Source organism: Triticum urartu, chromosome 1A, assembly GCF_056163025.1.
Source record: "Triticum urartu cultivar PI428250 chromosome 1A, HENAU_Tu73, whole genome shotgun sequence".
In the NCBI taxonomy this organism is placed as follows: Eukaryota; Viridiplantae; Streptophyta; class Magnoliopsida; order Poales; family Poaceae; genus Triticum; species Triticum urartu.
In genome coordinates this window covers 356074056-356145723 of record NC_141873.1, presented here as the reverse complement: position 1 = coordinate 356145723, position 71668 = coordinate 356074056, and the positions used below count along the sequence as shown (strand labels likewise).

At 48.3% G+C, this 71668-nt stretch overlaps 2 protein-coding genes and 1 pseudogene across 2 annotated transcripts; 1 reads left to right on the top strand and 2 right to left on the bottom strand.

The window, feature by feature from the left end:
- Positions 1-32459: 32459 nt before the first annotated feature.
- Positions 32460-38418, bottom strand: LOC147991212 (uncharacterized; annotated as a pseudogene).
- Positions 38419-41677: 3259 nt separating this feature from the next.
- HB-7 (homeobox-7) lies at positions 41678-47590 on the top strand. Its single transcript, XM_048676618.2, has 11 exons — positions 41678-41875; positions 42079-42326; positions 42428-42714; positions 42808-43114; positions 43237-43794; positions 43898-44005; positions 44101-44331; positions 44435-44609; positions 45092-45360; positions 45476-45571; positions 46477-47590. Exons 2-11 carry the CDS (start codon positions 42153-42155, stop codon positions 46921-46923), a joined length of 2652 nt encoding a protein of 883 aa, XP_048532575.2. The 5' UTR covers positions 41678-41875; positions 42079-42152; the 3' UTR covers positions 46924-47590.
- An 18665-nt stretch (positions 47591-66255) lies between these two features.
- Positions 66256-68892, bottom strand: LOC125511296 (uncharacterized). Its single transcript, XM_048676628.2, has 3 exons — positions 68591-68892; positions 68183-68304; positions 66256-67307 (listed from the first exon to the last, which is right to left on the bottom strand). The coding sequence occupies exons 1-3, from the start codon at positions 68752-68754 to the stop codon at positions 66703-66705; spliced, it is 891 nt and encodes a 296-aa protein (XP_048532585.2). The 5' UTR covers positions 68755-68892; the 3' UTR covers positions 66256-66702.
- Between the last annotated feature and the right edge of the window lie 2776 nt (positions 68893-71668).

Genomic DNA, 71668 nt, shown 5'->3' with positions numbered 1-71668 from the left:
AAATATGCGGGTGAGGAGCTCACACTGATTTCGTGTAGTCAAGACGGAGGTTGAGCCTCCGGGTGCTCGAAGGGGTCCCGGCCGGTCAGGCTCGACCGGCCAGGCGGCGATGCATCTTGCAGCGCCTATCTTCTTCTTTTTCTCTTCTGTCGGCTGCTCAGAGCTGGACAAAACTCTTCTCTTGTCTGCAATCTTCACGGGGGCGCGTCAGCGCACCCGCTGGGTGTAGCCCCCGAGATTCGGGTCGACTGCTGAGCAGTCGGGCCGGATCTTTCGGCAACTACTTCGTCTTCTTCTTCAGCCGACCGGATGGGCGGACCCTGACACAGCAGTCGGGCTCTTTGCAGCCGGACAGGCAGCTAGCGGTCGGACGCACACACATTTTTTCTTGCTAGTCGGCCGTGGGCATCCGGTATTTTCTTTAGCCGGCTCTGGGCAGCCGGATGCACACACACATTTTTTTGTCCCAGCCGGCCTCTCGGACAGCTGGCCATCTCACCAGGTTACTTTTTTATTCTTTTATTCTTTTCTTGCAATGCCAGCCGGCCCTTGACCTTTCCTCCAGCCGGCCCATGGACTTTCTTCTTTCTCTTTGTCTCCGCACAGCCGGGTGGCCAGGCAAGGCGAGGCCAAGTGGAGGAGCCGGCCGAGCGGGCGCAGTGGCGAGCGGAGCTGGCGCGGGGGCGCGCAAGACGGCCAGGCAGCGAGTCGGCGCGGGGGGCAGCCGAACCTAGGAGGCATGGAGCCGGCCAGGCCAGGTTGCACACGGGCGCAGCATTGCCACGGAGCGCGGGCGAAGGCGCGGCCGAGTCGGCGCGGGAAGGCGACGGGGAGCCGCAACCGGCGCTGCGGGCGATGCGGCAGTGTGGTCGGGTGAAGGCGGACGCGCGCGCGGCCGAGCCGGCGCGGGGAGGCATCAGGGCACCGCAGCCGGTGCAATGGGAGTGGAGCAGGCGGCCACGGGCGCGTGGGAGTCAGTGCAGCGCTGGGAAGCCGGCAGCCACGAGGCGGCGAGCGATGCAGAGGCGCGGGCCGGCACTCGGCGAGGCGGCGACCCAGAGCCGACCTGGCGAGGCGCAGCCGGAGGCGGGCGCAGGCGACCAACGCGGGAGCCGGTGGCCGAGCGCGGGGGCGAGCCGGCAAAGAAGCAACCGGAGCAGTGAGGGAGCCGGTGCCGTGGCAGAGGAGAATGGAGCAGTGCGCGGAGCCGCCGGCGCGCGGCTGTGCAGCCGCGGAGGCGCGGAGCCGCCGGCGCGCGGCTGTGCAGCCGCGGAGGTGCGCGCCGAGGAAGCCGGCCACGGGCGTGTGGAGCAGCAGCGCAGCCGTGGCTGGGCGAGGAGGCGGAGCCTCACTGGTGCGACGATGCAGGGGATGGAGCAGCGCGCGCGGGGCGCTGTGGGCCGCACCGGCTAGCGAGGAGCCGTGCCAACTCCCCCGGTTGGACGGCCGAAACGCAAGGGTACGCGCAGATGCGAGGGGTGCGGTCTGGGCGAGCTAGCACGCAGGCGGAGGGGCACGGCGACCAGGCCCGTCGCCAGGCGCACGACGCGGAGGCGCGGACGCGGGTGCGTCGCAGCAGCCGGCCAGGATGACATGCGCGCGCGAATGGAGCAGCCGGCGGCCGCATAAGGAGCACAGCAGGCTGGGCGCGCGAGACAGGTAAGGTTCAGCTAGTGGGGACCGAGGCTAGGCGGACGGCACAGCAGCCGGGTCATGGAGCAACTGCTGAAGTAAGATGCAGTCGGACGAGGTCGGAGCCGAGCCGCCTGATCCAGTATACGCCGTGGTGGGAAGCCGGCCAAGGCTGGCCAAGCAGCCGGCCATGCGAGCATGTGCAGAACTGCACACGACCAACACGCATGCGGTCGGTGCATGTGTGCGTGCGACTAGGCTATGGCCATAGCTAGCGAGAGCAGCAGCATTGGTGCATGGACCAGGATATTTTCTGGAGATTGTCTGGGTAGTCTTTGACTAATGTATGGTCATTGTCTGATGGGTGGTTAGCTAATGGATTGACCATGATTTTACTTGTATCTAGCTAGCTAGTGTGGATGATATATGGAGGAGCGAACGCGCGTGTCGGCCGGAGCAAGGCGCAACGCGGAGGAAAGCAAACGTGAGTGGCGCATGGACGGACACGGCCGACCGAAGCAAGGCACCGCACGCGGCGCGTGCGGACAGACGGCCGGCGTTGCGGTGGTGATGACGAAGACGCATCGCCCCTCACGGACGCGCCGAGGGCGTGCTGATGTTGAGCCCTCTACCGGCGCCGGAGAGGTGGCGACATCGCGGTGATGATGAAGATGGCGAGGCCGACAGCAAGGACGCGCCGCCCCTCGCGGCCGCTCCGGGGGCGTGTCGGTGTCGAGCCCCCGAGCGCTACTAGAGAGACGGCGGCGACGTCGCGGCGGAGATGACAAAGATGGTCCTGCCCGGACTGCGAAACTAGCAGCAGCATGGTAGCATAGTAGTTGTACCACCCCACGGTGGGCGCCAACTGTCGTGGTATTCTCACGGGGGGCTTGCGAGTCGACAGATGCCACAAGGGCTTAGTGCGAGGGTAAGACTGCTGCTGATAGGACCGGGAGTGGGTATGCGAGTAGCACGCGATGGTTTACCCAGCTTCGAAGCTCTCCGGAGAGATAGTACTCCTACTGCTGCATGTCTGAGTGTATCTGATATACCTAGTATAGAGTGCTCCTGGAGCTGTATCTTTTGTTAGTGCCATAGGCGTCTGACTTTGTTTATGCGTGTGGCCGGATGAACAAGCATGCTCTAGTGGCCGAATGGCTCTTGGCCGTGGGTGTGTGCATGAGCATGTGTGTGCCTGAGTCCCCCCTGGATGGATGGATGTGTGCCTTTATATAGGCATGGCTAGCTTACTTCCTAAGCTATGTAGTGGCATGGACAAGTGGGCATGGGGGTATGGTGTGGGTGTCATGCTTGTCTCCTGGGTCACTTCATGAATACTGCCCAGGGACAAGTGACACTGTACATGATGGCGTCATGGTACAGCTGTCTCGTCCGAGGTATGGCCGTCTCGTTGGTGTCTTGTCGGTGTCGGGTTGGGCTGCAGTCGGCAGCCGGCTGGTTGGTGCAGTCGGCAGCCGGCTAGTCGGCTCAGTCGGCAGCCGGCAACCGGCCGGGCAGAGCAGTCGGACGGGGAGCCGGCAGGAGCAGTCGGACTGAGGGGCTTTGCTAGCCCCGATGTCTTGAAATATTTTCTTGCCGTCTTCGGGGTACCCGTGGTCAATTACTCTGACAAGAAGCGTAGTAAGAAGCCAAGAGATAAGGCAGTGATGACTGTAGAAGGTTCAGGCACACCTAGTACCGGCAAGAAGGCCAAGGCTGAGGCCCCCGGCAAGGAAGTTGCCGCTTGCACGGCCTGTGGGGAAGCCGCTGCCGCCGAGAAAGCTAGGAGAGGCGATGGGCCGTACTACAAGATCCACCGGACCAAGGTCCATGACCTTTAGGAGTGTTACCAGGTTGAGCAACTTGTTAAGAAATAGAGAGCGGAATATGATAAGCGTGACAAGGAAAAATGTCAGAATGCCGTTGGCGGAAAGGGTCGAGGCGGTGAAGCAAATCGCCCTGGCAAACCCTTTTGGAAACAAGGAAAACTCGCCATGGGTCAAGAGAAGGAAGTATGTGATGATGTGAGGGACGAAGGGAATGAAGAGGAAACCAGTGAGCAGGAATTTCTGAAGGCCAATGATGCCTTATGCATTGATGGGGGTGCGTCTTTGCATGCCTCCCACCGCCAGCTCAAGAGATGGGCATGAAAGATCAGTGCCGTGGAGCCAGCGCTAGAGGCCTGGAAACCGCTCAAATGGTCATGCACGCCAATCATCTTTGATGAGGAGGATCACCCTGACCGCACCACCGCGGTAGGATGCTTGTCATTGTTGGTCACCCCGACAATTTGCAACCTCCAGGTCACAAAGATGTTAGTGGATGGCGGGGCCGGGTTGAATCTGATTTCCCCAGTAGTCATCAGCAAGCTTCAGATAGAAGAAGAAGAGCTAGAGGTTACCGACATGTTTCAAGGAGTTAACCCCGGCAGGATCCATCCTAAATGGAAGATTACGTTGCTGGTGATGTTTGGGGGAGAACTGAACTACCGGACAGAGAAGGTTGTGTTTGATGTGGTTGATCTCCCCCTGCCGTATAATGGGATTCTTGGACGCCCGGCCCTGGCCAAGTTCATGGCAGCATCCCACTATGCTTATAACACTCTGAAGATGCCTGGGCCACTGGGAGTCATCACTATCCCATTGGATGAGAAGGATGCAATTGTATGCGTGGACAAGATGTACTGGGATGCAGTCACAGCAGAGGCTACGGCAGCAACAGCTCCTGCCAAGGAAAGCAAAGGAAAGAAGAGGGATTGTAGTACCTCTGGCAAGGAGTCTGGGAAGCATGCCCCCTCCGAGTGCACGGCACCCGTTGACGACGTGTCGGAGTGTTCTAACAGCAAGAGATCCAAGGTTGCTGCGCCCCAAGTGAAGAAGGTCCCGGCAGGGCTGGCTGGCGTTGATGGTACTTTTACCATCAGCGCCACCCTTGATGACAAATAGGAAAGTGCGCTCATTGCCTTCCTGCGGGCGAATATCGATGTGTTTGCCTGGCAACCATCTGATATCCCCGGTGTTCCCAGGGAGGTAATCGGGAACCACCTTGCTGTCTTCCCACATGCCCGGCCTATCAAGCAGAAAGTCCGGAAGCAGGCCTTGGATAGGCAGCAGTTCATTGCCAAGGAAATCAAGAAACTAGAGGCAGCTGGTTTGGTCAGAGGAGTACTGCATCCTACATGGTTAGCAAATCCAGTAGTAGTCTGGAAGGCTAATTGGAAATGGAGGCTTTGCATTGATTTCACAGATCTCAACAAGGCTTGCCTGAAAGAACCCATTTCCCTTGCCGTGCATCGACCATATTATGGATTCCACTTCAGGGTGTGATTTGCTCTCCTTTTTGGACGCGTATTCCGGATATCACCAGATCTTCATGTCCAAAGAAGATGAAGAGAAGACATCGTCCATCACTCCATGCGGTATGTACTGCTTTGTCCATATGCCATTCAGACTAAAGAGTGCCAGGTCCACTTTTGCAAGGGCAGTTCAGATTGGTTTTGAGCCACAGTTACACAGAAACATAGAAGCTTATATGGATGATATCATGGTCAAAACCAAGGATAAGACCACTCTTATCCAGGATTTGGAGGAGACATTTGCTAATCTATGCACGATCAACTTGAAGCTTAATCTGGAGAAGTGTGTGTTCGGAGTCCCCTCCGGCAAGCTGCTTGGTTTCTTCGTGTCCCAAGGGGGGTCGAAGCTAACCCTGACAAGATCAAAGCCATCAAATAGATCCAAGCACCAAGGACAGTTAAGGATGTGAGGCACTTGACGGGATGCGTTGCCGCACTAAGTAGATTCATTTCCAAGTCTGCCGAGCGTGCCTTGTCGTTCTTTAAAATTTTGAAGAAGGCGGAGCCTATGAAAGTGGACCCCGGAAGCAGATGCAGCTCTACAGGAATTGAAGGCCTACCTATCGTTTGTGCCCACCTTGGTTGCACCCAAACCCCAAGAGTCGTTGTTGCTATACTTGGCAACAACCAAGCAAGTGGTCAGTGCGACCTTGGTAGCACAGCGAGAAGTGGATGAAGAAAAAAGTGGGCAGATGATGGCAGAGTCAGAAAAGGATCAAAACAGCAATGAGCACGACAACAAGAGCAACCCCAAGGACGCGGCAAGGAAGAAAGTGGTGCAGCGCCCAGTGTACTTCGTCAGCTCCTTGTTACAAGGGGCTAGATCGAGGTACTCTGGCGTGCAAAAGTTGATCTTTGGTCTCATTATGGCCTCAAGGAAACCGCGCCACTACTTCCAAGCCCATGAGATCACTATTGTCACTTGTTTTCCATTGCAAAGGATACTCCGAAACCATGAGGCTACCGGAAGAATAGTGGAGTGGGATTTGGAGTTATCCAGCTTTGGTTTGAAGTTTGAGAGCACATTAACTATTCAGAGCAGGGTGCTGGCAGAGTTTATTGCAGAATGGACGCCAACCCCTGATGAGGAAGTGACAGAGACAACTATCCCCTGCAAGGAATCACCCCAAGAATGGATTATGTATTTTGATGGTGCTTCTTCCCTACAAGGGCAGGGGCTGGCGTGCTTCTTGTTGCCCCCTCCGGGGAGCACTTGAAGTACGTCGTCCAAATGCACTTTGCCTCGGAAGAAGCCACCAACAATACAGCTGAGTATGAAGGGCTCCTTGCCGGGCTCAGAATTGCAGCAGAATTGGGAATCAAGAAGCTGATCATACGAGGAGATTCACAACTTGTGGTGAGACAAGTCAATAAGGATTATCAAAGCCCGTTGATGGAAGCATACGTCGAGGAAGTGAGGAGATTGGACGAGCGCTTTGATGGGTTGCAAACAGAGCACGTACCCCATGCGGAAAACAGCATAGCTGATCACTTGTAAAAGTGTGCTGCATAGAAGCTTCCTGTGGAACCAGGGACTTTTGTTCTCCATCTCTCTCAGCCCTCCGTATCACCAGCCACAATGGCCCGAAAAAGGAGAAAGTTGGACTACCGTGAGCCTTTCCCGGTAGAGCCGTCCGCTCCCGGCAGAGACCCTGCCAGAAACAAGTCCTCACCGACTGTCGAACCACCCCCTCCAGCCGGACCCATGGACCCCGTGAACGAGGCTGGTGCTCCCGCAGCACAGGAGGTGCCACGAGTCCTCGTTGCTGATCCCCAGGCTCCCACTCCGGCAAGGCACATCGCCCGCTTCCTCCTAACCGGAGAACTTCCCGACGACCAAGATGAAGCTGAGAAAGTAGCCCGAAGGGCCAATATGTATCAGTTTGTCGATGACACTCTATACAGAAGGAGGCCCAACGGTGTGAAATTGAAGTGTGTCTGCCGGGAGGATGGAAAGGAACTGCTGGCTGAGATTCACAGAGGAATGTGCGGCTCACACATTGGATCAAGGGCATTAGTTGGGAAACTATACCAGCAAGGTTTCTATTGGCCCACAGCCCTCCAAGATGCGATCGAGCTCGTCACGACATGTGAAGCCTGTCAGTTCCATTCCAAGAGAACACACCTGCCTGCCCAAGCCCTTCGGACAATCCCTTTATCATGGCCATTTTTGGTCTGGGGGGTCGATATCCTCGGCCCTTTCCCCCGAGCAATCTGGGGCTTTGAATTCTTGTTCGTCGCTATCGACAAGTTTACAAAATGGCCGGAAGTGATTGTCGTGAGAAAGGTGACTGGTCGGTCAGCTATCAAGTTCTTAAAAGAACTGGTGTGTCGTTTTGGAGTTCCGGTAAGGATCATCACCGACAACGACACCCAATTCGCGAGCCATGCCTTCATGCAATATGTTCATACCCTCGGATGCAAGATCTCATTCGCCTCTGTGGCACACCCCCGGAGCAATGGACAAGCTGAGAGGGCGGACAGTGAAGTGCTACATCGACTGAAGACAAGAACTTCCGATACGCTGCAGAAGCACGGCAGGCGGTGGATCAAGGAGCTGCCGGTAGTTCTCTGGTCCCTCAGAACGACACCTAACAGAGCTACCGGGCAGACTCCCTTCTCCCTGGTCTATGGGGCAGAAGCAGTTATCTCCATGGAACTCATTTACGGGTCCCCTTGAGTGCTTGCCTACGATGAAGTAGCGCAAGATCAGCACCGGCATAACGACGTTGTGCTACTCGTGGAGAACCATCTCCGGGCTGATACGACTGTTGCACGCTACCAGCAAGCCCTGCACTGCTATCACAGCCGCAGGGTTCATGCCTAGTGTTTTGAGGAAGGTGACCTTGTCCTTAGGCACGTTCAGTCCGCCAAGGGTACAAACAAGTTGTCACCAAAGTGGGAAGGCCCTTACCGGGTGGTACGAGTCGCCAGACCCAGCACAGTCCGTCTGGAGACCAGAGATGGCACTCAGTTGCAAAACTCATGGAATATTGAGCATCTCCGCAAGTACTACTCGTAAGGCGCGAGGCTGTCGGGAACTGCCCGGCAGCCACCCTTTTGTACAGGCCTTGCCTCAACTGCATGTAACCCCTTGTACAAAGCCGGGGTGATGACCCCGTGCAAGAGAAAATAAAGAAGCGTTGTAGGGGGCCCCCAACTAAGATTGCATGCATGCATGAGCACACCAAGATCATTGCATAAGCATTTCATGAGCATTTGCATATGCATATAGATAGGAACGCATCCTGCATTCATTCTCATCTACATGAAGTTGCAGGTTCCTGCCGTGAACTTGGCTTCGACAGGGGACGAGAAGATTGCACGGCACAACGATCCCCGACAAGCCAAATAGATAAGTTTTACCTCTTGTCCATTAATGTTCTATAAAGCTATAACTTTGCATGAGAAAACCTTGCCTCTCTTTTGAAACTTAGGTGCTCCCATCCATGACTCGAATGTTGCTTCAGTCAGGATGGTCGCAGTAGCCTTTGGTAAAAAGGAGCTGGCAGGGGGTTGGCCCCTCTGTCTGTCCCCCGGCAGACAAAGAGGGTGCCGGCAGGATATCCTGCCGGGGAAAACTCGTTTATTTTCATTAAAGAGGCACTCCACCTCTGCATGGACATACACATGCACGGGTTCCCAGAAAGGTTCGTCTTTTTCATTTATATGCTAATACAAGTACAAGCATTACAGAACACAAAGATGGACTCGAGAGATTACATTATTTGAATTAAAATTCGGTGATTGCCTATAGATTTAAGATTGAAAAAAGATAAGTGCCCCGTTATGCCTTTGCCTCTGTCCATCTCCTATAGGAAGAGGTCGAAGGGGCCGGAGGCGGGCACAGCTGGGATTTGGCGCCTCCCCATGATCAGTACGGCGCCGCTCCCGAGCAAGGAGGAAGAAACTGGAGGACATGCATGGATGGTGACGCTCCTGGAGGACCAGATGGGAGGCACGGAGTCACCGGCAAACACGACTCGTCGAAACATTCGTCCCCATTCTTGACGCGTCGTGGGTTGCCGATACCGTCCGCATCACTACCGCCCTAAGACCTCGGCACGATCACCACGCCGGACACCATGCTCTCTAAATCTTTCCACTGAGAGCATGGTCGTCCCCGGGAGCCCTGACGTCGGAAGTCACCGCAAGTCTTGAGGCGTGTGAGAGAACAAGGAGCGTTCTTGTTCGACGAGAAAACTGCGCCCGGGAGGAGCCAATTTGATGTAAGGTGAAACCCTAGATGGCCGATCTTTCACGAAAGGAGAGGATCCCACGAAGAACATGAAGAACACGAGGGAAAACACGAGAGAATCACTCAAACCAATGCTACCTCTTGAGCACTGCGTTGGTTTTCCCCGAAGAGGAAGGGATGATGCAGCAAAGTAGCGTAAGTATTTCCCTCAGTTTTTGAGAACCAAGGTATCAATCCAGTAGGAGGCTACGCGCGAGTCCCTCGCACCTGCACAAAACAAATAAATACTCACAACCCACGCAAATAGGGGTTGTCAATCCCTATAAGGCCACTTACGAGAGTGAGATCTGATAGATATGATAAGATAATATTTTTGGTGTTTTTATGATAAAGATGCAAAGTAAAATAAAGGCAAAGTAAATAGCAAAGGAAATAACTAAGTAGTATGAGATTAATATGATGAAGATAGACCCGAGGGCCATAGGTTTCACTAGTGGCTTCTCTCGAGAGCATAAGTATTCTATGATGGGTGAACAAATTACAGTTGAGCAATTGACAGAATTGAGCATAGTTATGAGAATATCTAGGTATGATCATGTATATAGGCATCACGTCCGAGACAAGTAGACCGACTCCTGCCTGCATCTACTACTATTACTCCACTCATCGACCGCTATCCAGCATGCATCTAGAGTATTAAGTTAAAAACAGAGTAATGCCTTAAGCAAGATGACATGATGTAGAGGGATAGACTCATGCAATATGACGAAAACCCATCTTGTTATCCTCGATGGCAACAATACAATACGTGCCTTGCTGCCCCTACTGTCACTGGGAAAGGACACCGCAAGATTGAACCCAAAGCTAAGCACTTCTCCCATTGCAAGAAAGATCAATCTAGTAGGCCAAACCAAACTGATAATTCGAAGAGACTTGCAAAGATAACCAATCATACATAAAAGAATTCAGAGAAGATTCAAATATTATTCATGGATAGACTTGATCATAAACCCACAATTCATCGATCTCAAAAAACACACCGCAAAAAAGAAGATTACATCGAATAGATCTCCACAAGAGAGGGGGAGAACATTGTTATTGAGATCCAAAAAGAGAGAAGAAGCCATCTAGCTACTCACTATGGACCCGTAGGTCCGAGGTAAACTACTCACACTTCATCGGAGATGCTATGGTGTTGATTTAGAAGCCCTCCGTGATCGATGCCCCTCCAGCGGAGCTCCGGTACAGGCCCCAAGATGGGATCTCGTCGATACAGAAAGTTGCAGCGGTGGAATTAGGGTTTTGGCTCCGTATCTGATCGTTTGGGGGTATGTAGGTATATATAGGAGGAAGGAGTACGTCGGTGGAGCAACAGGGGGCCCACGAGGGTGGAGGGCGCGCCTAGGGTAGGCAGGCGCACCCCCCTACCTCGTGGCCTCCTTGTTTCTTTCTTGACGTGGGGTCCAAGTCTCCCGGATGATAATATTCCTAAAAATCATGTTCCCGAAGGTTTCATTCCGTTTGGACTCCGTTTGATATTCCTTTTCTTCGAAACCCTAAAACAGGCAAAAAACAGCAATTCTAGGCTGGGCCTCCGGTTAATAGGTTAGTCCCAAAAATAATATAAAAGTGGATAATAAAGCCCAATAATGTCCAAAACAGTAGATAATATAGCATGGAGCAATCAAAAATTATAGATACGTTGGAGACGTATCAACCAACAAGAACGATCACACATGTGCTAGATCCTCAAAACACAAAGAGAGATACACGATCCAAAGTCAACAAAGGATGATACAAGAGGTAAACTGTTCTTCTCCGTGAGGAGGTCTTGATGGTCTTCTCTGTGAGGAGGTCTTGAATCCAACGTGGATCTTCTCCATAGAGGGGCCACGGTCTCTCTCGTGGAGTAGATCCGATGTGGATGAGCGAGGCTCTATCTCTAATATGAGCTATCACAACGCTGACCCTAACTAGAAGGAGTTGGGGGAGTATATATAGTCTAAGCCACGAAGGGGTAAGTGGGAAAGAGGGGTACATGGGCCCTTGGCCCGTTCACTATGCGCAGACAGGTGCCGGATGTCCGGGCTAGGGGTCGGATGTCCGGGGCTTCGCGACGGGCCGGATGTCTGGGCTAGAAGGGCCGAATGTCCAGGCGGGTGGGGTCGGTTCCAAACGCATTCGGTGATGGAGGGGCCGGATTCCCGGCATGGAGGGGTCGGATGTCCGGGGCTTCAGGAGGAGCCGGATGTCCGGGCTGCGCTGGACCTTTGTGGTGCTCTCTGGATGGCTGATGCCGGATTTCCGGGGGTCGGGCCGGATGTCCGGGCTGGGGCCTGATGTCCGGCTGCTGTAGCAGCTGGCCCTTCTTCCTTCTTCTTCCTTCACTTCCGTGCACGCTTGGCCTTGGTCCTTGGGCTCTCCATGTTCTCCTCGGGTGTACCTAAGTATGCACAAGGTCCGCGCTTGAAGTAGCATCCATGTCTTACATGCGGAAAGGGAAGATTCATAAAGGAGCGAGTTCACCTTAGGTCCAATGGCGTATGCTCGAGTGTATATGGGGATTATCGTAGGATGCTCCACATCATCTCCCCTCCCTTGGGGAAGATCCGACCTCGGATCATGATCATTGCTCAATGTCATGGTACTCCTCAACTTGAAGGTGCATAGGGTCCATCTCCAATGTAGGTCCTCCATCCAATAGATGTATCATGTAGACAACAAGAAAGAGGCAACAATGAAAGAATGACCCATCCAATATGCGTATTTGAGAATGGCTCAAAGGGAATGAGTTCACCTTTATGAGAATGTCTAAAATGTTGGTGTTGTGCATCATGTACGCCTTCACATGACCAAGGTGTTTCATGACGGTGCCACCTTGTGAATCCTTCAAAATGAAAGAACATGACAAACACTCGGAAAAACAAATGAACAAGTAATATGTCCAAGTCTCCAAGATCAATGAGAATAGATGCAACAATTGGAGGCGAGCGACAATGAACAAGATGTATCATGTGAGAGGCATGAACGTATATGTCATCAACCCAAGAAAGCGAGTAATAAAGGAACATGGGTGATGCAACAAAGCAAGCAATCACAGCAATCAAGTGGTGTGAGCTAGTAGTGCGAAGATGCAACATACTAGAGGGAATCATGTCAAGCATGTCATGTGTGCAAATGGTGGTCATGAATAATGCACAAGACATATCACAAGCATGAAGGCAAGATATGAGCAAAATATCATGAATGTATTGGCGAGAGGCCATATGTAAATAGCAATGAGACATCACGACTCTCCCAACACAACAAGCATCAATAGCATGAGGCACATGATAAACATGGCAATAGCAACAAGGATCTCCACCAAGCATGCAAATACACATAGGAGTAGCATAACGGTGAATCATGGGTAGATGCAAGCAAGGGTCACAATTGCATGGCAAAATCATAGAAAGAGGCATAGCATGCAAAGTGAACACAATAGAATGAGCATAATGTAGCAAGTGGTAAATAGCCCAAAGCCATGTGAGGGCCAAGTAAAATAGATGCGCGTAGTCGTTGCGTGAAGAAAATGGTGGGAAGGACAATCCACGAGATCCCAAGTCATCGTTGCTCACAAGAGCTCATTTCGTCAACTCTTGGGATTGAGAGGTTGACGCATATACGTGAGTACCTACACAAAACAAAGGCAAAAGGAAAATTGTGTGTGCATGGTATATGTACACATCATCCATCATGATGCGCACGTGCATGTGTTGGTTAGAACAAAATACCCAATGCTCAAATAAATGAGATGCGTGATATAGAAACATGTCATCCATCAAGATAGGTTTGTTGTGATGTATAGCATAATGGAGACTCAAATTGGGCAATGCATCATGAGAAATATGTAGAGGATTGTTATTCATGGAATGCATATGGTGCAAGCAATTATGAGAATCATGCAAAGTATGGAATGCATCAAAATCTCCTAATATGTATGAGGAAACTATGGGGGTCTCCTCATTAGCATTAATGAAAACATCACATGGAGAATATTGACAACATTCAAAACAATGCATATTTGGAACAATGTGATCATGGCATGGTATAGGAGATGAATTGCGCAAATCATGTAAAGGGAGCATAGCAATATCATTGCATGAAAAACAAAAGCCAATGACCATCATCTTGTCATCTATGCCATAAGTGCAAATGGGATTTATTTTAATGGGGCATGCATAGCTACTATGTTGAGATTGAAATGATGCAATATGGGATATCTCACTCATATCATATGACAAGTTTAAAGGATTATCAAACATGACTTGACCAATAGAATTTTCACATGATATCCTATGGAGCATAACATCACAACTAGGCAACTCAACATGCTCATCATCATATTCATCATAAATGGGTAAGTCATGACCTGAGGAATTCTCTCTAGCATGAAGCATGGGAATAGGTGGATTAACATCATGCAAGCAATCATTGGTGAGATAGTCCAGTAGTGGGACAAGAAAGGAACCATCACCTATGTTACCTTTAGAGCATCGCTCATGTGTTGTAGGTGAGGTGTCGAAGACCAAGTCGTGGTCATCTTCATCTTGATGGAACCATATGGAGGGTGCATCATCTTCCACCATGGCCACCGTCGTTGTTGTAGGTATGGACTCGTCGAGGGTAGGCAAGTCATCATGTAGGAGACCTAGAACCAAAGAAGAAAACACACTCGGAGTAGAGGTTAAATCGTTAGAAATCATAGTGGCCTCACGTGCCCTCTCAACTACCTCACTCGCTAAGGGTTGGGGCTCACTCACTCCCGGTATGATGCTCTCACTCATATGGTTGGTGGAGTCACTCAAATGGCTCTCAACCTCACATAGGATATGTGACATGCTCTCATGTATGGGGCTAGTGGTGGTCACACTCATCCTCTTATAGGAAATGCACTCAATGTCATATATGGTGGAGTCACTCATCTCACTCATGGGTGGTGGCTCTCCTCACATGGCAATTGGGGCATCTCTTCATATGTGGGTGTCGGAGAGATGTAGGTGCAAATGTCTCCATGCTCAATCATGTCGTAGTTGTAGCCATGGATGAAGGCCGAAGATGGCACATCATCACTCTCCTCTAAGACCAAAGAAAAGGTCTCATGTGCGGTCTCGTAGCTTGACTCGAAGTATGAGTCCAATATGGGGGTCGTCTTCATGTTGTTGAAGAGGTTCATGCTCGTCGCTGTGGTCGAAGGGGATGGCCCTTGCTCGACCTTCTTGTCGCCGTCTTGTTGTTGGAGGCCCATATGATGTGGCACCTTGGAGCTTGTCTCCATGACCGAAGGGAAATTCCCATGTTCGGCCATCTTCCTTGAGGGCTTCCGAAGATGGAAGTGTCGCCCTTGCTCGTAGGTGGTCGCCTTGGACTTGATGAAGTCAATGTAGGCGTACTCGTGGGAAGTAGGCGAAGATGTCGTATGTCCAAAGGCGAAGATGCCTTGATATCACTTGGCGGAGATGCCGAAGTGGTGGTGGTAGTAGCCGTAGCGTTCTCTTGGTGGTTCTTGTCTCGCGGTCTTCTCTTGTGCTCATGAAGTTTGGCCGTAGCTTGATGTAGAGCTCTTTGGGACTTGTAGGTAGGCGCATCTCGAGCATCTTCATGATGATGGTGGTGTTGTCGTATTTGAGCTCGATGGCGTTCGTCGTCGTCGTGCACATGATGCTTGGAGGTGACTTGCCCTTCATGACGATGTGGATCACGAACGTGATGGTGGTCGCCATGTAGATGTGGACGTGGACGACTTGCGCTTGCATCGCTTGGGCGCTCCGAAGATGATTGACTTGCTCGCCGTCTCATTGAGGATGATGAAGGGGAAGAACGTTTGGCCAACAAAGTCTGAATCTCCTCCATCCTTGCATCTTGCTCCTCCTTGTGCGCGGAAAGCTTGTTGTCGATGTAGTCCCTTTTTCTTGCTTCGGAGTGACGAATGTCGATGGAGAGGTTCTCGATGCGCTCTTGCAATCTTGATTGCGCGCCTTGCATTTGTCGTTGTAGATCGAAGATTGACGCTTTGGTGATGTAGTTGTTCACGCCGTCGTTGTTGTCGAAGACCGGAGATGAAATGCCTTGCCTATCCATCACAATACTCGAGCAAATATGAGTGGAGAAAGGAGAAGAACTATACCAAATGTACCTTGACCGATGTTGAAAATGGATCAATGATCACTCAATGATGTAACAAGGAAATAGCACAATTGGTACCAATTCTTGTTGGTTTCTCACACCTACACAAATAAGGCCTATGGTGGAGCTTGGTGAGGATAGTGGCACAAAAATTTGATGCAAAATGTTAGCAAGAGTCAATAATGTTGAAAGAGATTCACAAATTCGCAAGTGAAACAAGTAGACCAATAGCAATGAATGGCACACGGAAACGCACACACGGATAGATAAATGGGGTCGTGCAGCCAAGGAATGAGCACAAAATGTGGAATCCATGGAAAACGCTCGTGTTGCACAACTCAAGAGAGACGCTAGCACAATTGCACTATAGGCGGATACGACACTTGCGCACAACCTATAAGATGCAAAGATATATCAACTTTCTATCCCAAGTATGCTATTATGTATGGTTCCCGGTGTTTCTCGCAAGATGATCCAAGATTATCGGCTATGAAAATCTTATATGCAATGTGGTATGATGCTATGCTTACAAGCTTCTTTGCTCTTTCTCTTTTGCTTAAAAGTTGTATTCTCTTTTTTTTTGGTATATGGCCACAATGCGAAATGCACAAACCAAGATAGCAATTGTGTATATGCGGGGAACAATCTTGTGACACAAGGGATGATATGATGATACCAATATGATATGGTATGTATGCAATGGAAGGGTGGATCACTAATGTGCACAAGTAACGTTGCCGGTAATACTCAAATGGCTAGTCTCGATAGGCAAGTAATGCAAAAATGGGCTAGGGGTTATCAATGCAATGGCAAGGGAATATACAATGGAGGGATACCATGATACCAAGATGATATCGATATGGAGGTTATCGTCCGTGGTGATGATGAGTGGTGGTGATCTTGATGGAGATACCAAGATGATGGAGACTCATCCCTAAGTAGCCGAAACACCTTAGGAAATGGAAAACCGCGAACTCAAAATCTCAAATGTCAAATGGTGGTAGCGGGAATGCGGTGGTGGTTGCAGAAGCTCAATGGGATTGCGGAAATGCAATGATGGGTTTTGCGAGTAGGCAATGCGGAAATGGAGGGTAAGGTGGTGGGGTATGATGGGATATACACGGTGTCGGAGTTGAAAGCACGGTCCCTAAGTAGCCTAAACACCTTAGGATACACAACTCTCAACACAAACAAAATTGGGTTAAGTTGGGGTGGCGGAAGTGTATGGTGGTCAAGCCTATGCGGGGGTTATTGTGGTGGTGGTGGTTGATGAAGAAGCAATCGTCCCTAAGTAGCCTAAACACCTTAGGATACTCAAATCACAACTCAAACAACCTCAAATGTTATAAGGAACAAAAGGGGTTAGGTTGCGGAAGTCGGTGGTGGTTATGTGGATAATATGGTGGAAGCCCTAGGCAAAGATGCCAAAGTTCCAAAAATTTGATGCGTTCAAATGGTTATGGAACTGTTTTTGTGGGAAGGGGGATGTCAAGAGCTTCTCAACGAGCTAAAGAACGCGAAAATCGGACTCTGGATGAATTAGTTATGGACAAAACGGTGAAACGGGAAAGTTGAAATGTACAGGGGGCGGATGTCCGGGGTGGAGCCCGGATTTCTGGGGCTGTCTGTCCAAAACCGAGCAGCTTTGGCGCTCCAGGAGCCAGATGTCCGGCCGGGGACCCAGATGTCTGGCCCGATGGCCCGGATGTCCGGCCTTTGGCCCGAATGTCCGTCCCGACGATTCCAGATCTCATTTGGGGCGGAAATTTTCGAATTGGGGCTGAAATGGATGATTCCAAAGGCAAAATTGGAGAGATTTTGTGGATGGAAAGAGTGGAAACTTGGGGAGATGCTAGATCCACTCGAAACCAAGCAAATTCATGGATCAAAATCAATAAAACATCATCAAACAAACAAATCAGAAAAAAAAATGGGGCTATTTTTGGTGGGGATTTTCAAATTAGGAACAAAATCAACAAAATTAGGCTAGAAAACAAAGAGGGGAGGCTCCTAAATCGTGATCAACGTGGCTCATGATACCAAGATGATGTAGGGTGGAACCCTAGATGGCCGATCTTTCAAGAAAGGAGCGGATCCCGCGAAGAACACGAGGGGAAACATGAGGGGAAACCCGAGAATCACTCAAACCAACAAGAACGATCACACATGTGCTAGATCCTCGAAACACAAAGAGAGATACACGATCCAAAGTCAAAAAAGGACGATACAAGAGGTAACCAGTTCTTCTCCGTGAGGAGGTCTTGATGGTCTTCTCCGTGAGGAGGTCTTGAATACAACGTGACTCTTCTCCGTAGAGGGGTCGTGGTCTCTCTCGTGGAGTAGATCCGATGTGGATGAGCAAGGCTCTATCTCTAATATGAGCTATCACAATGCTGACCCTAACTAGAAGGAGGTGGGGGAGTATATATAGTCTAGGCCACAAAGGGGTAAGTGGGAAAGAGGGATACATGGGCCCTTGGCCCGTTCACTGTGCGCAGACAGGTGCCGGATGTCCGGGCTGGGGGGCGGATGTCTGGGGCTTCGCGACGGGCCGGATGTCTGGGCTGGAGGAGCCGGATGTCCGGGCAAATAGGGTCGGTTCTAGACGCATTCGGTGATGGAGGGGCCGGATTTCCGGGCTGGAGGGGCCGGATGTCCGGGGCTTCGGCAGGAGCCGAATGTCCGGGGTGATGGCCGGATGTCCGGGCTATGCTGGACCTTTGCGGTTCTCTCTGGATGGCCGATGCCGGATTTCCGGGGGTCGCGCCGGATGTCCGGGCTAGGGCCGGATGTCCGGCCGCTGTAGCAGCTGGCCCTTCTTCATTCTTCTCCCTTCACTTCCGTGCACGCTTGGCCTTGGTCCTTGGGCTCTCTATGGTCTCCTCGGGTGTACCTAAGTACACACAAGGTCCATGCTTGAAGTAACATCCATGTCTTACATGCAGAAAGGGAAGATTCATAAAGGAGCGAGTTCACCTTAGGTCCAATGGCGTATGCTCGAGTGTACATGGGGATGATCATAGGATGCTCCGCATCACAAATTCGCCCCCGTTAGCGTCAAGTCTCTCCTACGGCTCCTCCCCCGATGCCGCAAAAGGAAGAAGAACGGGGAGCGGCCGACTACCATGCGTCGTGCCCATCTCGAGCCGTGACATGGTGTTGGTCGCGTCCCCTCCCACTGAAGTCAAGGCCACGGGCAACCCGGTGGCAAGCACGCCGGGGTTGCCACTGCCGGCGTCAACGTCACGCTGCCCAAACCTTCCTCTCAGATCCAGGGCAGATCCCAAGCGGGAGCCCGGGGCTGGCCCCAAGCTCTTCTCTTCAGCATCGCCAGCGGAAGCAGAGAACAAGGGAAGAAGAGGGGGATGCAAAGATGGATGCCTCCCCCCTCCTCCGCCCCTCCCTTTTATAGGCCGGGCGGGAAAGGGCAGCTGCTCCATCAATGGATGACCATCGCCCTCCTCCGCCAATTCAAGGTGGGCGGAGCCTCTCCAAGATGCTCTCCCGCGCCATGCGCCTCCATTACCTACCCCGCACAATGCATGCAGCATACGTGGCGAAGGATAAGGGTGCGTTGTGGGAAGAGTAAATTGGCAGTTTCTACCCCGTGCGTTAAAGTCTTTCACAAGCCATCACTGGAGCGGCCCCACCACTATTGGATTTACACCACGCGCAGGAAACTGGAAACTGGCCCGAAATCAAGGCTAATGAAGCAGCAATGGAAACCTCAAGGGGACAACCCCTTAGGCAACCCTGCTTGTGCACTTATTAGGCCCTACCTCGACGATGCTCAGCAGCGCATTCGGGGCAGGCCCGGGGGTTTCTGTCGGTGCAACAAACCTTGGGTCCATTGCCCAGACTGTGCACGAGCACAAGAACAAGATTGAAGCACCATCTTAAGTCAGAGATTGAGGGACCAAGAGATTTGAAGAACCAACATACAGCTTAGAGGGACCAAGATCAAGCCAGAGGAGCAATATATCGGCAAGAGAAGGGCCTCCCTTGCCAGGCAGGCGAGCCTGGCAAGGGGCGAGGCCACCACCAGAAGCAGGCAACCTAGGCACCCCGGCAAGGTTTGCCGGGGCTCGCTGGGGCAGAACCACCCCACCAACCACTCAAGCACGACCCACGTCGTCAACTAGTGTGGTGTCAAGCCACAGGGTGATTAAATGGCAGTCATTCACCACATGGCAGCCATTTCCTATAGAATAAACCCACAGATGACACTCGTCCTGCGACGTGTCAAGAGAACAGGCGCAGAGCTGGCAAGATAGCCCGGCAAGCCTTGCCGGGCAACCAGTGATGTGACACTAAGCGGTGCATTTAATGCATCCTGTCAGCCCACAGAGTTAGGTATGATAGCACTGTTCGCTATCATATCAGTGGATAATGACTACTTTGCCATTGTGGTGACCCCTTGATCTATAGAAGGAGGCCCATGGCACCCATAGGAGGGGTTGGGAAGTTGACGAACCCACACACCCATATGCGCATAGTCGATGCTGCCCTACGGAAACCCCTGTCGGGCAAGTGTATTGCGCTCCACCATCCCCATTCCATCATCAATCCACTAAAGCAAGAGTAGGGTCTTACGCCTCGCGGCGGCCCGAACCTGGGTAAATTGCTTGTGTGCTCCTTTCCGTGCTGCCGTGCGCTAGTGTGCTCTTTGCACAACGCGACATCCCCCTGCTGAACCAGCAAGGGGCCTCCTGGTCCCACAGGTGGCCGTGGATATCCTGCGACACAGCTTGTCATGCAACATATCAACTATATCTTCACAAGCTTCTCGGCAAGACGACATACGAGCTTCTCACCGGTAACAAACCCCAAGTTCGATACTTTCGAGTATTTGGCTCAAAGTGCTACATTCTTGGTAAGCATCATTGTTCAAAATTTGCCCCTAAATCTCATGAAGGTTTCCTACTCGGTTATGGCTCAAACTCTCACAGTTACCGTGTTGCAACAATTTCACCCGAAAGGTTGAAGAGACGGTAGATGTGAAGTTTGAAGAATCTAACGGCTCACAAGTAGAGCAATTGCCAATTGATGTAGGAGACAAAGACCCTTTGGAAGCAATTCAAGACTTGTCTATTGGCAAGATTCGTCCAACGGAGGTGAAGGAGAGTACCTCGTCCATTCAAGTGGAAGCCTCAACTTCACGACAAGATGAACCACAAGTTGACTTGGAGGCATCCGCAAGTGGAACACGTCAAGATGAAGGAAACGAGGAAGTACAACAAGATGAACCTCATCGACCTCCTTCTCCACCTCCACAAGAGAACAATAACGTCAATAACAATTAAGAAGGACAAAAATAAGAAGAAGAAGAAGAAGAAGACTATGTTCCACACCCTGACCCAAACAAAAGCTCTCACGAGTTAGAGCGAGAGTCTCAAGAGACCATCCCATCGAACAAATCTTTGATGATATTCAAACCGGGAGAATTACTCGCTCTAAAACTCGTTTGGTTAACTTTTGTGAACATTACTCATTCATTTCTAGTATTGAACCTATGAAGGTTGAAGAAGCTCTTGATGATCCAGATTGGGTGAACGCCATGCATGAAGAGCTACACAATTTCGAGAGGAATCAAGTGTGGACATTGGTAGAAAAGCTGGACGACAACCAAAATGTCATTGGAACCAAGTGGGTGTTTCAGAATAAGCAAGATGAGGATGTACAAGTTGTACGCAGCAAGGCCCGTCTCTTCGCCCAAGGCTACACTCAAGTCGAAGGTATGGACTATGGTGAGACATATGCCCCCGTTGCTATACTTGAGTCCATACGCATCTTACTTGCTTATGCCAATCACCATGATATCACTTTATACCAAATGGACATTAAAAGTGCTTTTCTAAATGGTGAAATTGAGGAGGAATTCTATGTTAAACAACCTCCCGAATTTGTTAATCCCAAGAAACCTGATCATGTTCAGAAAGCTCTTTATGGTCTTACACAAGCTCCTAGAGCATGGTATAAATGCTTGACCAAGTTCCTTATTGAAAAAGACTTTGAAATTGGGAGAATTGATTCTACACTTTTTACTAAAAGAGTTAATTGTGAACTATTTGTGTGCCAAATTTATGTTGATGATATCATATTTGGTTCGACTAACCCTCATTTTAGTGAAAAGTTTGGAAGGCTAATGTCAGAGAAGTTTGAGATGTCTATGATGAGTGAACTCAAATTCTTTCTTGGTTTGCAAATCAAGCAAACTAAGGAAGGTACCTTTGTCTATCAAACAAAGTATACCGAGGACCTTTTCAAGAAGTTCAACATGAAAGAAAGCAAAGGTACAAAAACACCCATGCCTACTAGTGGACATCTTGACTTGACTAAGGATGGCAAACCGGTTGACCAAAATTTTTTACCGCTCTATGATTGGATCATTGCTATATCTATGTGCCTCCCGTCCCGATATTATGCTAGGTGTGTGCATGTGTGCACGATATCAATCGGCCCCTAAAGAATTTCATCTTAAGGCTGTGACAAGGATAGTGAGATACTTAATTCATACACCAAACTTTGGCATTTGGTATCCTAAGAGGTCTTCCTTTGATCTTGTTGGCTACTCTGACTTAGACTATGCCGGTGAAAAGGTTGATAGAAAGTCCACTTCGGGTACTTGTCAATTTCTTGTAGATCTCTTGTATCTTGGTCCTCCAAGAAACAAAACTCGATATCCTTATCCATCGCCGAAGCAGAATATATTGCCGCCAGATCTGTTGTGCTCAGTTACTTTGGATGACCCAAACTCTTAAGGATTATAGGATATATGTGAAACATGTTCCATTGCTTTGTGATAATGAAAGTTCTATTAGGATTGCTCACAATACCGTGCAACATTCTCGGACTAAGCATATTGAAGTTCGTCATTATTTCATTCGAGATCATGTTGCTAAAGGAGACATCAATCTTAAGCATGTTCGTACCGATAAGCAATTGACGGATATATTCACCAACCCGCTTGATGAGAAAGTATTTTGTTGTTTGAGAGGTGAATTGAACATCATTGATACCTCAAACTTGGAGTAGAAACTCCATTTGGATACATGCAAGGCATGCGCCTTTTTACTAATCCTTGATATCTCTCTTATGATGATGACATACGTCTTGGATCTATACATGTACCCTTGCATGTTATCTAACCCTTGTAGGTACTTGGATGAGCCAAAATCTATGAGATTGCAAGTCACTCACATATTGAGCAATCTCTACATCACCAAGTTTCTACTATATGGAAGTTGAATACAAGGAAGCACGAATCCACTCAACATATCCTTTGACAAATTCTATATAACAAAATTCATGATTGTCATTTTGGATACACAAGTGCTTTTCCTTGCAAGACTAACCCATGTAGTAAGATGAACTCAAACCATAAGTGGTGCTTCCAACTACTACATAAACCTTGAGCATCTAACACAAGTTCGACTACATGATCAAGATCAACACCACCCAAGGTATGTTATTCCATCTTAAAGAAGCTTTAATCCAAGTCATGGGTCAAAGCAACTCGACAAGATGTGAATACATCAAAATGCTTAAACGAAAAAGGGTAACCCCATTTTGAGCTTAAACGATGAGTATAACCTACGATCAAGTGTTATCACTTGACTCCTCGGTCAATATACTCTAACATAGGTGACTTTGTCTCCGACCCCTTCTAGATGAAGTTCTCTAGTGTTTCTTTGCTTTGTGTTTTTCTATGTTTCTTGCTATCTTGTTTCCCCTAATAAAAAAACTTCATCTAGATCTCTTTCCTTATGTATGTTTTTCTTTGTATTTTCTGCATCTAATTCATTACAAATCTTTTAGTTAATTCATTGCAAATCCTTGTGAGATTTCTATTGCCAAGTGAGCCAAGTTGACAAAAAATTCCTCTACCATTGAACTCGAACTCATCGATCCAAGCCTATCGGCTAGACCGAACTACAAGAATACCTTGTAGACAGTTCATCGGTACAACCGACGTGGACTAACCCGGTCTGACCGATATGCATCATCTATGACACTGCCAACTCGGTGTCACTGATGAAAACTGATCGGCATTACCGATTTCACTGCTGAGAAAACTTTTTGCCATTGCATATTTTATTTCTTCTCCAGCTCCACTCAATGATTCTTATCATCTACCCGCATCTTAATTTACATTCTGCTTTGTAGTATGCCTCAAGGACCAAACCTATTTGACTCATGCTCAAGATGATTCCTTCTTGGAAATTGATGTCAAAATGGGAGAGAGAGAGCACATCAAAGCCTATCATATGGAAGAGAGAGCACATCTTGAATCTTCTAGATGCTAGTAAAACAAAGAGGAGAGAAGTCACATGTCTTTAAGAAGGGAAAGACATGTCAATATATGGTTGTTTGCACCTTTTATTTGCTCAAATTTTTCTTGCTCTAATTTTCGCTTACCCTACCTTCTCCCATTATCCAATATCAGATTCAAGGGGAGAAAGAGTCCATATCTAGGGAAGAAAATCTTTGGAATTCATTGCATATCTTTAATCCTTGGGGACAAGTCTATCCAAATGAAGTACTAAGTACTCACCCATTTCATGTCATCCCAGTCTTAGTACTCTTGTGGTTTCCTAAACTTGCTTTAATTAGAGTGTTCTTGTGTTATTTAACCTTGTTTTCTCAAGTTCACCTCCTGCAAAGCTAGCTCAAGACCACAAGGTAAGTATATGCATCACACTCATGCACATGATGATCTCTTGCCGATGTAGATATTGTTTGCAAGAAGGATTCATGAACATGAAGGTACATTTCCTTTATCTACATCATCTGCTCTGATGCATATAGCCAAGATACATGTAACCCATTGCTTTCTCTGACATGATTATGCATTCACATGTTCTTATATTCTATCTTTACATGATTGCATACATGTAGGGGGAGCCTATGCATGTTACATGTCTTTCCAAAGCTTTACTTGTTACTCTTAAACCTTTTATCTAAAGCTTTGATGTATGTTGTCATCAATTACCAAAAATGGGGAGATTGAAAGCACAAGTGCTCCCTGGGTGATTTTGGTAATTAATGTCAACGTATCTCTTGTTGGGCTAATATTATTATCTAGTATATTTCAGATGAGTTCAACAATGGCGTGGCAAGGACAAGAGGATGTGGAACCCCTTCAAAATGCTAAGGACAAAGATTGGCAAAGGCTCAAGACTCTTCATTTTCATTTTAGTGATCCAAGATCACATTGAGTCCATACGAAAGCCAATACTATTAAAAGGGGATGAGGTGTTGCTTAATGGTCTACTTGCTCAAAGTGCTTAGTGATATTGGTCCAAAACCCTCAGCCACTTTCTCATTTCCACATATGTTCAAAACCTAAAAGTCAAACTCGGCCCCACCGATTTGATCTATCCGGCGCCACCGAGTTCATTTGACCTAGCCACTGCCAGAAACCCTAGACAATTCGGTCTCACCGGTCGGGATCTCGGTCTCACCGAGATGGCCTTTCAAACTCTTTGTTGCCTGTTGTAATTATTTCGATCTCATCGAAATGTGCAATCGGTCCCACCGAGCTTGTTTGACCAACTCTCTGTTTGCTCATTGCTGAAATTGGTCTCACCGAGTTTATGCAATCAGTCCCACCGAGATGAGGTTTTGCCCTAACCCTAGCACATTGGTCCCACCGAGTTGATCATGTCGGTCCCATCGAGATTCCTAACGTTCACATTTTAAACTAAATCGGTCTCACCGAGTTCTTCTATTCGGTCTGACTGAGTTGGGCAAATGTGTGTAACGGTTGGATTTTGTGTGGAGGCTATATATATGCCTCCACCCCCTTCTCCATTTGAGAGAGGGCCATCAGAATGTGCCTACACTTACACTACTCATTTTCCTACTCATGTGTTGATACCAAGACATTCCAATCCAACCACAAGAATCTTGATCTCTAGCCTTCCCCAAGTTGCTTTCCACTCAAATCATCTTTCCATCATAGCCAAATTTGTGAGAGAGAGTTGAGTGTTGGGGAGACTATCATTTGAAGCACAAGAGCAAGGAGTTCATCATCAACACACCATCTATTACCTTTTGGAGAGTGGTGTCTCCTAGATTGGTTAGGTGTCACTTGGGAGCCTCCGGCAAGATTGTCGAGTTGAACCGAGTTTGTAAGGGCAAGGAGATCATCTACTTCATGAAGATCTATCCGAGTGAGGCAAGTCCTTCGTGGGCGATGGCCATGGTGGGATAGACAAGGTTTCTTCTTCGTGGACCCTTCATGGGTGGAGCCCTGATGACCCACAAGTATAGGGGATCTATCGTAGTCCTTTCGATAAGTAAGAGTGTCGAACCCAACGAGGAGCAGAAGTAAATGATAAGCGGATTTCAGCAAGGTATTCTCTGCAAGCACTAAAATTATTGGTAACAGATAGTTTTGTGATAAGGTAATTGGTAACGAGTAGCAAGTAATAAAAGTAAATAAGGTGCAGGAAGATGGCCCGATCCTTTTTTTAGCAAAGTACAAGCCTGGACAAATTCTTATATAGAGAAAAGCGCTCCCGAGGACACATGAGAATTATCGTCGAGCTAGGTTTCATCATGATCATATGATTCGCGTTCGGTACTTTGATAATTTGGTATGTGGGTGGACCGGTGCTTGGGTACTGTCCTTACTTGGACAAGCATCCCACTTATGATTAACCTCTATTGCAAGCATCCACAACTACAATAAAAGTATTAAGGTAAACCTAACCATAGCATGAAACATATGGATCCAAATCAGTCCCTTACGAAGCAACACATAAACTAGGGTTTAAGCTTCTGTCACTCTAGCAACCCATCATCTACTTATTACTTCCCAATGCCTTCCTCTAGGCCTAAATAATGGTGAAGTGTCATGTAGTCGATGTTCACATAACACCACTAGAGGAAAGACAACATACATCTCATCAAAATATCGAACGAATACCAAATTCACATGACTACTAATAGCAACACTTCTCCCATGTCCTCAGGAACAAACGTAACTACTCACAAAGCATATTCATGTTCATAATCAGAGGGGTATTAATATGCATATAGGATCTGAACATATGATCTTCCACTAAATAAACCAACTAGCATCAACTACAAGGAGTAATTAACACTACTAGCAACCCACAGGTACCAATCCCAGACTTAGAGACAAGAATTGGATACAAGAGATGAACTAGGGTTTGAGAGGAGATGGTGCTGGTGAAGATGTTGATGGAGATTGACCCCCTCCCAATGAGGGGATCGTTGGTGATGACGATGGCGATGATTTCCCCCTCCCGGGGGGAAGTTTCCCCGGCGGAACAGCTCCGCCGGAGCCCTAGATTGGTTCCGCCAAGGTTCCGCCTCGTGGCGGCGGAGTCTCGTCCCGAAAGCTGGCGTATGATTTTTTCCTCATCCAAAGACTCCATATAGCAGAAGATGGGCATAGGAGGGCCACCAGGGGGCCCATGAGGCAGGGGCGCACCCAGGGGGGTAGGGCGCGCCCCCACCCTCGTGGGCAAGGTGTGGCCCCCCTCCGGAACTTCTTGCGCTCAGTATTTTTTATATATTCTGAAAATGACTTCCGTGAAGTTTCAGGGCTTTTGGAGCTGTGCAGAATAGGTCTCTAATATTTGCTCCTTTTCCAGCCCAGAATCCCAGCTGTCGGCATTCTCCCTCTTGATGTAAACCTTGTAAAATAAGAGAGAATAGGCATAAGTATTGTGACATAATGTGTAATAACAGCCCATAATGCAATAAATATCGATATAAAAGCATGATGCCAAATGGACGTATCAAGCCCTTCGTGGACTCACGCAACCGTCACCTTTCGTGGGTTGAAGTCTCCATCAACGTGGATGTACGATAGCACCACCTATCAGAACCACGCCAAAAATATCTGTGTCTTCATTGCGTTTGCACACTCAAATCCCATCCCTTTACTTTCTTGTAATTAGCATGCTTTACTCTTTCCGCTGCTCATACTCTTGCCATGATTGCTTGAAATGTATTATGAATGCTTAAACTTGTGCTAAAACTCCACCTCAACTTAAAGAACCTAAAAACTACTACTTTTGCCTGTTGAGGGTCTAATCAACCCCCCCCCCCTCTAGACACCTCTCCTCGATCCTTTCACGTTACTCCGTTCTTATGAACTTAATACTCTAGATGCATGCTGGATCACGGTCGATGTGTGGAGTAATAGTAGTAGATGCAGGCAGGAGTCGGTCTACTTGACACGGACGTGATGCCTATATTCATAATCATTGCCTTGGATATCGTCATAACTCTGCGCTTTTCTATCAATTGCTTGACGGTAATTTGTTCACCCACCGTATTATTTTCCTTCGAGAGAGAATCCTCTAGTGAAACCTATGGCCCTGGGTCTTTTTTCCATCATATATATTTTCAGATCTATAAACTAAAAACCCAAAAATATATCGCTGCAATTTATTTACTTTTACTTTGTTTTACGTTTTAGTAATATTTTATATCTATCTCTATCAGATCTCACCTTTGCAAGTGATCGTGAAGGGATTGACAACCTCTTTATCACGTTGGGTGCAAGTGTTTGATTGTTTGTGTAGGTGCATAGATTGGAGACTTGCTTGTATCTCCTACTGGATTGATACCTTGGTTCTCAACTGAGGGAAATACTTATCTCTACTTTGCTGCATCGCCCTTTCCTCTTCAAGGGAAAAAACAATGCAAGCTCAAGAAGTAGAAAGGCATGCTTTCTTGGGATTCACACAAGGGATGGAACTTGCGGAAGATTCTGCATCTGGGGGACAGACTCTCATCTACTCAGTTGATGAATCCTCAACTGGAGAGACAAAGTAAATTTATCAGCTTCAAGATGGCAGGCTTAGGGGCTTTTTCGATGGCCACAGTAATCCAGACCCCTATGAGCCACCGTGCAGGGCTGCTATCTTCATGGCTGGCATAGGTCCGACTCTCAATTCGTCAACGGCGGCTGCAACAACCTCTGACCTGGCGGCCGCGGGGGCTGGTGGTTCCAATTCGGCTACGCCACTCACTCGGGTGCAGCTAGATCTCATGGGCACCTTGACAGCCTTGTTGGCAACAGAGGTCACCACGGCGAATCAGGAAGGGCGCAACGCAAAAATTGCAAAGATTCGTGACGAGATAACCAAGGCCCAGGAGGATATTGATACGTCTTCGTCGTATCTATAATTTTTGATTATTCCATGCCAATATTCTACAACTTTCATATACTTTTGGCAACTTTTTATACTATTTTGGGACTAACATATTGATCCAGTGCCCAGTGCTAGTTCCTGTTTGTTGCATGTTTTTTGTTTCGCAGAAAATCCATATCAAACGGAGTCCAAACGGGATAAAAACTGACAGAGATTTTTTTAGAATATATGGGATTTTTGGGAAGAAGAATCAACGCGAGACGATGCCCGAGGGGGCCACGAGGCAGGGGGCGCGCCCCAGGGGGTCAGGCGCGCCCTGGGCCCTCGTGGCCACCCCGTAAGGCGGTTGGTGCCCTTCTTTCGTCGCAAGAAAGCTAATATCCGGATAAAATTCGTGTCCAAAATTCAGCCCAATCGAAGTTACGGATCTTTGGTAATTTAAGAAACAGTGAAAGGGCAGAATCTGGAACGCAGAAACAGAGAGAGACAGAGAGACAGATCCAATCTCGGAGGGGCTCTCGCCCCTCCACCGCCATGGAGGCCATGGACCAGAGGGGAAACCCTTCTCCCATCTAGGGAGAAGGTCAAGGAAGAAGAAGAAGAAGGGTGGCTCTCTCCCCCTATCTTCCGGTGGCGCCGGAACATCGCCGGGGCCATCATCATCACCGCAATTTACACCAACAACTTCACCGCGATCATCACCAACTCTTCCCCCCTCCATGCAGTGGTGAAGCCCCTCTTTTACCTGCTGTAATATCTACTTAAACATGGTGCTCAATGCTATATATTATTTCCCAATGATGTATGGCTATCCTATGATGTTTGAGTAGATCCGTTTTGTCCTATGGGTTAATTGATGATCGTGATTGTTTTGAGTTGCATGTTTTATTATTGGTGCTGTCCTATGGTGCTCTCCGTGTCACGCAAGCGTGAGGGATCCTCACTGTAGGGTTTGCAATATGTTCATGATTTGCTTATGGTGGGTGGCGTGAGTGATAGAAACACAGACCCGAGTAAGTAGGTTGTTTGCGTATGTGAATAAAGAGGACTTGATGCCTTATAATGCTATGGTTGGGTTTTACCTTAATGATCTTTAGTAGTTGCGGATGCTTGCTAGAGTTCCAATCATAAGTGCATATGATCCAAAAAGAGAAAGTATGTTAGCTTATGCCTCTCCCTCAAATAAAATTGCAATAATGATTACCGGTCTAGTTAACTATTGCCTAGGGACAAATAACTTTCTCGTGACAACAAGCTCTCTACTAAAACTAACTTAGTTGTATATTTATCTAAACAGCCCCTACTTTTTATTTACCCGCTCTTTATTATCTTGCAAACCTATCCAACAACACCTACAAAGTACTTCTAGTTTCATACTTGTTCTACGTAAAGCGAACGTTAAGCGTGCGTAGAGTTGTATCGGTGGTCGATAGAACTTGAGGGAATATTTGTTCTACCTTTAGCTCCTCGTTGGGTTCGACACTCTTACTTATCGAAAGAGGCTACAATTGATCCCCTATAATTATGGGTTATCAAGACATTTTTTCTGGCGCCGTTGCCGGGGAGTTATAGTGTGGGGTGAATGTTCTCGTGTGTGCTTGTTTGCTTTATCACTAAGTAATTTTTATTTGCTGTTCTAAGTTGTTCTCTATCTTTCGTTATGGATATGAAAGACGAAATACCAAAAAAATTAGGTTTACTTGATACTCATGGAGATGGGGAACCTCCTAAAACCCTCGATGCTCATTATGTGAAAGATATTATGTACTACTTTGATAATCCTAAGAAAACCCCATTCATTTATATAATGGGTGACATCTTGGATCAACGTGAATATTTTAGGGATTATCGCTTGACTCAAAAAGGGAAACTATTATGGGATCAAATTCATATGTTGCATTGGTATGCTCGGCAACTATGCTTGAGATATGGTTATACTTGTTGCTCTAGGATGAAGGCTCCACACCTTCCCTTTTCATGCGAATTTAATGATAATGAAACCTTAGCTTCTTATGCTAATGGTATATATGATTACTATGATGTGGAACGAATAGAAGAATTCGTTGCTTTTATGGGTACTTATGAAATTGAATCTTTGTTTAAAGAGTGTGAAAATCTTGATGATGCTGTTTACAGACCTAATTTTTTTGCTATACTTAAATATTGCTATGAAAATTATGAATTCAACTATGATATTGATGATTTTATTGAGAGAGTCTCCGCTGTCCAAGAAGAGATTAATATTTTGCAGGAGTCTATGGAAGAAGAAATTGATGAAATTGTGAGCTCATTGGATAAAAAAGATGATGAGGAGAGCGAAGAACAAAAGGAGGAAGAGCGGATTAGCTACCCGTGCCCACCTTCTAATGAGAGTAACTCTTCAACTCATACATTATTTAATTTCCCTTTGTGCTTACCGAAGGATGATTGCTATGATGATTGTTATGATCCCGTTGATTCTTTTGAAATATCCTTTTTTGATGACGCTTGATATGCTTGTGGCCAAGATGCCAATATGAATTATGCTTATGGAGATGAACTTGCTATAGTTCCTTATGTTAAACATGAAATTGTTGCTATTGCACCCATGCATGATAGTCCTATTATCTATTTGAATTCTCCCGACTACACTATATCGGAGAAGTTTGCCCTTCTTAAGGATTATATTGATGGGTTGCGTTTCACTACTGCACATGATGATTTTGATAGATATAATATGCATGTGCTTGCTGCTCCTACTTGCAATTATTATGAGAGAGGAACTACATCTCCGCCTCTCCATGCTTCCAATATGATAAAATTGCAAGAAATTGTTTATACGATGCATTGGTATTTACTTTGTGTGCATGAATTGTTCTTTTATGACATGCTGATGCATAGGAAGAGAATTAGACTTCGTCATTACATGATATATGTTGCTTTGTGCTCACTACTAAATCACAAATCATTGTTAATTAAAATTGGCTTTGATATACCTTGGGATCCGGGTGGATTCATCACTTGAGCACTATATGCTTAGCTTAATGGCTTTAAAGAAAGCGCTGCCAGGGAGACAATCCAGAAGTTTTATAGAGTCATTTATTTATGTTGAGTGTTTTTATATAGTTTAAAAACAAAAAAATAAAGAGGGGAACCCAAAACTTTTTAAAAAGGAAAGTGAAAATGAGAGAGACAAACATTGTTGAAGTAGGGGAGCTCCTTGAACTTTGTTCATGCTCACAGAAACTTTGTGAATATTGATTACAGAAACTTATCAACAAAAATAATTATCCCCTTGTTCAATTCCATTGTATTATAAAAATAATGTGCCAAGATTCGCCTTTAGGATGTTTACATTGCTTGTTGGTTTGTGCGGTGCAGAACAGAAACTTTGGTTGTAGTGCGCGATTTTACATTTTTTTTACTGGAATGTCAAACGGTCCTGAAACTTTTTGCACTGTCTTCCTATACAATTTTTTTTATTTTTCCTAATTTTGGCAGAATTTTTGGAGTACTAAAGGTATGGTGAATGTTCAGATTATTACAGACTGTCTTGTTTAAAACAGATTCTGTTGTTGATGCATAGTTTGCTTGTTTTGATGAAACTATCGATTTCTATCAGTGAATTAAGCCATGGAAAAGTTATATTACAGTAGCTACAATGCAAAAATAAAATATAAATTGGTTTGCAACAGTACTTAGAGTAGTGATTTGCTTTATTATACTAACGGATCTTACCGAACTTTTTGTTAAGTTTTGTGTGATTGAAGTTTTCATGTTTTGAGAGAGATCACAATGGATGAAGGAATAAGGAGTGGCAAGAGCCTAATCTTGGGATGCCCGAGGCACCCCGAGGAAATATTAAAGGACTCCCAAGACACCAAGCTTAGGGATGCCCCGGAAGGCATCCCCTCTTTCTTCTAACGATCATCGGTAATTTTACTTGGAGCTATATTTTTATTCGTCACATGATATGCATAAATCTTGCACCATGCTGGTATGAGATAGTCCTTGGTTGATTTATAGAATGCTCATTGCACTTCACTTATATCTTTTGAGTATGACTTTATAGAATGCTTCATGTGCTTCACTTATATCTTTTGATGTTTGGATTGCCTGTTTCTCTTCACATAGAAAACCTCCATTTGTAGAATGCTCTTTTGCTTCACTTATATTTGTTAGAGCGTGGGCATATATTTTATAGAAAGAATTAAACTCCCTTGCTTCACTTATATCTATTTAGAGAGATGACAGGAACTGGTCATTCACATGGCTAGTTATAAATTCCTACATAAAACTTGTAGATCACTGAATGTGATATGTTTGATTCCTTGCAATAGTTTTGCGATATAAAGATGGTGATATTAGAGTCATGCTAGTGGGTAGTTGTGCATTGTAGAAATATTTGTATTGAAGTTTGTGACTCCCGTAGCATGCACGTATGGTGAACCGTTATGTAACGAAGTTGGAGCATGAGGTATTTATTGATTGTCTTCCTTATGAGTGGCGGTCGGGGACGAGCGATGGTCTTTTCCTAACAATCTATCCCCCTAAGAGCATGCGCTTAGTACTTTGTTTTGATGACTAATAGATTTTTGCAATAAGTATGTGAGTTCTTTATGACTAATGTTGAGTCCATGGATTATACGCACTCTCATCCTTCCATCATTGCTAACCTCTTTGGTACCGTGCATTGCCCTTTCCCACCTCGAGAGTTTGTGCAAACTTCGCCGGTGCATCCAAACCCCGTGATATGATACGCTCTATCACACATAAGCCTCCTTATATCTTCCTCAAAACAGCCACCATACCTACCTATTATGCATTTCCCTAGCCATTCCGAGATATATTGCCATGCAACTTCCGTCATCATCATATACATGACTTGAGTATTTATTGTCATATTGCTTTGCATGATCGTAAGATAGCTAGCGATGTTTTCATGGCTTGTCCATTTTTTGATGTCATTGCTACGCTAGATCATTGCACATCCCGGTACACCACCGGAGGCATTCATATAGAGTCATATCTTTGTTCTAGTATCGAGTTGTAATATTGAGTTGTAAGTAAATAAAAGTGTGATGATCATCATTATTGGAACATTGTCCCATGATCAAAATAAAAATGGCCAAAGAAGCCCCCCCCAAAAAAAAGATAAAGGCCAAAGAAGCCTACAAAAAAAGAAAAAAAAGAAAAGGAAAAAAGAGAAGGAACAATGTTACTATCCTTTCACCACACTTGTGCTTCAGAATAGCATCATATTCTTCATATAGAGAGTCTCTTGAGTTATCACTTTCATATATAGTGGGAATTTTCATTATAGAACTTGGCTTGTATATTCCAATGATGGGCTTCCTCAAATGCCCTAGGTCTTCATGAGCAAGCAAGTTGGATGCACACCCACTTAGTTTCAGTTTGAGATTTCATACACTTATAGCTCTTAGTGCATCCGTTGCATGGCAATCCCTACTCCTCGCATTGACATCAATTGATGGGCATCTCCATAGCCCGTTGATTAGCCGCGTCGATGTGAGACTTTCCCCTTTTTTTGTCTTCTCCATACAACCTCCACCATCATATTCTATTCCACCTATAGTGCTATGTCCATGGCTCACGCTCATGTATTGCGTGAAAGTTGAAAAGGTTTAAGAATGTCAAAAGTATGAAACAATTGCTTGGCTTGTCATCAGGGTTGTGCATGATATGAATATTTTGTGTGGTGAAGATGGAGCATAGCCAGACTATGATTTTGTAGGGTTAACTTTCTTTGGCCATATTATTTTGAAAAGACATGATTGCTTTATTAGTATGCTCGAAGTATTATTGTCTTAATGTCAAATGATAGACTATTACTTTGAATCACTCGTGTCTTAATATTCATGCCATGATTAGATTACATGATCAAGATTATGCTAGGTAGCATTCCACATCAAAAATTATCTTTTTTATCATTTACCTACTCGAGGACGAGCAGGAATTAAGCTCAGGGATGCTGAGACGTCTCCGTCGTATTTATAATTTTTGATTGTTCCATGCCAATATTCTACAACTTTCATATACTTTTGGCAACTTTTTATATTATTTTTGGTACTAACATATCGATCCAGTGCCCAGTGTCAGTTCCTGTTTGTTGCATGTTTTTTGTTTCGCAAAAAATCCATATCAAACGGAGTCCAAATGGGATAAAAACTGACAGAGATTTTTTTTTAGAATATACGTGATTTTTGGGAAGAAGAATCAACGCGAGACGATGCCCGAGGGGGCCACGAGGCAGGGGGCGTGCCCCAGGGGGTCAGGCGCGCCCTCGGCCCTCGTGGCCACCCCATAAGGCGGTTGGTGCCCTTCTTTCGCCATAAGAAAGCTAATATTTGGATAAAAATCGTGTCCAACATTCAGCCCAATCAGAGTTACGAATCTCCGGAAATTTAAGAAACGGTGAAAGGGCAGAATCTGGAATGCAGAAACAGAGAGAGAGAGAGAGAGAGAGAGAGAGATAAATCCAATCTTGGAGGGGCTCTCGCCCCTCCCCCGCCATGGAGGCCATGGACCAGAGGGGAAACCCTTCTCCCATTTAGAGAGAAGGTCAAGGAAGAAGAAGAAGGTGGGCTCTCTCCCCCTCTTTTTCGATGGCACCGGAACGCTGCCGGGGCCATCATCATCACTGCAATCTACACCAACAACTTCACCGCCATCATCACCAACTCTTCCCCCCTCTATGCAGCGGTGTAATGCCTCTTTTACCCGCTGTAATCTCTACTTAAACATGGTGCTCAATGCTATATATTATTTTCCAATGATGTATGGTTATCCTATGATGTTTGAGTAGATCCGTTTTGTCCTATGGGTTAATTGATGATCATGATTGGTTTGAGTTGCATGTTTTATTATTGGTGCTGTCCTATGGTGCTCTCCGTGTCGCGCAAGCATGAGGGACCCCCGTTGTAGGGTTTGCAATATGTTCATGATTTGCTTATGATGGGCGGAGTGGGTGATAGAAACACATACCCGACTAAGTAGGTTGTTTGCGTATGGAAATAAAGAGGACTTGATGCCTTATAATGCTATGGTTGGGTTTTACCTTAATGATCTTTAGTAGTTGCGGATGCTTGCTAGAGTTCCAATCATAAGTGCATACGATCCAAGAAGAGAAAGTATGTTAGCTTATGCCTTTCCCTCAAATAAAATTGCAATAATGATTACCGGTCTAGTTATCGATTGCCTAAGGACAAATAACTTTCTCGTGACAACAAGCTCTCTACTAAAACTAACTTAGTTGTGTCTTTATGTAAATAGCCCCTACTTTTTATTTACGCGCTCTTTATTATCTTTCAAACTTATCCAACAACACTTACAGAGTACTTCTAGTTTCATACTTGTTTTAGTTAAAGCGAACGTTAAGCGTGCATAGAGTTGTATCGGTGGTCGATAGAACTTGAGGGAATATTTATTCTACCTTTAGATCCTCGTTGGGTTCGACACTCTTACTTATCGAAAGAGGCTACAATTGATCCCCTATACTTGTGGGTTATCAGATATCGTGGCTGAGAACGTTCAGACAGCCGCGCTGAAGGCTCAGATTGACGCAGAGGCGGAGCGTGTAAAGGTGGATGCTTGGCACTTAAGTTTGGATCAGAACGCGTCTGATGCAGTTTTCCAGAGAAGGTACCAGAGTTTCCTACCGTTGATGTACGATTCAAGGCGTTTGTTTGACACCCCTGGAGCAGGTCCAAGCACTCCAGATGCACGGGTGAATCCCCAGTTAAACCCAGATATGCCAAGGAATCGGGTTGTGGCTCAACCTTACCGGCCTGAGCTGGCACGGAGGGAGGAGCGGGCGCCTAACCCGCCCCCAATCAGACACCGCCTCAACGTGTCCTGACGCCACATGGACACTTTTCTAACCTGGTGGATAACATGTTGGCAGCAGCAACCCGGTTGGCGGCAATTCCTATGACTGGCGAGTCACCGGCCGCGGTGGAAACCCGGAACGCGGTCGAACTCCTGTAGACAACTATTGCTCAGCAGGCCGCCTACTCATGCAGTCGTGATCATGTGCACTCAACAACTCTCCCGAGCCGCAGTTACAGCCGACGTATTGAGTCGCCTACAGTCTCCAGTAGTGAACGTAGTCGGAATCCGCCCCATGTTAACCCGCCCGATCCTCGGAGTGCATCTCAAGCGCTCGTGGACGGGGCAAGGGCCCGTCGAGGGGCGGAAGCAGCAAACCAGGGGGCTTATGAGCCGCCCCTTGTGATCCCTTCAACTTTAGCTGAGGTCGGGTTAGGCATTAGAGGTCTCGGAGTACCATGTTTAGTACCGGCCCTACACAATGAGCGCTTGCCTAAGGATTTTAAAGGTCCGCGTAAGATACCTAATTACACACCAGACCTCCCTCCAGAGTCTTGGATCAAAAGTTATGAACTGGCCATGGAGATGTTAGATGCCAGCAATGCAGTTTGTGCTAAGTATTTCACCATGATGTGGGAAGGGACAACTCGTACATGGTTAAAGAGTCTCCCCCCAACTCCATCAACACTTGGGGAGAGCTGAAGGATAATTTTATCAAGAATTTTCAAGGAACCTGTAAGAAGCCGAACAATGAAAATTGTCAATCTGGAGCATTGCGTACAGCGAGAGGATGAGTCTGCCCATCATTAGGCCCGCCAGATTGTGACCATCATGCACACTTTAGAAGGTATTGCGGCGGGCCAGGTTGTGTTAGCATTGGAGAAAAACTGTCGCTTCGAGCCACTTAAACAGAAGCTTGGGCGGCTTAAGACTAAGTACACAGATATGGGAAAGCTTATGAATGTTCTTACCAGATGTGTTGACTCTGATAGTACAAAGGACCCTAATTCAGATGAGGATAAGCCTAATAATGGCAAGAAAAATGTCAGTGCTAAGGGCCAGCAGTAGAGTATGGTTGGGCACAATGGCAATAACCAAGGCAATGGTGGTAAGCGCAGGTACCCCGAGGGAGGGTCTGATCTGGTAGCCAACACCAACGCTGGATATAAGAATCAGCGTTAGGACTGCAATGGTAATCCGCCCTTCAACCCAAGAAGATCGCAAAGTATTGAGGACATGCTTAATGGCCAGTGAGCTTAGTCCACCTTGGGATTTTATTGTGATCTACTACAACTACTTTTATCCTGACCAGGCAGATTCCTTCAAGGTGACCATATCCACTTCTTGATTCACCCTCGGCATCGATCCCACCTCATGTAAACCATGGAAATTCTTAAGTGTCTTGGGAACAACTTTTGCTTTAACCCAAACCACATACGCACTTCCCACTGCCAGTGAGTCATCATTACAAATTTTGGCATTAACCATAATGGTTCCACCCTTCAAAGGCACCCAGTCATATATAGCAGCTTCATTTATCTTGGCCATAGAAGGATAGTTTACCAAAAAGGTTGTCTCGGTGACCTTAACTTTTAGTCCCATCTCCATGGGTATGTTTTGGCTAAGCACCTAACCAACTGTTCAACATCCAAGTTAACATCAGAACCTTCCGTAAGTCTCACCAAAGCCACTTCATCATTGTTTTCACTTAACCCAAGATCTTTGGCATGTTCATAAATGAAACAGCCAAGCCCTTCACCTCCAAAACCCACCAGAGTGGCAACTGGTTTCTTCTGATGAAGCCAAGCACAAAAGTCTGCAATATGTGAATCCTTTGAGCAGATGTCACACTTAACTTTAACCTCACATCCTTTTAAGCTATGACCTTTGACTACACACCTGTGATAAACAATTTTCTGCAAGGGCGCAACTTTACCAGAAGAAGCACGCGAAATATTTCCATCCCCAGTAACACCCCCACCTGCCGAGCTAGATTTAATTTGATCTGATGCCTTACCAACACTTACTCCCCCTTGCTCTCTAGTGTTCTTCGAATATGAGGATGCCACAACCCCTGACTGCTTGGACACCGTGAGCCAGTATTACCCCCTACATTGGCGGCTAGCGTCGATACTGAGCATTGCCTCCACGGAAACGCCCCTCAAATCCTTTGTACTGGTAGCTTTGATCTCTTGGAGGATAGTAATTGTTTTGGAAATTTCTGGGAGGGAGACGTGGCTGGAATTGTTGATTGCAGTTGTACTCACGATAATTCCTATCGACCCCTCTCCCTCTTCCCCCACCACCATACATTCTCTCCCCTCCATGATCAAATCCAAAGTGATCTCCCATCAGATTTTCTTCACCCACTGAGTTCGCCGGGACAGCCAGGCGGCGGCACCAGAATGGGAAAGGTGCCAGCTCAAGGAAGGATTAGGGTTGGTGGTTTGTTTCTCCCCAACTACCCCACCCCCATTACTCACGGGCTCTCCCGGCCTCTCTCTTGCCCAGCCCACCTGCCCCGCAAGCACAAAACGTTCCATAGTACGAATGGAAATGAAATTTTCCCCTCTCATCACAATATCATCCCCTGTATCCCCAATCTGCCTTGCCGGAGAACGAGCGGTAAGCGGCACCCCGGTGAGCCTATAGGTTACTGGGATATAAACTTTGCCGTTTCTCCCTCTAGGTAGCCAGTTTGGCTCATTAGCATTGCCTACATCTATAGTTTCCCTCCTGAATTTCTGAAACCAACTACTAAAACTACTAATTGAATTCTGACAATGAACAATGGGTGATACAGTCCTGTGATTTGCAGGTGAGTGTACGTACCTGAACTTTGGCAGAGTTGGTGCATCTCATCTATCTGTGTCTCGATTACGCTTCAGGTTGCTAGCCAACAAGTCCAATTTCGATCTCCCCTGACTACGAGCATCCTTCTTCTTCATCCTCTTAGCTTGCTGCAAAGCGTCCCCAAAAGTAGCAGGTTGAGGAGCAACAACAGCTAGATCTTCCTCATCTTTTGAGCCCAACTCTTCTTCTTCCAGATCACACAGCCTCCAAAAGCGTCCACCTATTGTGGAAGGCGGAGGATCTACCGCGCCACCCCTCACGGGCGAGGCAGCCGACAAATCACTACATCTGCCCCACCCTGTTGTGGTGCTCTCAGTCCATCGCCGGTTCCGGCAAGAGGAAGGGCAGCAGATCCACAGGCTTCGGCGGCGATGGAACTCTGGTGGGCATCAAACCCACCACGCACTCCCACCTTGCACTGCGCTGCGAATCTTCCGATTTCGCCTCCTGCTTCCCCCAGGTTACAAATGTCACCGGCGGCGCGGATGGCAGCGGCATCCTGGCCCGCTCCGACTCCGTGCCCTCAAAGTAAATCCTCCGAGCAAAATTCCTCATCTCTTGATCCGCCTAATCCTACAAACTTCGACATACCTTTCCCATCTGGACCGCGAGATCGGACCCGCCTCCATTTCTTTCTTTGCATCCTTACACTCCCTCATGCACTACGTCCATGACATAGCGTCGTCGCGGATCCTCTCCGCCCTATGTCTACATCTCCTCGCCCTTGTGGCCTCCAACATCTCCGGCGATGCGGATCCAAATGGGCGCAGCATCTGGGGAAACGCGTGATATATAAGGAAGGGGCATCCGAGGCAGCTCCACATCCTGCTGCGGTTGTGTCGGCGCGGCGCTCCCGTATATCCACGCCGGTGAGGCATGGGGGTGGCTAGGTGGGTCGTGGGTGGAGGCGGTTGCAGCGGCGGCTATGGAGTGTAGGCGGAGGTGAGTCGTGGGAGCAGAAGCGAACATGAGGTGTAAATTATTATTATCTAATCGCGTGCTCGTACATACATTACATCGGAGATGCCCTTATAATGCAGCTCAATGAAGGAAACTGCATCCGCATGTGCGTATTATGTCCGAAGCTAATTAGCCAGGTTACCGGAGAAAATAAAGAAGGGAAAGTTGAGCTGTGCGTGGTAGTTAAGGTGGATGAACCGGAGGCAGCGGCAGTTGATGTCCAAGCTAGGCAAGCTAGGGCAGTCTCACATGGTGGTAGTAAATGTGTTTTGCAGTTCAATAATGGGTGAATGTGTGTACGTACTCCCCAACAGGGCAACAGAGGCCAAGGTCTAGCTATTTCCAGTGTCACTGTGTGCCAACATTGCCGGCATTCATTGGAGACGATCAGCTTGTCCTGCACCCACACGATACTCCCAGCCATACACCTCCCCCGCTGCGCCACTCCTCGCAGTCTCCCATGCACGATATATCGATCGATCGACCGATGGAATTCCTTCTCGATCTTCGTCTTGCATGAACGCTTGCTTGCTCTCCTCTCGTCTCGTGGGCATGCAGTACTGGAAGATCGAACCAGTTCGCCGCATTTTATACACGCCAAAAGAAAATGTGTTATCTAGTCTTCTATATATAGAGAACTAAAGAAACGAGACCAAACCGTCTCTTGGCGATGCGCGTGCATGAGGAGGAAGAAGACTGTAGCATACGGCGATCGGGACAGATCGCACGGTCGAGAGAAGATCGCGGCGATCGCCGAGCAGCAGCAGCGCCCGGGCGGTACGCCGGCCAGCATTAACTGTGACGAGAACGCATGCAAAAACCTTTTCTGCTCGCCACCCGCGCGTACGCGTACGTTACCGCGCGCAGCAGTAACGTACGACGACCACGGCGGGCCGGGCATGCACGCAGCACAGCAGGGGGTACGCGAACACGACACATGGGCGCCATGCCCGAGGCCCGCCGTAACGCGGCAGCCGCTCCATGGACGGATCCGCCGTCATCGGACGGACCGGACGGCCTCGGCCAGCGGCCTTGGCCCATCCGTAACGCACGCGGGAAGCGGGGGCGGGGAGGAGACGTGTTGACCTCTCTCTCCGTCAAGACGACGACGACGAGAGCGCGGCGTCCGTTACCGTGCTGAGGCGAGGCGGTGGGACGGAAAGACGGGCGGGTTCACGGCGCCGGCCCGGCCCGCGCGCGCGCTCGCCCGTCCGTTACTGTGCGCAGTTAAGGCGGGCATTTACTCCTCGCCCCCGCTGTAATCCGGCCCGTAATTACCCGCATTAAATCCCCTATATTCGGCTTTCCTTTTTCCATTTTTTCACGCCTCCTGGCCCGCGGGGCCCGCACCAGCGTGGGAATCGTTTCGCTGGTCACTCACGTCACGGGCGCCTCCCCGAGGCACGCCCTCGCGCAGGGTCGCCGCCACGTGGGGCCCGGCCCACGCGGTTTCAACGGTGGGGCTGCGCTGTCAGTGAGACTGGCCAGCTGGCCCGCTCCCGTCACTGCGTTTTGTTCTTTGCTACTAGGTCAAAGCGAGGAGTCGTAGCGGACAGTGTGCCCTCCCCTCCCACCTCCACTCCTCTCCTCTCCTGCTGCGTCGCGAGAATAAAGGCGAGCGAGGGAGGAGGGATCGAGAAGAGTTCGTCTTCCCCGTCTCCGTCGACCTCCGAGCTCGAGGGACTGCCGGGGCCGGGCTGGGGAGGGGAGACAGGCGCTCAGGCGAGGCACAGAACAACCGACAGGGTATTTACTCCCGCCATTTACTTCTCCTTGTCCCTCGCCCCTCCGCTTTCACCCACCCATCTCCTCCTCCTCCAAATCTTTCCCTTTACTACTCCCCCCGCTAAATCTTCTTCCCCCTCCGCGCTGTACCACCGCCCTCTCCCTCACTACCATGCTTCGTCCTCACCTTGGTTTTTACTCCATCTTCCGGTGAACCACTGCAGGTCGCTGCAGCCAGGTGCTCCTCCTTCCTTCTCCTTGGTCGGTCGGTCGGTCGAGGAGTTAAGGAAGAAGAACCATGTTTGGGGACTGCCAGGTTCTCTCGTCCATGGCGGCCATGGCCGCGGGCGGCTCCTCCGCCGATGCGCTCTTCGCCTCGCCGCTCATGCCCAACCCGGGCGCGCTCGCCGGCTTCATGTCTAACTCTTCCGCCATGCCCTTTCATCACCACTTCTCCACCAACTTGATACCCGTAAGTGCTTCGCCTTCGTCTTCATCTTGTCTGTTGCATATGCATGCATATGAGGAAAATTAATAAATGTGTTTCTTTTTGCTGCTGGGTTGTTTTTTCAGAAAGAGGAGGGCGTTATGGGTGGGCTTCACTTGGCGAAGGACGAGGAGTTGGACCTAGACATGGAGATGGAGCTCAGCGGCGGCTCCGGCAGCGGCCACCTCGACGGTCTGCTCAGCTTCGCCGACGTTGACGACGACAGGGACCAGAAGCCGCAGCACAGCGAGCCGGACGGTGCCGGCGCCGGCCACCACCCCTCCTCGTCGGCTGCGGCGGCGGCGTCCAACGGCAACGGCAAGAAGAAGCGCTACCATCGCCACACCGCGCACCAGATCCAGCAGATGGAGGCGTAAGAAATAAGAACCAAACCTCCATCTTAATGACGAAAATCTTCCTGAATTAGTAATCTGACTCATGCGCGCGTGTGGATGCTTTCATGCAGGCTGTTCAAGGAGTGCCCGCACCCGGACGACAAGCAGCGGCTGAAGCTGAGCCAGGAGCTGGGGCTGAAGCCCCGGCAGGTCAAGTTCTGGTTCCAGAACCGGCGCACGCAGATGAAGGCACAGCAGGACCGCGCCGACAACGTCATCCTCCGCGCCGAGAACGAGTCCCTCAAGACAGACAACTACCGCCTGCAGGCCGCCATCCGCAACGTCGTCTGCCCCAGCTGCGGCCACGCCGCCGTCATTGGTGACATGTCCTACGAGGAGCAGAACCTCCGCATCGAGAACGCACGCCTCAAAGACGAGGTGCGTACGCTCTTGCCACTTGCTTAAACCCTAGCTAATTAATGCCTGCTAGTGTTACTGTAATGTGTAATGTACTCACACGGGCTAATGGTGTACGTCTTTTGCGCATCGGATGGTTGCAGCTGGACCGCTTGGCGTGCATCGCCAGCAGGTACGGTGGCGGGCGCCAGCCTGGCATGTCGTCGGCTTCAGCGCTGAGCTGCATGTCGGCGCCGCCGCCTGTGCTCATGCCGCCCCTGGACCTCGACATGAACGTATACTCCCGGCACTTCGCCGAGCAGCAGCACGGTGCCATGGACCTCATGGCCTTGCCGCAGCAGATGGCCGCCGGCGGGCACGGCATCGCGGCGACGGCGTCATACTTGCAGGGCCCAATGACGCCCGTCATCGTCCAGGAGCAGGACAAACAACTGGTGATGGAGCTCGCATCAACGGCCGCCGATCACCTCATCAAGATGTGCCGCACCAGCGAGCCGCTCTGGGCGCGCCGCCGCGGCACCGGTCCCTCGTCCGGCGAGGTCATGGACGCAGAGGAGCACGCGCGGATGCTCAGCTGGCCCATCGACTCCGGGAAGCAGCAGCAGTCTGACGTCGCCCACTCGGCGAGGACGGAAGGGACGCGCGACAGTGCCGTCGTCATCATGAACAGCATCACATTGGTCGACGCCTTCCTCGACGCAGTGAGTCCAGTTCATCAACTTCCATCTTAGATCAAATTACTTCATTTTCTTCCATTGCGCACGTACGTCAGATTAACTTGAGATCATCCGCGCATGCGTGCAGAACAAGTGGATGGAGCTGTTCCCTTCGATCGTGTGCAAGGCAAGGACCATTCAGGTCATACACCATGGCGCTGCTTCTGGCCATCTCAGCAGTGGATCTCTCATCTTGGTAAGCACCCCATTTACTACTACATCGATTAACGCATTCAAGCATCCATCGATCGATTTGGTAGTTGATTGGTTTGCTGATGAATGGGCATGCAGATGCAAGCGGAGATGCAGTTCCTGTCTCCTCTAGTGCCGGCGCGGGAGGTGGTCTTCTTCCGGTACTGCGTGCACAACGCCGACGAAGGCACCTGGTCCATCGTCGACTTCCCAGCCGACGGCTTCCAGGAGGAGCTTCTGCAGCAGCAGCAGCAGACCAGCTCGCTGGTCCGGTGCCGCCGCCGGCCCTCCGGCTGCATCATCCAGGACGCCCCCAATGGCTACTCCAGGGTACGCACCGCCACCCCGAAAGGCCCAATGCATGCATCTTGCATGTGTGACGTGGCATGGCATGCAATGCATGGACTGAGCTCTGACACGTGGATTGACGCAGGTGGTGTGGGTGGAGCACATGGAAGTGGTGGGGGAGGAGAAGCCCCTTCAGCCGGTTTTCAAGGACCACGTCGCCGGCGGCGCCGCGTTCGGGGCCACCAGGTGGGTCTCCGTCCTTCAGCGCCAGTGCGAGCGCCTCGCCAGCGAGCTCGCCCGCAGCATCGCCGATCAAGGAGGTAAGGACCACCTTGCACCACGTCGATCGCATCGCACGGCATGCCTTCTCTCTGCTGCTTACATTTCATCTGATTGATGCTCATCCTGCTTGTGAATTGCGATGCTAAATCAAGATATTACCTAAACCGATCGATCTCGCCATGTATCTCTATGCTTGTTCTGTACTGTAGTGGTTCTTGCCTGCTCACCTGTCAAATGTTCGACATTATGCCTCAGAGGGCCAATGCTTAGTTGCTTCTTTAAAACAACATGTCCTTTTGTCTGTCATCATTGTATTATTGGGAAGGAAGATCGTACCAATATATGTGTACATGGTCGTTTACTTGTTTATAATACTCGAGTGCTGCAATTTCAATCATTTTCTTGGGATCTTCTACACTGGCTGTACTCGCCACTTTTATCAGTTCTGTGCTGGGTTTTATCGATATTTATCCATCTTCACAAGAGCCTAATCGTATTGATTTGCAATTCCTAATCCCAGTTATCCGCACCCCTGAGGCGAGGACAAACATGATGAAGCTGTCTCAGAGGATGATCACCGCCTTCTGTGCTAACATAAGTGCATCTGGGAGCCAGTCTTGGACGGCGCTATCTGATTCTACAGAGGACACAGTCAGGATTACAACAAGGAAGAATACTGAGCCGGGGCAGCCCAGCGGTGTCATCCTCACTGCGGTCTCCACAAGCTGGCTTCCTTTCAGCCATCAACAGGTGTTTGAGCTTCTTGCAGACGAGCAACAGCGCTGTCAGGTAGCAATGAACTATATTATCTTCTCAAATGTTGTTATCATTGTTAGTGTTGGTTATCTTCTTCAAAAAAATTCTTTGGTTTATCAGTTCCGTGATGCGAGTCATGCTTTTGCAGCTTGAGATTTTGTCAAACGGGGGCTCACTTCATGAGGTGGCACATATTGCAAATGGATCACACCCAAGGAATTGCATTTCTCTTCTTCGCATAAATGTAAGTACTCTTTCCAGTCGTCACTAGTTCTGAATGCTGGTGTTCCTTTGTACTTGAATGAAAAGCTGTGTACACCAAGAGGCCACAAATTCGCTCCTTCCGGCACACTCAATAATATAACTCTTCTTTGGTAACTAGAACTTCACATGTACTTAGTATCTATGCCGAATGAGTATAATCACAATTTGTCACCTCCTAAATCTTACTGACGACCATGTAGAAGAAAATATATAATGTTTTAGTGCTTTCGACAAGCAAAATGCCAAAAATTTAGCAAGAGTTTTTCAATAGCTCATTGCTACTGAATTACTGCAGTAACTGCTATTCATTTTGGCAGTGCTTCTAGTAACTTGCTGTTTACTACCAATACCAACATTTTAATAGTGGGTCAAATAACTTACTGTTTCCTACCAATACCAAGGACAATAAATTAACACTGGCTGCTCAAGGTACCACATTAAATGATATTTGTGCGGTCTAGGCCCAGGCTGGTCACATGCATCACTGTAATTTGCTACAAAAGCTTTTAGATTCGTTTATGTGCTGGCATTACGTTCACAATTCATCTAATTTGCTATAAGAGCTTTTAGATGCAAAGAAAGTAGTCAGTTTTAGAAATACATGTTGCGTCTTGTACACATTATATGTCTAGTGAGTCGTTCTAAATCAGTTTTGATGTACTGCCTTTCCATGTTTACAATCTGATTGAGATATCTTAGTGACATCTCTGTGGTCGGTAGATATGGAACTATGGCAGCACATGCATGCTAGAGGAGTAGAGAATTACTTCCTTCTTTGTACTCCTTGTAAGATCAACTAAGTTTAGATTACCAGTTTACAGTTAATAACATGCTGACATCTCGGTAAATGTTGAGAGCTGACATTTCTGCAACTTTCTATGACAGTCTGCAAGCAACTCATCACAGAATGTGGAGCTCCTGCTGCAGGAGAGCAGCATCCACCCTGATGGTGGAAGCCTGGTGGTGTTTGCAACCGTGGATGTGGATGCCATCCAGGTCACAATGAGCGGGGAGGATCCTTCATACATCCCTCTACTCCCCATGGGCTTCGCCATCTTCCCAGCCACCAGCCCTTCGCCTGGAGCCACTAGCTCAGACACCACCAGCAACGGCGAAACAAGTCCTGGCAATGCAGATGAGCCCGCCACCGGCTGCCTCCTCACCGTGGGCATGCAGGTGCTGGCCAGCGCCGTGCCTTCAGCCAAGCTCAACCTCTCAAGCGTCACTGCAATCAACAGCCACATCTGCAACACCATCCACCAGATTACAACAGCACTCAAGGGTGCCGGAGGTAGCCGGACTGAGCCGGCGCCTGCAGGTTCCGACCAGTAGCAAGAGATGCTGGGTGGGAGTGGAGGGAAGCACACGCCGCAGACCAAAGTCCAATTATTTTGCCACCTGCTAACACCTCAACTATCTGTTAGCAGCTCAGCTGTAAGGGAGGATTTGACAAGAGCCCACAAGACTAACAACAAAACCCCTCTCTTCCCGCCATGCTCCTCTCAAAATGGCAAAAATACCCTTTAGTAACAACCACTGGGGGCATTTTGATCATTTTGGGAAGGAAGGCAACGTGATCCATCTCCAGCCAGAAAGGGTCTTGTCAAGCTCTCACTTGCACCAACCAACACCAACAGAATCAGCTCCCAGGGCATTTTGGTCATGCGGTTCTTGCTGCTACTCCTCCCCCCCCCCCCCCCCCCCCCCCCTGCTCAGAAAGTCAAAGACTGTGAAGGTATCTTCTTTTGATTTTGTAATAATGAGAGTACTTAATTAGTTTGAGCGTGCGACTTTGTTCCAAGACTTGTTTAAAGCAGACTGTAATGCGAAAGGGAAGATGAAGGTGAGAGAGGAGGAGTCAAGAGCGAACCATTCGTGATCCTTCCCACTTGCAACGGAAGGGTCTCTTGGTTCGGGAATTGACTTGTTTCCTCTCTCCGCCTTGTCTGTAGAACATTTGGATCATGTTTTGTTATTACTGTGTTCCTGGTACTTCTTACATTGCAATCTGCGAATCTCCTCTGGTTGTTGAATGGTAGTGAATGCGGATGCTGGCTTTTGTTTTTTGCGTGAGCCTAATCTGCGCCAGGCTTTGAATGCCCTGCCCTTCTGCTGCATTGGATCCATTGTCTTCATTGGTGGCCTCAGCCTCGGCCTCCTCCTCCTTGGCTCGAATTTGTTCTGACAACCTACAACTGTGGTGGAGGACCAATTTCAGTTTTGAGCTGCGAGGCAGTGCTGTGCCGAGATGCTTGGCTTTTCAAGCTTCTGCCTATTTATCCCTTCTCCTGTGCTGTACTACCGCTACACAGGGAGATGCTGCGTGTGGTTGCTGGGTGGGGAGATGCCTCTCATAAATAACACCATGCTATGAAGAGGAAGGGAAGGGCATTGTTTCAAACAAAAAAAAAAAAGAGGAAGGGAAGGCTCTTCTTCCTTGCCTGCATGGTGCATGCTACCATAGATCTCCATGTCTAGCATCTGTCTATACCACCCCTGCCTATACTAGATTGGTTTGATGCTTTGACTTGTGTGTGTGCCATGTATCCAAATGTAGCTGCATGCATGCTTGCTCCTCTAGCTGGATCAGGCAGGGGGCCCTCTATCTTCAGATGGTTTTGGCGTACTGACAATGACCGCACCAAAGGTTGGAGGTGTCCTTGCATGCATGTTTTATCATCTTTCTTTAATCAAAGGCATTCTACTGAAGTCAACTCCAACGTGGATCACCAAACCGCCTGCAATTGTCCCAACTGAACGATCTTTATCATCCAAAGGTGGTCACCAAAAATATCCGGACACGTCCGAATGCGTGAAATCCCCAAAACAGGGACTATGTGAGATTTGCGGGTGTTCGGACCTCCGCTACGCCACTCTGATACTCCCGCACATCCAAAAAGCCCACCCTCCCACCCTGTCCCTCATGTGCTATTTATGCGCTTCCTTGGCGACCGACGCCCCCGCTGTACCACCCTGTCCACCACTCAGGCCTTGTTGGACCTCCACTGCTCCACCTAGGTGCCTTCCTGACTTTGAGTACATGATTGTTCCACCCTGGATCCTTTTCTACCTGCCGATACCTTCCATGGCGGACACCACACCCGATAAGTAACACCATTCCCAAAAAAAATTGACGTTCTCATTGTTTCTTTAAAGCAAACACAATGGATTCATACGAGTAGTACTTCTACAACGAGATCACTGAGTCATGTTCATCGAATGAGGAGGTGGAATATGAGGATGAAACGACGACGATGATGGCGTTTTTTGCAGACGAGTACGTGTGGAGGAGCATGTTCTCAACTACAAGGTTCAACAAATGGTCATCGAATGTTGATCCTATTCAGCTTCAAGAGCAAAATCCGCACGACAATTGAGGATTTTATCCAAATGCACCCTCAAATTCGATACCGAAAAACTCATGAACAGTTAGAATGGTGTGGTTGAGCGTCTTTGGACGTTTCATACGGACAACTAGAACATGTGTCTGACTAAGATGAATTCAAACTTGAACTATTTTATGTCAATACTTTTGTTTTTGTCGTAATATTCTTATTTGAATTATTGTTGCATTGAAGTATTTATCTTTCAATTGCATAAGAATTGTGCTATTTATCTTTGATTGTTTTGAATAGTCCGGGTATAGAAAAACCTGGGAACCCTAGCCCCCACCCCGCACTCGCCTCCTCCTCCCGGCGTGCGGCTGTAACACGAGATGCGGCGGTGCGGCGGAGTCTTGGCTGATGCGCCGAGGGCGTGTCGTGCGGCGCGGCGGCCAGACGGCGGCGCGAGCGGGTGGCCAGGCAGTGGCGGCTGCGCGAGGGGTTGGCTTCGGGGCGGCGATGCGGGCACGGATCCATCATGGATCTGGTCCTGCGGGCATGGTCTTGGCCTCCCCTGCTCGGCCGGCGGGTCTCGGTGAGGGGACTTCTCTTTGCTGAGATCTGGCAGCGATGGCCTGGATCATCCAGATCCCGGCAAGGATGGCGGCGGCCCGTGCACGAGAGATGGAGGTCTTCGATCAGATCTGGGTGAAAAACCTGCTATTGGCTATTGCCAAGGCCGACGATGGCGACGATGTCCGCGTCGTTCCCTTCCTGAAGGCATCGCCGAGGAGAAGTTCAAGGCCACTCTCTGCTACCTCCGGGGAAACCCTAAATTAGTAGATCAGTTGACGACGGCTCTCTGGTGTTGTTTCTCTCTTGGGGGCGTCATTCTTGGAGGTGCACACGGGCTTAAGGGACCAGAGGACGGCGTCTTTGGTGGAGCGATGCTTCATCTTACACATCGATGGTGGCGGATCTCGGCGGCGTGGCGTTGTGGAGATTCGGCGCCTGATGCGCGGAGATGGACTCGCGTAGGAGGAGGAAGCTGTCTGGCGTCATGGTGGCGTTGATGGCGGAGAGGCCTGGCAAGGTCGGTGCTTCAGTTTTGCTCTGAGGATGGACCGAGGGATGATGGAGGTAACGGTCCTTGCAGCGTGCGGTGCTCACTGGGAGTGTGCCAGATCGGTGTGGGACCCAATCCAGGTAGTGGCTTGGATGGGACACCTGGCTTTAGATGTTAGGCTTTGGTGCGATGTCTGTTTGATATTAGGCCTGGACATTCGGCACGCCTTCATCAAGGGAATAGGAGTAGCAACAGTGTTGTCAAGATGATGGCTTCAGGCTTATTAATGTATCACCTTGTATTGTCTTTGTGATGAATAATTAATAATTAATAATTTAATAATAAAGAGAATTAGGTTTCCATCGTCCGTCATCATGGCTATTTTTAAAAAAGCCCCTCAGTTTACATGAAATCAACCCGCAGTCCATGTTTTAGTAATAAATAATAATAAGAAGCATCGCGGCGGCACACGGCGACTGCGATCCCACGACGCACCAGCATCAGGAGCCGCGTATCCCGACGCCGCACATGCGGCACACCTGTCGCCCACCAGTGAAGACCCCGAGGCCGTGCTGACGACGACGAACGAGGTGGCGGAGCAGGGGCCCCGGCGAGCAGGGAGCAAGAGGCGCAGCGCATCCTGACGCTGCACGGCGACTGCGAGCCCGCGGCACACCTGTTGCCCTCCAGCACGGACTTCGAGGCCATCCCGACGAAGAGAATCAGGATGAAGAGGGTACCGCTGCAGCTAGCCATCCCGACAACGACGGCGGCCATCATACGCTCGCTCGCTTGCAGTCCACCGCTGGCAGTCCCCTCCGGCCTTGACGCGGACGGGAGGGAGAGACCCCTGATGTCGACGTCTTGATCGCGCGGCGAGTGCACACGCGGATCTCGCCGGAGAACCTGAGGGGTCTCCTTCGAAGGGGAACGAGTGGAAGAGGACGCTGGCGTGCAAGCTGTACGAGGTGTAGATCCAGCTGAAGGTCTACCGTGACCGCGCCGCCTAGAGGAGCGGCGCCCGACCCCACCCGGCGCTCGATCTGGTGCCGGCTACCGACCGACCCCGGGGATTGCTGTGACGCCCCAAGACAGGAGCTTCAGATGCCTTCCATGTTTTCGGGTTTCATCATGTGATTTGTTTGGTTCTTTGCATTCATCATTGCATCATGTGCATTGCATCATGTCATCATGCCATCATGTCATTTCTTTTCTTAACTCAACTAAATAAATTGTGTGGATCTTCGATCCATTTAAATCGAGGGAACTCACTTGGTGGTTTCTCTTTATAACCTATCCTCCCGATAGTAGGGAGCTATATTCAATATTTCTTTAATTTGATATTCACCATAACACACGTGCAAAAATAATCCTCATGCCTATTTCCACTTCGAGTTTGACCTTCACATCTTGTCCACAATTCTGTATCTCTTTTATCGAGGTTCCTCTAAAAACCGAACATTTTTGGACCTTCCAAACCTCCACTTCCTATTCACCCATTTGAATTTAATTCCAATGTGTTTGAATCTAAACCTTGCATCCATGCCCACTCCTATTTTCTTGGATTAGACTCATTTTTTATGAGTTTGAGAATATATTCTTTCTCCTACCATCTTCTTTTCTCTCTTTTCTTTCTTTCTTTCTTGTTTTTTTTCTTCTCTGTTTTTTTTCGTTCTAGAGTGAGAGAGAGAGCCCAGCCTAGATCTCAGGGTGGCCCATCCTTTTTCCCCTAAGGCCCGGCTATAGCCTCAGGCCGGCCGGCCCAAGAACCAGCCAAGACCCGACCGAACCCTAGCCTCCCTGTTTCCTCCCCCTCGCTCCCTCCTCGTCCCTCAACGCCGCTAGAGGGGATCAGTACGCACGCGCTGCACCCCTTCGCTCCCTCGCCGCCGCTCTCTCCCTCAATGCCCTTTCAGCGCCGCCGCTTGCCCGTTTCCCCTCGTCCTCCCTCCAGCGCCGCGCTAGCACACGCCATGGCGCCTCCATCTTTGCGTCGCCTCTCTCCCTTTCCTCCCGTCGCCGTCTTCGGTGGGAGAAGGAGCTCCCTGCTGTCGCTCCGGCCGGCGGAGTCCAAGCCGCCGAGGAGCAGCGCAGCTCCTTCCCGTCCTCACATGTGCCAGGGGCCGAGCTCCTCTCGCTGCACCTCTGTTGGCTTCGACATCGACCAGATGCGCCCGACGAGCTCCCCGAGCGAGCTCACCCACGGCCCCTGCGTTCCTCGCGACTCCACTGCCGCTCCGTCCTAACCTCGCGGGACTCCTTCTGCAGCAGACGCCGTCCAGGGCCCTTGCCGCTGTGCCCGCCTGGATCCTTCGCCGGTGGCTAGAATCCGCTCGTCCTGCGCCTGCCTCATCTGTCCCCGCCTTGCGTTGCCCGTCTCGCCTCTGCCTCCTGTTTCTCTACATCGAAGCAGTGCAGAGGAGACCAAGCTCTTCGTCGCCTGCCTCCCTGCGTTGACCACCAAGACCCGAGGTTTCGTGTTGCTTCGTTTGGATGCGTCAAGTTCCTCTACTACCTGTGTACGACTACGGGGTTTCTCCAAGTACGCCACCGGCAAGACCGACGCCCGAACGACTTCATACCGAAACGAAAAGTCCTCTCCGAATGTGTGTACAACTACCGTAGCGCCGAAGACTTTGGATGCTCGAACGAGTACCGAACGAAACACCAAGTACCACTATCGCCGAGTATGACTACTTCCGCGATGATACGAGAACAACTACCGTCGACCCTTGAAGCCTTCGTGGATGTCAAGTCCCTCGCCGTGATCCCGAACATCTACGGAAAATCGTGCAACTAAGAACGTGAACGACTACCGCCGCCAAGATCACGAGTACCTCTATCGTTGTCTTGTCCCCCTACTTCCACTACGGAGCGTCCCGAGAATGTCTACTTCCCCTACACCGCATCGAACCTGAACCCCTCCGATAACGCACGCTTCAAAGGTATAACCGCCGAGACGACCTTCCGAGAATGAATGCATGTTGTATGAGATGCTCATGTTCGAACCGTGTCCGAGTTGTCATTGCACGTTCCTCCTCGGTTGCCATGCCGTCGACCCATGGGAAACCCGGTATCCGGGATCACCCCACCATCCTCGCATGATCCGTTCAACCACATTTTCTCTTGCACCGACATCTCAATGAGTTGTCGGATCACCCGGAATGTTGTTGTGGCACCATTTCCGTTGTAGTTGCCGTGGCACCCCTTTTGTTCCGCAATGGCGACCAAATGCTTCATAATGCTCTTGTCAACTTGTAATATAAATTGCATAAACTTGTTCATGTCATCCGCATCATGATAACAACAATTAAAATGTTTAGATTGTTGTTGCAATAAATTACTAAGGGATATAGGGATTTACCGGATTCGTTATTTGTTATATCCGGCCCCATTTAAATTGTTCAATGGTATAGTTTTGTTATGCTTCACCTCTTGCCATGTTAATCAACATTTAATATTGTTGAGTACCTAACCGGGAGTGAACTAAATAATTGATGTGGTGTTCCGTCAATATGCAACTCGTTGCATATTGAGCTCCACTTAATTTGTAGGATTGCTTGTGCACTTTGCCATGCCATGCCTCATTAATCCGGACATGCATCATACTTGATTGTGCATCTTGCCATGTTTATGTGATGGTTGTTTACTAGGTTGTTTGCTCTTTTTTGGTGTTGCTTCTTCGGGTTGGTCCCGATAACGTCGCGTTTGTGAGGAACCGTTCGACTACGTCCGTTTGTCTTCTTCAGGGACTCGTTCTTCTTACTTGCGGGATTTCAGGCAAGATGACCATACCCTCGAAATCACTTCTATCTTTGCTTGCTAGTTGCTCGCTCTTTTGCTATGCCTATGCTGCGATACCTACCACTTGCTTATCATGCCTCCCATATTGTTGAACCAAGCCTCTACCCCACCTTGTCCTAGCAAACCGTTGTTTGGCTATATTACCGCTTTGCTCTGCCCCTCTTATAGCGTTGTTAGTTGCAGGTGAAGATTGAAGTTTTGTTCCTTGTTGGAACATGGAGATGTTGTTCCTTGTTGGGACGTGTTTACTTGTTGGGATATCACAATATCTCTTATTTAATTAATGCACCTATATACTTGGTAAAGGGTGGAAGGCTCGGCCTTATGCCTGGTGTTTTGTTCCACTCTTGCCGCCCTAGTTTCCGTCATATCGGTGTTATGTTCCCGGATTTTGCGTTCCTTACGCGGTTGGGTAATAATGGGAACCCCTTGACAGTTCGCCTTGAATAAAACTCCTCCAGCATGGCCCAACATTGGTTTTACCATTCGCCACCTAGCCTTTTCTTTCCCTTGGGTTCTGGAGACTCAAGGGTCATCTTTATTTTAAACCCCCGGGCAGTGCTCCTCTGAGTGCTGGTCCAAACCGAGCGATGTCCGGAGCTACCAGGGGCAACTCTGGGCTGGCCCACCCGACGTCTGGCTCATCCGGTGTGCCCTGAGAACGAGATATGTGCAGCTCCTATCGGGATTTGTCGGCACATCTGGGTGGCTTTGCTGGTCTTGTTTTACCATTGTCGAAATGTCTTGAAACCGGGATTCCGAGCCTGATCGGGTCTTCCCGCTAGAAGTAATATCCTTCGTTGACCGTGAGAGCTTGTCATGGGCTAAGTTGGGACACCCCTGCAGGGATTTGAACTTTCGAAAGCCGTGCCCGTGGTTATGGGCAGATGGGAATTTGTTAATGTCCGGTTGTAGAAAACCTGAAGTTGACCTTAATTAAAATACATCAACCGCGTGTGTAATCGTGATGGTCTCTTCTCGGCGGGGGTCCGGGAAGTGAACACGGTGTTGGAGTTATGCTTGACGTAGGTTGTTCTAGGATCACTTCTTGATCATACTTTTATCGACCGTGCTTTGCCTTCTCTTCTCGCTCTCATTTGCGTATGTTAGCCACCATATATGCTAGTCGCTTGCTGCAGCTCCACCTCATACCTTTTTCCTTACCCATAAGCTTAAATAGTCTTGATCGCGAGGGTGCGAGATTGCTGAGTCCCCGTGACTCACAGATACTTCCAAAACCAGTTTGCAGGTGCCGATGTTACCGAGCAGGTGACGCAACCAAGCTCAAGGAGGAGCTCGATGAAGATCTTGTCCTTTATGTTGTTCCGTTTCCAGTTGATCAGTAGTGGAGCCCAGTCGGGGCGATCGGGGATCTGTGTAGCTTTTGGGGTAGTCTTCTTTTATTTTGGTTCCGTAGTCGGACCTTGATTGTATCTGGTTGATGTAATGCTTTATTCATGTATTTGTGTGAAGTGGCGATTGTAAGCCAACTATGTATCTTTTTCCCTTATGTATTACATGGGTTGTGTGAAGATTACCTCACTTGCGACATTGCTTTCAATGCGGTTATGCCTCTAAGTCGTGCTTCGACACGTGGGAGATATAGCCGCATCGAGGGCGTTACAAGTTGGTATGAGAGCTCCGGAACCCCGACCTTAGGAGCCCCCTGCTTGATCGAATTAGCTGACGAGTTGAGTCTAGAAAAATGTTTTGAGTCATTTAGAAATTATATATCGGAGAGTTTAGGAATTCTTTTTACTCCCCAGTCCCTTCATCGCTCTGGTAAGGCATCCTGACGTAGAGTTTTGACTATTCTCTTCTCAAATTTCACTAATTTTTTTTAGGATCACGCGGGTATCTTGGAATCGCTCTGATAGTTTTGTGACGAGAACATTGTTCTTGGTGCCTCCTGTCATTTAGGGGTTGTGGCAGTGTCCCGGGGAATTGAGCTCCGAGGTGTTGTCGTCACAATTTTATCGTTGCAGTTCTGGAATACCTGAGTTTAGTTTCGCTGACATCGAAAATCTCTTTTATGCAGTTGTTGGTGAGATACCTCGACGCCACCCAGTACTGGGGCGGGAGTTCGGGAGTATTGCCATAACTTGTATAACGGATGCTTTTCGAAGGTTGAGGTAGATGATTTCCGAAGGTTTCTTGGTTATGTGTTGAAGGATGGATACAGCTGGATGTAGGATTTGCTAGTTTTGGGTGAGATATTATGCTTCCCCTGTATCCCCAACACCTGATTGCATAACCGGAAAATTTCGGGAGTTTATAAGTGGGAATTCAAGTAGCTCTTAGGACATCTTTCCGTCAGATGTATGATATGAAATTGGGGTTCGACGTCTAGTGGTCCGCCTATTCACGGTTGGTTTTACAGTGGTCTCGTTGTGTCTTAAAGAGTCCTTGGCTATGCCGACTCGGGGACGCTTCGTATGTCATGTGCACTGCCTTGTACATGATGGTACTGTACGATCGAGCCCGTGTAGGCCCCACCACGAAAACTTCGGACAAAATCTCGATCATATGTTTGTTCCGGCTTATTCTGCAAGCCAATCCTTTGTTTTGTTTTGAGTTGTGGTATTCGAGTTGCTTCGAAGTCAAATGTTGATTCCATACCTTTCCTAAACGGTGTTCTCATACTCCTATGTGAATACTAATCCCTCATGATAATCGAGATTGTCATGTAAATCCTTTTCACCGGCGTGTTTCTTTTCAAGTGGATCCGATCGTTTTCAACATCCGCTTGATCAAGTATCAGTTCTTCTCAAGGTGTTTGTTTCATCCGTCTCCAAGTTGCCTTTGTTTTTTTCCCACCCACCCACCTTTTTTTCTTCAAGGACTCGGATTCCTTAGTTCGTTATCCATTTTATGGATATAAAGTATCTCCATTCCTTTTCCGTCAATATTCTTATCCGGTGTTTCTCATGAAGATTCTAACGGAACCTCAAGTTCATCATTTTTCATTCTCTTTCTTCTCCGGTGGAACCAATTCAAGCTTTCGGTGTTGATCTAATATCCCTTTTTCCTCGTTTCAAATACCTTCTCATACCGGTGCACCTCATAATAATTCACTTCTCGCTATTCTTTTATTCCTGAGTGCTGAAGATATCTCAGAAGATTCGTATTTTCATTCCTAATTCGTTCAAGATATCTCGAGGTTGTTATCTCATTCTAGCCATTTAATTCAACCGATGCATTCTCTCTTTTAAATTGTTCTACAGTGTTTCTTTTGAGTGGGCCCTAACCCACAGGTCTTTTCCCAGGATCTTACCTGACTCTTCTAATTTTCTCGGAGCTATCCTCAAATTTCATTTCGAAGTTTGACATAAGAATGAATTATCATCAGTCTTATGTTTATCCCCAAGACCTTTCAAATTCTTTTTCATCGTTGGATCAACCTTTCCATTCTTCATTCCGGAGTGCCTCAACAAGTCATGATGGTACTTCTCGTCGGCATTCTCAGTTTGGAAGACCGAAGAAGATTCTTCTTTCAACCTTGCTCCATTCTCTTCAAGATTCATCACTCGAGATTGTTGCCATCCTCTCATAATTGTTTTCGTTTGTCAGAATTCTTTCTCACCCATCCGGAGTAATTCAGGAGTCTTTTCAGTTTGATTCTCCGAAGGCCATCACCTCAGAAGTATTCATTCTCAGCTTTCAACAATCATTCTCCAAATCATACCGGTGCTTAAATCAAGGATTCTCTAATCAGCGCGTAATCTCTTCGTTCTCATGGATCTAAATTCACTCAAGCATCTTCGTTCATTTGCTAATTCTTACCGGTGTTTCTTTATCTTTACTTCATTCATCTTCAATTCTTACGGTGATTCGTTCAAGAGTTTTTCTTCCTTCGTGTATCATATCTATGCATTCGTGCTTTTCAAATTCTACCGGTGGTTCGTTGAAGACCTTCTCAAGTTTGCGCTATATCTATCTTAATCCTTTCAACGAGAATAAGTAGTATGCCAAATCCATTGATTGCCATCAATTTAATTGGTGAAGGATAAGCATAATGTAATTCTTATTCTTGTTTCATCCAAGTATTAATTCCTTATTCCGGAGGTGCATCATATCACATTCTGGGTTCGAGATGCTTTATCTTTTCTTTTCCCGGAGTTCCTAGCTCTCGCAATTACATCACCACGGAGATTCATTTAAATCATTGCAAGTCTTCACCTTGTGTTTCCATCTTCTCTTGCCTTCCGTTTGAGCACTCTTTTGTTTAACGGAGTTCTTCGGGAAGGTTCTACATGATGGTTCATCAAGGATTTAATTTCTTCTTGAAGTGTTCATCAAGATTCTTTTCTAAGAAACTCAAGCTTTCTTCATATTGTAATCCAGAGTGCATTCTTTCTATCATATTATTGGAGGTGGTATTATGCCATTCTTGATAATTTGAGTTCATGTTTCATGATTCACATGTTGTCAAGGATGAGATATTTTAAATCCATCATTTTCTTCATTGGAATTATCTTGGGTTATATTTCACCTAAAGCTTTCCTTTAAGGATTGTCGCTCTTATGGTGTTTATCAATGATCCAAGTTCTTCATTTATCCTCCCGGTGAGATAGCTTCTCGTCTCCTTGTTCTTATCAATCCAATTCTTTTTCCCATGAGTGGCAGGTTGTCACCTCATAAGTTGAGATGTATTTCATAAGACCATATCAAGATTATTCTTTTCGTTGTTGGTTTTCCAACAACTCCGTTCTAGCATTTGTTGTAAGCGTGCTCCCCCAAGATCTTGTTTCTCGTCGTTCATTCCATTCCATTCTTACTTCTGTTCCGGAGGCCTTGCGATGTTGTTCTTTTCACCCATCATCTCGTTTTTTCAAAGATCATGTTTTTTTCATGCCTATCCATTTAACTGGAGTGTTGTGCCCTTTTTGCTCAAGTTCTTTTCGCCTTATCAAGTCTTGCATCCCTTCTCAACCGGAGTGCTGCCCGAATTTTGTTCTTCCTTGTTTTTTTCGAAAGGGGTGCTTTCAACTTCGCTCATTCTCGTTGCATTCTTTCTTTCAATTTGTTCAACCTCTCAAGGCTCGTGGTTTCACTCGTTTGTCAAAGAAGCAACTTAGTTTTACCTCTTCTCTTTCTCTTTTGTTTTCCCCGGTGCCATCCTAGATCTCAGGACGAGATCCTCTTGTAGTGGTGGAGTGTTGTGACGCCCCAAGACCGGAGCTTCAGATGCCTTCCATGATTCCGGGTTTCGTCGTGTGATTTGTTTGGTTCTTTGCATTCATCATTGCATCATGTGCATTGCATCATGTCATCATGCCATCATGTCATTTCTTTTCTTAACTCAACTAAATAAATTGTGTGGATCTTCGATCCATTTAAATCGAGGGAACTCACTTGGTGGTTTCTCTTTATAACCTATCCTCCCGATAGTAGGGAGCTATATTCAATATTTCTTTAATTTGATATTCACCATAACACACGTGCAAAAATAATCCTCATGCCTATTTCCACTTCGAGTTTGACCTTCACATCTTGTCCACAATTCTGTATCTCTTTTATCGAGGTTCCTCTAAAAACCGAACATTTTTGGACCTTCCAAACCTCCACTTCCTATTCACCCATTTGAATTTAATTCCAATGTGTTTGAATCTAAACCTTGCATCCATGCCCACTCCTATTTTCTTGGATTAGACTCATTTTTTATGAGTTTGAGAATATATTCTTTCTCCTACCATCTTCTTTTCTCTCTTTTCTTTCTTTCTTTCTTGTTTTTTTTCTTCTCTGTTTTTTTTCGTTCTAGAGTGAGAGAGAGAGCCCAGCCTAGATCTCAGGGTGGCCCATCCTTTTTCCCCTAAGGCCCGGCTATAGCCTCAGGCCGGCCGGCCCAAGAACCAGCCAAGGCCCGACCGAACCCTAGCCTCCCTGTTTCCTCCCCCTCGCTCCCTCCTCGTCCCTCAACGCCGCTAGAGGGGATCAGTACGCACGCGCTGCACCCCTTCGCTCCCTCGCCGCCGCTCTCTCCCTCAATGCCCTTTCAGCGCCGCCGCTTGCCCGTTTCCCCTCGTCCTCCCTCCAGCGCCGCGCTAGCACACGCCATGGCGCCTCCATCTTTGCGTCGCCTCTCTCCCTTTCCTCCCGTCGCCGTCTTCGGTGGGAGAAGGAGCTCCCTGCTGTCGCTCCGGCCGGCGGAGTCCAAGCCACCGAGGAGCAGCGCAGCTCCTTCCCGTCCTCACATGTGCCAGGGGCCGAGCTCCTCTCGCTGCACCTCTGTTGGCTTCGACATCGACCAGATGCGCCCGACGAGCTCCCCGAGCGAGCTCACCCACGGCCCCTGCGTTCCTCGCGACTCCACTGCCGCTCCGTCCTAACCTCGCGGGACTCCTTCTGCAGCAGACGCCGTCCAGGGCCCTTGCCGCTGTGCCCGCCTGGATCCTTCGCCGGCGGCTAGAATCCGCTCGTCCCGCGCCTGCCTCATCTGTCCCCGCCTCGCGTTGCCCGTCTCGCCTCTGCCTCCTGTTTCTCTACATCGAAGCAGTGCAGAGGAGACCAAGCTCTTCGTCGCCTGCCTCCCTGCGTTGACCACCAAGACCCGAGGTTTCGTGTTGCTTCGTTTGGATGCGTCAAGTTCCTCTACTACCTGTGTACGACTACGGGGTTTCTCCAAGTACGCCACCGGCAAGACCGACGCCCGAACGACTTCATACCAAAACGACAAGTCCTCTCCGAATGTGTGTACGACTACCGTAGCGCCGAAGACTTTGGATGCTCGAACGAGTACCGAACGAAACACCAAGTACCACTATTGCCGAGTATGACTACTTCCGCGATGATACGAGAACAACTACCGTCGACCCTTGAAGCCTTCGTGGATGTCAAGTCCCTCGCCGTGATCCCGAACATCTACGGAAAATCGTGCAACTAAGAACGTGAACGACTACCGCCGCCAAGATCACGAGTACCTCTATCGTTGTCTTGTCCCCCTACTTCTACTACCGAGCGTCCCGAGAATGTCTACTTCCCCTACACCGCATCGAACCTGAACCCCTCCGATAACGCACGCTTCAAAGGTATAACCGCCGAGACGACCTTCCGAGAATGAATGCATGTTGTATGAGATGCTCATGTTCGAACCGTGTCCGAGTTGTCATTGCACGTTCCTCCTCGGTTGCCATGCCGCCGACCCATGGGAAACCCGGTATCCGGGATCACCCCACCATCCTCGCATGATCCGTTCAACCACATTTTCTCTTGCACCGACATCTCAATGAGTTGTCGGATCACCCGGAATGTTGTTGTGGCACCATTTCCGTTGTAGTTGCCGTGGCACCCCTTTTGTTCCGCCATGGCGACCAAATGCTTCATAATGCTCTTGTCAACTTGTAATATAAATTGCATAAACTTGTTCATGTCATCCGCATCATGATAACAACAATTAAAATGTTTAGATTGTTGTTGCAATTCGTTATTTGTTATATCCGGCCCCATTTAAATTGTTCGATGGTATAGTTTTGTTATGCTTCACCTCTTGCCATGTTAATCAACATTTAATATTGTTGAGTACCTAACCGGGAGTGAACTAAATAATTGATGTGGTGTTCCGTCAATATGCAACTCGTTGCATATTGAGCTCCACTTAATTTGTAGGATTGCTTGTGCACTTTGCCATGCCATGCCTCATTAATCCGGACATGCATCATACTTGATTGTGCATCTTGCCATGTTTATGTGATGGTTGTTTACTAGGTTGTTTGCTCTTTTCTGGTGTTGCTTCTTCGGGTTGGTCCCGATAACGTCGCGTTTGTGAGGAACCGTTCGACTACGTCCGTTTGTCTTCTTCAGGGACTCGTTCTTCTTCCTTGCGGGATTTCAGGCAAGATGACCATACCCTCGAAATCACTTCTATCTTTGCTTGCTAGTTTCTCGCTCTTTTGCTATGCCTATGCTGCGATACCTACCACTTGCTTATCATGCCTCCCATATTGTTGAACCAAGCCTCTAACCCACCTTGTCCTAGCAAACCGTTGTTTGGCTATGTTACCGCTTTGCTCTGCCCCTCTTATAGCGTTGTTAGTTGCAGGTGAAGATTGAAGTTTTGTTCCTTGTTGGAACATGGAGATGTTGTTCCTTGTTGGGACGTGTTTACTTGTTGGGATATCACAATATCTCTTATTTAATTAATGCACCTATATACTTGGTAAAGGGTGGAAGGCTCGGCCTTATGCCTGGTGTTTTGTTCCACTCTTGCCGCCCTAGTTTCCGTCATATCGGTGTTATGTTTCCGGATTTTGCGTTCCTTACGCGGTTGGGTAATAATGGGAACCCCTTGACAGTTCGCCTTGAATAAAACTCCTCCAGCATGGCCCAACATTGGTTTTACCATTCGCCACCTAGCCTTTTCTTTCCCTTGGGTTCTGCAGACTCAAGGGTCATCTTTATTTTAAACCCCCGGGCCAGTGCTCCTCTGAGTGTTGGTCCAAACCGAGCGATGTCCGGAGCTACCAGGGGCAACTCTGGGCTGGCCCACCCGACGTCTGGCTCATCCGGTGTGCCCTGAGAACGAGATATGTGCAGCTCCTATCGGGATTTGTCGGCACATCTGGGTGGCTTTGCTGGTCTTGTTTTACCATTGTCGAAATGTCTTGAAACCGGGATTTCGAGTCTGATCGGGTCTTCCGGCTAGAAGGAATATCCTTCGTTGACCGTGAGAGCTTGTCATGGGCTAAGTTGGGACACCCCTGCAGGGATTTGAACTTTCGAAAGCCATGCCCGTGGTTATGGGCAGATGGGAATTTGTTAATGTCCGGTTGTAGAAAACCTGAAGTTGACCTTAATTAAAATACATCAACCGCGTGTGTAATCGTGATGGTCTCTTCTCGGCGGGGGTCCGGAAAGTGAACACGGTGTTGGAGTTATGCTTGACGTAGGTTGTTCTAGGATCACTTCTTGATCATACTTTTATCGACCGTGCTTTGCCTTCTCTTCTCGCTCTCATTTGCGTATGTTAGCCACCATATATGCTAGTCGCTTGCTGCAGCTCCACCTCATACCTTTTTCCTTACCCATAAGCTTAAATAGTCTTGATCGCGAGGGTGCGAGATTGCTGAGTCCCCGTGACTCACAGATACTTCCAAAACCAGTTTGCAGGTGCCGATGTTACCGAGCAGGTGACGCAACCAAGCTCAAGGAGGAGCTCGATGAAGATCTTGTCCTTTATGTTGTTCCGTTTCCAACTGATCAGTAGTGGAGCCCAGTCGGGCGATCGGGGATCTGTGTAGCTTTTGGGGTAGTCTTCTTTTATTTTGGTTCCGTAGTCGGACCTTGATTGTATTTGGTTGATGTAATGCTTTATTCATGTATTTGTGTGAAGTGGCGATTGTAAGCCAACTATGTATCTTTTTCCCTTATGTATTACATGGGTTGTGTGAAGATTACCTCACTTGCGACATTGCTTTGAATGCGGTTATGCCTCTAAGTCGTGCTTCGACACGTGGGAGATATAGCCGCATCGAGGGCGTTACAATTGCACCGCGCCACCATCCTGCCTCAGCTCGTCCTCTCGCGGATGAGAAAATTGGGGGCTCACAGGGCAGATGCACTGCAGAGGCCACGATCCAAGCCGCCCCTCAAGCCGGGCGCACGCACATCCAAGATCTGGCCTGAAACGCCACAACAAGGCGTCGTCAGAGGAGGGTGAGCTGGACACGACCACACCGATCCAGAGCCCGAAGCCCCGACGCAGATCCATGCAGCCCCGTCAAGCTGCCGCCGAGCTCGACCCTGTAGCAGGCTACCGCTTTCGCGGCTACACCATAGGCTCAACCAACCCCCTTCCCTGCGTGCAAGCACGACCACCAGGAGCCCATGTGCAGTCGTGCCATAACCGGCCGATGAACGCGAAGTAGCTCACGGGCAAGACGGTCTGGGAAATCGAATCGTCCAACTGCTGCAGATTGAGGGCGGTCACATCGATGAAGGAGAAGAGAAAGATGGGGTCAACAGAACGAACGCCATGGGCTGGGAGGGAGGGAGGGGGTGGATCAGAAGGGCTCGTGGTGTGTGCTGGAGCCACGGATAGAGAGAAGAGCAGGAAGAAGAGCAGCGCTGATGGGTGGAAGGGCGGTGGATGGATGGATAAAGAGAGGAAGGAGAGGAGCGGGAAAGTATCTAGTGCTCCTAGACTTGGGGTGCTCCCGGTGCTCCAAATGTCCGAAAAACATTTTTAAAATGTTCAAAAAATTCTGAAAAAAATGCAACACATCGACGGAACATTGATGTCTCTTGTCACAAAATTTCAAATCAAAATTCGAAACATTGCTCGAGATACAAAAATGACAAATTTTTGTACATAACATAAGTTGGGCTTTAGTTTTGGCCCATTATCACATTGATGTCAAATTTGTCATTTTTGTATCTCGAGCAATGTTTCGAATTTTGATTTGAAATTTTATGACAAGAGACATCGATGTTCCGTTGATGTGCTGCATTTTTTTCAGAATTTTTCAAACATTTTTTTTAAAATAATTCGCATCGGAGCACTGGGAGCACCCTAGGCCTGGGAGTCTTTCCCCGCAGATGTCCACGGCTCCACGCAGTAGTAGTGGTCTCGGTGGGGATTATTGCTATGGATTTTGCTTTTTTTTAATGGCTGCACCCGCCAGACGCTGTTGGAAGTTGCCATTGCTAGCACCGATTGCAGTTTTTCTTCTTCTTAATGAGCACCGATATAATTACTTGATGTTGTTTTATTGTTACTATATAGTTTAATGTTCAAGCCTACAACATCTTATGAATACATCATCAGATACAATAAGTAAAAGTGAGTGAAATATTGGAAAAAATATTTCTACTAAAGAGTGGAGAGAATGTGACAACTGACAACGCTGTATCTTGAAATTTATCTCTTTTTCTTTACAATCCACCGGAAATTTACCTGTAATGGGGAACATAAAAACTTTTGGATTAGTTATTAAACTCTAGAATAGTATACGACAATTTCACCGTCGGTATATCCTGCTAAAAACGGTTACACCATTTCTCTTCCACCCGATGATAGTAACTATTAAGCTGAAGGAGGCGCCATCAAAGGACATCCTATGACTTTCTCAACTTTATATTACACAGTATGGACACCAATAATCCTATTTTTAATTGCAAACACCGAGTATGTCTGATTTGCTTTAAGACAAGGAGTGTTTCAAATTGTTCTTGCTTAAAAGAACATTCTTTTGAATATGTTCACGCTTTTAAGAAATACTCAAAATTACCAAAAAAAATCAAACTCTTTTTAGAAAAATCGTTTAAAATTGATCACAAAATTTTAAAAATTCTCTTTCAAGAAAAAAACATGTGTGAACAAATGTTCATTTTCGAAACATGTTTCAATTCAAATAATTCAAAATTGTTTAATTATTTTAAAAGGAAGAAATATCTGTGTTTTTTTGAAATATAAAATACAAAACCTATTACAAGACTATTCTATGCACCACTACTCTTTCATCAGATGAAGGATGTCAGGGTGGCTTATTTACGTCCACACTTCATACTTCGAAAAGCGATAACATTATAAGCTTATTACTGATGTTTATTAGAATTGTACTTCCTCCGTTTCGAATTACTTGTCACATGTATAGATGTATCTAGATATATTTTAGTTCTAGATACATCCATTTCTGCGACGAGTAATTTGGAACGGAGGGAGTATATAAGAAATGGCGTGTACTATCACCGGGAGTAAGTTTTACGATATTTTTCGCCCGTTGCAAGGCACGGGCATTTGTGCTAGTTAATAATATGGCTGCATACATTATTCAGATGCAGAGGCCGGGAGTACATCCTCCTTTTCTAAAAAAAATAGAAAAACCTGGGAGCGGATATTTGGTTCCTGCGGTTGGATGGCCTCCGCCCCTATTCGTGTCACATTTGGTGATGTCCTTTGTTTTATCCGCGTTGGAGCTGCCCCAAGCCTATGTGTGTTGCTAAGTGCCGTGCTGCTGAGAGATATATCTTGTGGTGGTGTGTTGTGTGTCAGCACTGTCAAGACAGGCATGAGAAGCAGCAGCCCTTGCGATGGGGGTGTCGATCTATCGCTTCGTGTGCCCTACATTTGTATGTTGGCTGGTGACCTGTCTCTGTTGAGTCAATGGAGGTCCTGTGCCTGGGGCAGTGTGGTGATATACATGGACCATGATGCGTCGGGTCAGGTTTTGCATTCCATGTCATTCATGCCATTGCAATTTGCCATCGCCCTGCTCTGCTCCCTGGCATTGTCTCTGGTTCCTGCCTAGTGCTTACCATACAGGCAGCTTCCCCGGAGAAATGTGAGGCCAGCAATCATATATGAAAAGAGAGAAGAAGCGACTAATATTGTTTTCTGAAAAAAAAGCCAGTAATCTTGAGTATTCATATGTCATGATTTGTCATGACATGATAAAGAAAGAAGCCATTACTCAAGTTCAGAGCTGCCTCTTTCATCTTCTTCTCTTCTGAAGTAGTAAGTGATAGATAGAAAACTAGGAGATCGAAGACAATCAAATGATAAAATCAGGTACGAGTAGTGTACTGCATGGACATTCAGAAGAGCTATGGAATTCTGGGGAGCTTTACATGGGTGTGTATGTATATCTCTACTGTACAGAGTTTCCGTTCTTTCTATAACAGCTTTGAAGTTTGAACCAAAACTTGTCGATGCTAATCCTGCTATATCCCGATCAGCAAACTGATGCCAGACGCATCAGCCTCTCAAGTCTCAACCTACGAATCAACAGACGCCATCGTCCCGTCAACGACCTTCTGCTTCTCCTGGCTTAGCTCCCCTGTTGTCAAGACCCCGTACCCAAAATCTTCAGATTTGGGGATTATGTTGGCAGATCGTCGTCCGATCTTTCATGGCGATCTATTTCTGTCTCAGTGTGCTGCAGACAAGGGGGGATATGGTCATGGTGTGGCTCGCTCCTGCTCCTAGTATGCCCAGCGACCTTGCGGTGCCATGCAATGGTCCAGCAGGAACGGGCTGGACTCCGCGCATCCCCGACGCCACGGCGCGTAGCGTCCGAGGGGCGTGTCGTCGTCGAACTCTACCGGCAGCATGCTCCGGCCGCTTGGGGAGCCTTCGCCGGCCTCGAGCTGCAGCGTGCTCTGGCTCGGGAAGCCGTCGCTCGCCTCCGGCTGCGGCCAGCTCTGGCTTATTAGGAAGCCCTCGGCGGCCTCCAGCTCCAGCGTGCTCTGACACGGGAAGCCCTGTCCGTGGCCCGACTCCAGCTTCGGCGTGCTCTGACACAGGAAGCACTGGCCGGCCTCCAGCTGCAGCCTGCTCTGACACAGGCAGCACTGGCCGGTCTGTAGCTCCAGCGTGCTCTGACTCGGGAAGCCTTGGCCGGCCTCTAGCTGCAGCGTGCTCTGGATCGCGAAGCCGCCATCGCTCGCCTCTAGCTGCGGCGAGCTCTGGCTCGGGAAGCCTTCGCCGGCCTCTACCTGCAGTATGCTCCGGCTCAGGAAGCTCTCTGTCACCTTGGAGTCCGCCTCGAATGTCGCCCTCGGATCGCTGTCCCTCATCTCCATATTGGCTGGATTTTGATCAATCTTTGTCAGAAAATGTAGTTTGTGTTGCAACAGCAATACTCAAATCAAAGATTACTGAAGAATTAAACAGAGTCAGATTGAACTGAAGAGGAATGACACCAAGTTTAATTGGGTTATGCCCAACGAGAACTTAAACAACTACTGTACTTCCATTTGCTGATATAAAATATTCAGTTTCTTATTGGATTGTGGACATGTTTCACTTCATTGTCAGAAATTTGAAATTTGTGTTTCTACAGAATTCTTACTGATCAAACAGGAGATTACTGAAGAATCAAACATAACCATTGTGGCATTGTGCCAACATAAGCAAATATGTGTACCAACATAACCCAATTTTCCGTCTAGATTTCGTTGAACCATTTCGAAATTTTTGCCACGCCCAATCCTGTAAACAGGTACTGCATCTGCATTCGCATTTGCAGACACAAGGAATCCAATTTCTTGTCAGGGACAGCTAACTAAACGTGCCTCGATATGAACAGTTAGCTATCAGAGATAGGCGTTTCTACATCGTTCCCATCAAAGTTTACAGATACAGAAACCTCTCAGGCTCTGAAACCAAACAAGATGGGGATTAACCAAGCCAACTTTCCGTCCAGATTCAGTCACCAACTGTCGACTCAACTAGAGGTATCTGGTCCCACGAAAATTTATCGATACAGCAACCTTCCATGCTGTGAAACATAACAGGATAGGTATGACTAACCAAGCCAACTTTCCCGTCCAGATTCAGTAACCAACTAGTCTGAACCCAAAGAAAGGCGGTGGAGGGATTAACCTAGCCTAAATGCCTGTCCAGATTCAGTAGTGAGCAATCAGTTGGCGCACTCGATCGCACCGGGAGGAAGATGCTTACCGTCGAGACGGTCGTGCGGCCATGCGAAGTAGCCCCAGTCCCACCTCTCGAAGTCGTACTTGGGGCGCTGCAGCCTCACCAGCGGCTCTCGCACGGCGGCGGCGAACCCAAGCTCCGGGCCCCTGCATTTCGAGTCACGAACCAAACACCAAGAATCAATTAACCAGGTCCGAAACAGAGACACGTCGAGCAAGAAAGCGAGCAATCCTTTTTTTTCTTGCGAATAAAGCGAGCAATCCTTGAATGAACAGAGCAGGGCAGAGAGGTGCAACAATGGCGGGCGGCGACCGCGAGAACGGAGGCGAGCTCAGCAAGCATCGGCGCGCGGAAGAAACAGAGCAAGATGGAGAGAAACGTTGGAGGACGGAACCAAGAAGGAGGAAAGAATCGAGAGGAAGGATGACCGGCCTGGGAAGGGCGACGCCCGTGTCCATCTCGATCTCCGCCCTGAAGCGGCCGCCGCCGTTCCTGTGCTCCCGCCTCCTGGATGACGGTGACCACGCCATCGCCGGGGACATGCTGCCACCGCTGGACCTCGCCATCGCCGGCGACATGCTGCCACCGCTGCTCATCTCTCGGGATGGCGCTCTCCCTCTCTCTCTGTCGTGCGTGGTGGGCTCTCTCCTGGAGTCGTGCGTGGGCGCTGGGGCAGATATGTATATATAGGAGCAGTTAGAGGAAGAGAGGGGAGGTGTTTGAGGATAGAAGAAGAAGAAAGGGCGGAGGAAGGAAGGGGCGGGAGTTTGTTAGTTGCGGCCGGCCGTTAAAGCAGCTCTAGCACACCCCGCATCCCGCCCCGATCCATAAAATAACTGTCAAAATACAGGTCGGGGCGGAAAAACCATCTCGATCAGATCCTGCATTTTGCTCCGGTCTGTAAAAATTTTTAGGGGGCGCAGCAAAATCCTGACCCCAATCTGGGAAAACGCGGGTTTCCCCCTCGTGGCTGTGGTGCCTTGCATATAAGCGGAAGCAGTTGGTGGGGGGGGGGGGGCATTTCATCCCGCGCTTTCTCCCACCAACCACCTCTCCTCTCCCCCCGGGCGCCGCCGGCGGCCGCCGCCCAAGATTCCGGCGACAGCAGCCGGCAGGAGCACGCCGGAAGGCCGCCACACGAAGGAGGCCTCCCCTCCCTTCCCCTCTGCGTCGGCGGGCCGCTGGATTTGCAGATCTGCGTCACTTCATCGCGGGCCGCCGGATTTGCCTTTTTCAGGCCGCCGGTTGCTGCCCCAGGCGATGGAGTGGTCGGAGAGCCTCTCCCGCAACCCAGGCAAGGGCGCACCGCCGCATGCAGGCACAGATTCATCCGCCCGCCGCCGCCGAAGGTTTGCGGGCATGGGCTTGTCCGGCCGTCCACCGGGCTCGGCGCTTGCGCAGCGTCTTTGTGGCCTGCCGATGCCGCTCATAGAGTGCGACGACTGCCCGCGCCAAGTGCTGCGGCTCACTCCGGGCACGCTGAAGCACCCCGGATGGGTGTTCTACAAATGCGAAAACGACGGGGTACGTGCACTTGCGGTACCTCGTTCGATAGCTCATTCTTTAGTTCAATTGCAGTAGCTCACTTCGAGCTTGCTCAATGTTTTGTGTAGGATGATGGATGCTCATTTTGGTTTTGGGAAGGCCAATGCATTGATTTGTTGATAGAAAGAAACTTAATAGATGTTAGTGCATTCCTTAGTACAATCGAAGGCAATGATGCGGCGGCATGTGAAACTAGAGAGGAAGCAACGTCTACTTCTTTGAAACCAAAGATGAAGAATGAAGAAAGTAAGATCAAGAATCCGCAGATCAACAATGAGTGCATGGAGAAGATATTGCTTCAACTAGTGGGAGCAGTTATGGAAGTTGGAAATCTTCTAAAATGCATACTTGTGGTTCTTGTTTTCTTTGGTTTTGCTATTCTAGCCAAGATTTGGTGATATCTTTTGTATGTAATGTTGTTGCAAAAGAAAAGAAAAGCATTATGCTAGATCAATTTAAGTTGCAAATCTAAACTTTGCGGGCCGGGAGGAGCTACGCCAGATGAGAACCCGCAGAAGCCGACCCGTAAAAAAACATATTCGGCGAATATGCTTTTTTACGGGTCCATTATACAGAGTCTGCATCTATGTCAGCCCGCGTCGGTCCGCAAAAACGGTTTTACGCGAACTGCAAACACACGAGATGCGGGGTCTGTTAGAGTTGCTCTTACGATTGAACCCCCTCACTTTGCCTCTACGTGCCCCTCCTTGTGGTCCACCCTGTGCCCGTCCCGTCTCGTATGCATCATCTGTAAGCCAAATTTAGCTCAAAAAAATGTAAGCTAAATTTGCCTTTTTTTATAATAAAAATAGGTAGGGCATTCTCTACCTTATGCATTCGAAACGGGCTAAATGCCCGAATGACCAAGGTCATTTACATGAAGGTGATGTTAGCACTGCACAGCGTATGCAGTAGGCCACCACCAAACCTACATAGCAAGTTCAGCAGAGGGAGGAATGAAAGGGCTCTATGAAACTATGTGGAGGTTATTACATTAGCCCATGATTGAAGTGTTTCTCTGGTCGTTTCTTCTGGAGCACGCGTACTCCATAGTGTAAGCAGTGCAACGATCTCACCAAAGACACGTCCCTGCCGCCAGGATTCTCCCTTGAAAACTTGCGCGTTCTGAGCGTTCCAGAGAGCGACGATGCATGCCGCAAAGGGAAGGTGCCAGAACTTTCCATGCATAGCTCTCGGCTGCTCTAAGCTGAAGAAATCATGTACTGCTGTCGAGGAGATAGCCAGCTCCTTTAGCCCAACCTTGGTCCACACCGTTTCTACCAGCTTGCATCGGAGCAGAGCATGCTTTATGGTTTCTGCAGCTGGGCATAGGTCATAGCCATTGTGCGTTACAACTTTTACCCAATGTTTTCGTAGCATGTTATCCCTTGTGTTCTGTCTGTCTCTGAATGCAAGCCACAGACAGACACGGTGTTTGTCTAGTATGATCTTTTTCCATATATATGGTGCCAAAGGACAATAGTTCTTCCCCTGGAGCTGAGAAGCTTGTAGAAGTACACTGTCGATAGTTTCCTGTCGTCAGTAATAGGTAGCCTAGTATCTAACTTGCTCACTTGTAGTTGTACATTCCATAAAAAAACCATTGAGTTCTTCCAGTTCTTGAGATGCCAGAAGAGATAGATTCAGGTATAACTAAAGTGTCCAGTTACCATCGTTGTACCGGGAGGCGACTGTGCAGAATTTGGATATGGAGAAGGTGAACAACGTTGGAAAAGCAAATATAAGTCGACCACAATCCAGCCACGGGTCAAACCAGAAGGATATAGCACGTCTGTCTCCTAGCTTGCACTTAGTGGCCTCCAAAATCAACTGTAGGGAGGATTTGAGGCACCGCCAAGTAGCCGTATCCCCACTGTGCTGTTGGGGAACGCAGTAATTTCAAAAAAATCCTACGCACACGCAAGATCCATCTAGGTGATGCATAGCAACGAGAAGGGAGAGTGT

What these genes read in the sequence shown, in the direction of transcription:
- HB-7 (XM_048676618.2), top strand. Translation starts at nt 42,153, where the DNA reads ATGTTTGGGGACTGCCAGGTTCTCTCGTCCATGGCGGCCATGGCCGCG. An exon ending in CAGATCCAGCAGATGGAGGC is followed by an intron (nt 42,715 to 42,807) that starts GTAAGAAATAAG and finishes GCTTTCATGCAG; the next exon opens with GCTGTTCAAGGAGTGCCCGC. An exon ending in GCAGTGGATCTCTCATCTTG is followed by an intron (nt 44,006 to 44,100) that starts GTAAGCACCCCA and finishes ATGGGCATGCAG; the next exon opens with ATGCAAGCGGAGATGCAGTT.
- LOC125511296 (XM_048676628.2), bottom strand. Translation starts at nt 68,754, where the DNA reads ATGAGCAGCGGTGGCAGCATGTCGCCGGCGATGGCGAGGTCCAGCGGT. An exon ending in ACGGGCGTCGCCCTTCCCAG is followed by an intron (nt 68,305 to 68,590) that starts GCCGGTCATCCT and finishes CTCGAAATGCAG; the next exon opens with GGGCCCGGAGCTTGGGTTCG. An exon ending in GCCGCACGACCGTCTCGACG is followed by an intron (nt 67,308 to 68,182) that starts GTAAGCATCTTC and finishes ATCAAAATCCAG; the next exon opens with CCAATATGGAGATGAGGGAC.